Genomic DNA, 72,089 nt, shown 5'->3' with positions numbered 1-72,089 from the left:
GGTCAGCATACTTGGAAGCTATTGTCATGCAGCATTGCAGACTTTTTACATATTTCTCTGGTATTGTTCCAAGCTATCATATACGCAGATGAGTCAATTGGTATGCAGATTGTCTATCATTAAAACCATTTCAAAATCAGCTTTGTCGTTGGTTTAGCGTTGGAGCTCTCATACCCTTCCTGAATGTAATGCGTTGTTCTGCGTGGGTACGGTGAGGTGGTGGTGCCAACCACAGGTGGGACCGGTCCTGGTTTTCATATTGGCAGAACTTCCACTGAATTCAAGGGAACTTCTCCCTGTGGCCAGGTCTGCAAGCTGAAGTCCTCTGCTTACGCTACCTTCTCTTCAGGAACTGCACAGGCTACATGTGGCCGTATGGGTGACTGTGCCTTTCCCTCCCCTCCTCCTCTGTTCGCTGGCTTGTGTTTTGTCTTGGTGTCTAAACACGTTTATCTAAAAGGCTGCAAAAGTTTTTCCTAGCCACCTTGGAAGAGGTGTCAGCCCCAGAGCTGGTCCCACGTTTCCAGCAGGAAGAAAAACTCCCGCAGCTACTGGAACTGCCTGCATGAGCAGTTACTTGCTGCGGATGGCACTAAACCCATGGCATCGTCTGAACACATCCAAAGTTCACACAGACTCATGGCAGAGTGTTCTGCTTTGTTTTTACTACTGAATTTCAGCTTTGCGCAAGAAATAGTCGTTCAAAAAACAAAGGCCGCTTGCCTTTTCTACGTATTATCTTCACACAGTTATTGAGTTTTTGCTCTGTTGTGTTTTTTTGGCAGTTCATATTCAGGTATCGCAAGCTCTTGGTGCAGAACCTGGATTCACTCATCTACAAAAAATATTTTAATGACGTATATGTCAAAAAAAGAAGGATCTTTATTCGCAGCTGCATTGTAGATGTGTCAAATGACATAACAGTCTTCTCTCTTTAACAAGTGGACTATATGATCATAATCAGAATAAAATGAAAGTAAAAATTAAAAACTACATTTATATAGAAAGATTCAATGACAGGAAATATTCATTTTAACAGTGTGCAATTTATCAGGGAGTTTAGAAGAACAGGAAATGTAGATATACAATTCTTACTAATATTGAAGGAGAGCTGAGTTAGGGACCATCTGTACAAAGCCAGTATTTACAAGTCTATGAGACCTGATGAGATGCAGCTGAGGGAGCTAAAACAGTTGGCTGACCTCATTGCAAAACCACTTTCTATCATCTTTGAGAGATCATACAGGTTAGGGAGTCCCACACAAGTAGGAAAGGGCTATTATGTTCATCTACAGAATGACAAAAAAGAAGAGCTGGGAATCTACACAACAGTCAGGGTCGCTTCTTTCCCTGAGAAAACTGTGGATTGAGCCATCATGGAAGGTATTTCCAGGCAAATGAAGGACAAGAAGGTGACTGAGAAATAGGGGGTGATAACCTTCTATAATGAAACAAGTTGCCTGGCAGGTGAAGGGAGAGCTGTGGAAAACACTGCCTTGATTTTAGCAAGGCATTTGACAACATCTCCCAAAATATCCTTGTTGACAAGCTGGAAAGATATGGACTGGACAGATGAACCAGAAGATGGATGGAAAACTGTCTGAACTGCTGCAAGCAAAAGTGGTGTTTAATGGTTCCAAGTCAAACTGGCAGCCACTCATAAGTGCAATCCCTCAGGAGTCGATACTAGGTTCAACACTACCCAAAGTTTTACAAACAATGTATACAAACAAGTTTAAATGTACTGGGAAAAAGATGCCGTACAGACAGACCTCAACTGGCTGGAAGATTGGGCCAACAAGAATTGCATGAAATTTAACAATAACAAATTTAAAGTCCTGCACCTGACAGAATAATCCTAGGCAGCCAGTACAGATGGGAGGTCTGACTGGCTGGAAAGCAGCTCTGCTGAAAAGACCTGTGGGGGAGCAAGTTGCACATGGGCCAGCAGTGTGCCCTGATAGTAAAGGCAGCAAACATCCTCCTGAGCTGTGTCACCAAGCACACAGTCAGCAGTTCCAGGGATGTGATTATTCTGCTTCTGTCAGCACCTGGAATACTGTGTCCAGTTTTGGTACCCCTAGTTCAAGAATAACATTGAAAAACTGAGGAGGGTGTAGTGGACAGCCTCAAAGATGATTACAGAACTGGAGACCATGATATGAAGAAAGGTTGGAAGAACCAACTTTTTTCAGCATAGGGAAGAGAAAGCTCAGGAGAGATCTAATCACTATCTTCCAATACCTAAAACAGAGTTATAGAGGAGATGGAGGTGCTCTTTTCACAAGGATGCACAGTACCAGGATGAGAGGCAATGGACATGAGTTACTTCGGAAGAAATGTTGTCTGGATACAGGAAAAAAGCCTTTGCTATGGGAAAAATTAAACATTGAAATAGGTTGGCTAGACACATGGTAGAATATCCCTGCTAGAAATGCTCAAGACTCATCTTGTCAGGCTCCTGGAAGACTTAACTGAAGGCTCTGCTTTTAGCAGAAAGTTGGAGCAGATGATCTACAGAACTCTCTTCCAATCCAGACTTTTCTGTAATTTCTATGGTTTCTATCACAGTAACGGGAAAGCAGCATGTAAGCTACGCAAAAAATCTAACTTAGGCAAATGAACAGCCACTGGAAGTACTGTCTTAGGTGATTTAATGGAAATACACTCTCAGAGTTGGAAATCACTTTCCAGCATCCCCTCAAAAAGCACAGCATTACTTAAGGCCAAGCATACATGTGCTAGTCCAGACACCCTGTCACTAGAAATTCTGTCTGGAGAGATTCTTTTCTCATTCCTTTTTGGGGGAAATTAACCATAATGGGCACATGCTCGTAAAATACTGTGAAGGCTGAAGAAGGTATCACTCATCAAGCTAGGAATAATATAATATAATAATCCCATAAACTTGGGATGTTCTGGTCAGTGAGAAATGTTGGCTGGTCACAGTAATTCTGATACTACACAGAGCAGAAGCTGTGAAAGTGATTTGCCCTGTGCAATGTTGAATAGCAAGGTCACTCGTGTCTTGATGTCCCAGCTTGTCTTCCAGTATTGCTTCCCACACTCTGTGGCCCTATAGCACTGGAGATATGCTATGTCAGATGTCAGACCTTCATAGTTCTTGCTTTTTGGCCTCACGCACAGACCCTTTTCTTATCACATTTTGCTTACATTCCCAAATACCCACTTCAGAATCACGTACAGGGAGTTTTGTGCACTCTATTGCAAGCATTTTCACTGGTAATAACTACTGCATGCCCTCCAGTTTTATTAAGTAACATACTCCAGGATTTGCTTCTCTGTCACAAAGGTCTTCTAGATGTACAAGAGACCCATGACATACCTCACACACATCCCTGCTGTTGTCAGTGTCCACATGTGTTGTGCGATTCCTGTAGCTGAGGAAAGCAGTAAACCATTCCAGGACCATCAATGCGTTCATAGGTATTCTAAAATATCCTTGATACGACACTACATGAAGGTGCGGTCTTTTCAATTTCAGTGTTGCGTAGGCAGGTTTAATGCACAATTTGCTAAAGACAGTGCTGACTTCAGTAGCTACATCACTGATGGAGAAGAGAAAAGTCAGTTGCTTCCCTCTCCATGCACATAATTCTTTATTAGATGGTTGATATTAGCAATTAAGTGTTTATAGTTCTAGTATTCACCATTAAATTCTGGAGCGTGACATTAGTTGTTAACGATAATCTATTGAGATCTTTGCTGTAAGGTGTTTCTTTTTAATTGGCCTCTTAATTCATACCAGTGAGTGTCCTTTTCTAAAACATTTTTGTTATTGCAGAGGACAAATATTAACTAATATGGACACTGCTTTTAAAAGAAAAGAATCAAAAGCAAAAGAACACAGACAAACTCTGGAATATAAGCAAAAAGAGGGTGAGATTGCCATACAAAGTGCGAATCTCAACAACTGCAGTCAACTATCTGTGACTACCAGCAAAGGAATCCTAGGGTGATGGTATGGACTCAGCAGCTTCTGAAGAGCAGACTACTCATGAGACATCCTACACTAACTCGGCGTCAAAAACAAATGATGAGAAGACCAGAACTTCTGCAATTCTACTACACCCCAAAAGCATGAGCAGCTTTCGCAAGCACCTGTTATCCACAGCTGCTGTTCAGAAATGAAAAGAACCGTGGTACCTGCCCCACAACAGTGGAGGAGCTCCAATCTCACTTGATTGTTTTAGTACCAGTCATTTTGTACCACGAGAGCTTAGCACCTGTAATTTTACCTGGTGTGATTGTGGCTCAGTCCTACAAGTGCTGAAAGTCAAATTTTCTTTTGTAATCATACTAATGAAAAAAAGGTTTCTATTAGGTTCGGGTACTTAGTGATAGTAGAACAAATTGCATGTTACAAGCATCTTATGTAACAGTGAGAAATGAACTAACCAAATCTCCCTTTTCCTCCGCAAAATAAATATGACTGGCTAAAATGGAGTGCATTCTTGGTGGCTGCAGTGGTTTTTGTCTGGGTATTTGTGTCCACCAAGATAGAACTTGTTGCAAGCATTGGCTACATGAGATGAGTTGGCAGAGAATAAACACTCAAGGCGCCAGAGGCACTTCTGCAACAGGTACAGCAGCATGTACAGACACCTTTAAATTATTTAAACATGTCTGTAAATGAATATTGAGTTTTTACAAATGGCCAGAGCTGACGTGACAACACAATTCCTGTAATGGTGATACACAGAAGGTGCCTATACTGGAGAGTGAGCCAGTTACCATCCCTTCAGGATGTTTGTCAGAGGTCTGTAAACGCATTTTGATTTCCAGAGGCAACTTAATTTGGCAGTTCTTTAAACCAGAATCCTCTGAATCCTTCAGCTTTCCCTTTGCACACAAAACACTTGCCTCATGAACCAGATTTTCTTCTGGTTGAAATGATGCCTGCAAGTGCTCCTATGAAGCTGCATTAAGTGGAGCAGAAATAAAAACTTTATGTTTTATTTCACAGAAGTGAAGAATTAATTCCCTAAAAGATGTCTGAACTTGTAACTGTAATTGGTGAAGCCAGAGAGCTGCTGAAACAACTGAATAGAAATGCAGAGTTTAGATAGTTGAGAGAAGAGAAGGAGGCAAATAGCCTGACTTCTGTTCTAAAGGAGAAACATAGCTCTAACTATAGTTAAAAGGAACACAAACAGTCCTCAGAAGAGAAGGGAAAGTAAGAGTTTCTGAAGTCCATCCCCAAGTCTCAGCTTGGCTTGGGGAGGCATCAAGCAAGTCCAGGAGCTCACTGCGGACCTCCAGGGAGCAGGGGAGGAGCAGAGGAGGGAGGACATGGCACGGATTCAGTTAGAGCTAGCTTAGTGAAGGGAAGAGGGAGCAAAACAGAAGGAAGGAGGTGGAACAAAAGATGAGACAAACCCTTTTCGTTAAACAAGCACGTGACCTGTAAGTGACACTGAAAGACTCGACAGTTTGGTATTATATGTCTCTGTCCTCTACATAGGTCACAATTATTTTTATCAAATGCATCACCATAATGGACGTTTCTGTTGCAAAACTTGATTTACACTGTGTCTTGCTAAAAATAACCGCTTCCAGGCAAAGATATGATCTCAGCACAGCTTACCTAGGTCAGGACAGAGCTCAACCATCTCGTAATGCAGGTGACCCTATGGGCAGAGTGAGTAGGCTGATGTAGGGCACGTCCCTCTCCAGGTAGCAAAACTGCTTAGAGATTGACCTTTCACTGCTTCAGAACCCTAATGCAAATTTAGCCTAAGTTTATACTACATCAGACCTTTGCATCACCAGGTAGCTGCTCCTTCCCAGCCTAAATTAGTGACTCGGTGCTGAGAGATGACCCTCCTCTGTGAGGCAGCAAAGTGACAGGCAAATCAAACAAACTGACAGTGTAAATTGCATGCTATATCATCCAGATTTTTCTGATGAAAAATACAGGGCACATTATACTGGAGCTGGGAGCAGGCAAACAGCATCTTTGCCTCAACTACAGAATCCGCAGTGTCTTGCTCAGTGGATTTGTTTCAAGGGATTGGCAGCCTGCTAAGAAGCTGAGCTGTCCATTTTGATTTCAATTTAAAAGGCTTCCTTTCGAGATGAATGATATGTCCAATTCTCCAGAAAGAAAATGGCATTGTGGCTCAATTCCCATCTCCCTTGGCCTCTGTCACCCCTGTTCCCAGGAATTGCTCACCACCTGAACTTTCATTCTTCTCTACAGGTCCATCCATCTCACACCACACAGTGCCATTTAAAAGTCTGTGCCTGTTCCACCTGGGAAAGGCAGGTTGTCCTGCAGGATAACCCTCTGAGGAGCACTGCTTCCACCACCAGCAGTGTCTGCATGTCCAGAGGGCAAACCTCTTGGTCTGGGCCCGTGGGTTTGAAGCGTCATCCTCATGAGAGTTCACCTCCATCATGACTCCCAGCAGACCTGCCTGCATGGCCTGGCAGGTGTCTCTGCTTCTCAGGGGTTAAAGCAGAGCAAAGCAAAGGGCAAAAAAAGGCCACACACTCAGTTTATTTGAGGGCAATTGTTAATTAATGAGTTGTACACAACTGTAATGATAGTTAATACTAGTACCAAAGCCTTGTAATAGCTTTGCTAGAGAGATCTCTAAATGAACCACACTCCAAACTGGAGACTTCTCCTTGCTTACTCTGCTCGAAAAATAGTGTCTTTCAATCGCAAAAGGCAAAACAAGTGTTTGAAAGATAATTGCAGTGTATTTTTTTCTAAGCTTCTACTGCTGGAACGTAGTATATGGATACTTCAATTACCTGATATAATGACGCCCTTGCAAACAAAAAAAAGATTCCCTCCCCCAATATCTGGACAGCAATATATAAATATTTACAATAGAAAAATAGGTAAGGAAAGAGAAATAAAGTAGTTTTGATTATGCAGGCCATTTTCTTTCTAACATATCAGATTTTGAATTTAAACTACACTTTCTTTTGACAGCATTGAGGTTTTAACTTCAGTTCTTAGGGTATTTCATACGCAATAAGGTCACTCCTGCTCTGCTTCTGCAGTTTACTCCTGTACAGTAACCATAGAATTTCCCTACTAAATGACTTTCATTTGTAATATTAACCTTGAAAACAAACACAGAAAAAAAAGGTAAAGTATGTCATAAATAAATCACAGTACTGAAAATGAGCATAGTTACATTCTTTATATAGCTTCTTAACAAGAACATTAGGTCTGAGTCCAAAACTCTTGGCTTTAACTAAAGTGATTTCAAATAGAACAAGTATATATAGAAAAAGAACCCTATTTCCTTGTTAAATATGGAAAGAGTGCTTTCTTAAACAAAAGAACATGTGATTTCCTGGACACAGATCCAAGTTATAGTGGAGAGAGCTTAGAAAGCTTGGAATTAAATATCACATTCTTTAAAGATGATTTAAGAAGTTGATTGGAAGAAGTTCAATCAGCCCATTTAGTCTGGTAATTCTAGAAACGTCAGTGTAAAAAAAACACCCTACTTTTTTGCTTTCTGCTATACAGTGTCACACAATCACATGACTGAAAACATGTTCCTGCAGAAATGGTAGACACCGATCACGCACAATTTGGTTGCATTACGTCAACACTGATTGCCTCGTCCAGCAAGAGGTTCAACACCCTTCGGATACCGAGGTGCAGTCCTTAGCAGTTGTTTCACATATGTGAGCTTCGTCTGCCTCTGGTGCCCAGCGATACACGAAGCCTGGGCTCTCTTGCTTTATAATGTTCGTTGAAGTCCAGTCTAAAGCTAAGAAACCGAAGGCTTTCATCAGAACTGGTTGTCAGCAGGACCAAGAACTGCTGGACGATTCCCTGGAGAAAGAAAAACCCAAGAGACAGCTAAGAGACAACAGCACTGGTGTGTTCTGCGCAGGGATGCCAGGTGGTGCCCAGGCGCAGCAGGGAGGCAGAGGGAATCCAGGAAAGGGCAAGCACAAGCATTTATACCCAATAGTTAGCAAATGACTCCTGCTGCATTCATTCCTTCTGCAAAAACCCAGAGCTTCGTTTCATCTTCACACATCTGACATATGCACTTCAGAGACTCCAGTGCAAACAGCTCAGTCTTCTAAACTGCACCCCCTTGCCCTGCTGGCACCCTCCATCTGCCCAAAGGCTCCTGGAGCTGCTCCCATGCCATTGCCCCAGCCCTCCCAGGGCAGCCCCATCACACCTGGGAGACCAATCCAGGACCCAACTCATGCCAACAGGAGACCTCCCCTTGTTTCCACGCTAGATGTACAATGCAGGCCAGGTCAGCACTAGACCACTGCTTGCTTCAAAAGTACGTATTTGATGTAGGTCACACAGCGGCATGTGGCACCCCAGAACAGCAGAGCATCTGCCAAGTAGGGCAGTTGGCGCTGCTGACCCCACCAGCTCCAAACAATTCAGAGCAAAACCCAACTACAATCTAATTATTGCTAACAGCTTTTTAAAAAATTGGCCTAGGTTCTCCCGGGGATGGAGAAGTATAATGTTTCGACCCAGATGGCAAATTTCTCACAGATTTAAAGTCACTATGTCAGAGCTCAGGATCAGTACACCGCCAATGGTCACCAGTATTTTCTATTTGGGGACCCTGTTGTCTTTTCCATTAGATCCGAACACAAGCACTGAGCTCCTTTTGACAGTGCAGCAGTTCGTTCAGCGAGGTTAAAGCTTAGCCAGGTGGAAACTGGAATCAAAAATGATAGAAAAGACTACAATATATTTTAAAATACATAGCTGTTATGAGCCCCAACCTTAAGTTACGTTTCACCTGCACTTGGGATCAGAATTCATAATCCACATTAAAAAAACGTGAAGGAACTCAGACTACGAGGCCAGAGCCGAAAACGTGCCATTTGCAATTCTCCGCTGTCCTCTAAAGGCTGTTTCAGGAATTTCAGCCTCCGAGTTTGAACAGCAAATTGCTTCTGCTTTGGGTCCATGCACGAGAGCACAGGCCAGCGCGTCGAAGAAAAGTGAGAGGTTTAAGCAGAGCTTCAGCTGTAGCTCTACAAGCTGCTGCAAGAGGTCGGTCTGACCAGAGACGTGGAGAGACCACGTCTGTGAGGTGCGTGATGCTGTACCGGCACTGTCTTTGTCTCTGGCAAGGGGTAGGATCAGCAAGATTTCTGTTATTCTGCATGCTGATACAGTTCATTCTGTTGGTGAGGACTGGAAGTCCCTCAGCCTGGGCACCTGCTGCAAATAGTAACGCACATCCAAATCAGCTTGCCAGGATAAACTTAAAAGTTTGATCTTGTTTAGCATCTACCTCTATAAGGTACACTTGAGGAGTTCTTTATTTATAATGGAGAAAGGTCAAGCCTTAAAATAAGCCTACAATTATATAATTGCCCATTAAGAAACCCTATAGTTGAAGTCACAAGCACCTGTAAACTTCTATGCAGCTCTTCTGAGTCACTTACAGTATTGCTCTTTAACGGTCTTAATTAAGGAAATGGTAGCATTTATTCTTGTCTTATACTTCCTGGCTACGATCCAATTACCCTTTTTGTAATTATTTCCTATTCTGTTACTAATGTCTGTTTTGCTCTTTTGGTTTGCAGGAGCTCTGATTTATTTCAGTTTCCAAAACTTTTTGCCTGTGGAATATTGGAACCTGTGCACATGCTTTAACTCTAGGATAAGTCTGGATCTGACAGGTACCGTTCCTCTGCTGCTCCACCTCTCACAGCTGCTCTGCCACTTTTAGAAGATGGGACATCTTACTAGTAATGGTGTCTCTTCACGATGCCAAACCAATTTTTCCTGTTTCTTTGGTATTCCCTGAAGACTTTATGAAAACTTGTATCTACTTCTTTTGCCCACAGGTGTTTACAGAGTAGATTTAATCAACTAATTGCTCCTGTGGGCAATGAGGTAGCTTGGTTGATGGAAATATAAAAGAGTTGGAGTATATTGCTTGTAAAGCCTGTACTGCATAATGCTGGAGTACAAAGGCAATCTGAGCTCAGGGCTCTTCAGCGTCTGAATGCTGTTAGGAGGGTGCTCTGGGCAATTCGGAGGGGATGCTTGTGTAGAGCTGCAGTTATGATTATTTGCTCATTTACAGCTTTCTAAAGGATCCACCTTTCTTGCAACTCTTGACCAACTTCATCTGACAAGAATTGCGTTTATAACATCCTTTAAACACTCCTTCCTAAATGTATTAAGGATCCCAGAACTCCCCTAGACCTCTGAAAGGGAGCAACGAGGCTGACAGAAAGGGAAACCAAGGTGAAAGGGAAGTTGCGACATGACTCATTTTCAGAATGTGCCCGTCTTCTCTATTTCTCAGTCGTCTTTGAAAACGAGAACGATGTGAGGTTTAGGTAGTAAAGTCACTACATGTTTCCTCTTCAGTTGTTTCGGGAAACACTGATCTCCAACGGTTCTTGCAGCTAAGCTGCAAACGGCTGTTGCAGAAGTGCAATGATTGTTTTGTCTGCAGTGCTCATGAAATCATTTTCTGTAGCATCTAATGCCCTACCTGGCACTTTGGAGAGAAACACTGTTGGCTCATCCATTCCATTAGTAGCTGCAAAATCTTGATCATGTCTTTTTCCTTAGCAAATAAAATGACATAATAATTATATTCATAGAAGTCTACTAACATTTTTATTAATTATGTGCATATATTATGTACGTACATATATGTGTACACAAAGTATAAATTGATACTGCGTTAGCCTCTTTTACAGGATAAGAAATAAAATATTTGAGTTTGTTTAAAGATGTTTTAATCACCTGGATCACAGTTGTCAAAAATATAGTCTATTTTTGTCTTAAACTTTAACTGTGCTAATAAAGTCATGAGTGGGAATTCTCCTGTTTTTCTCATTGATCAAATACTCTTTTCACTCCACATTTTATATTCTTCTTATGCTTTCTGTTTTCTACTAAATGATGCAGTTTTACCTCTAACCGTCTGATGGCTAAATTGCTTGTTTTCTAGAGAATTTTATTTTCTTCATTTTCTACCCAGTATAATATGCTCTAATTCTTATTTTTACACATCAGATTGTTAAAGGAAAGTTCCCATTTGCCTTTTTAGTTGCTGTTGTAAGCCCGTCTGTAATTTCCCTGTTTCTTTACGCCTTTCAGCACCGTTCATTAGAAACAAGAGCTAAAGCTCAGCACAAAACACCCTCTTTTAAGGAGTGACTGCAGTGCTTTGTTAGAAAGTAAAGCAGAAGACTGTGTTCTTTGCCTCTCTTTTGGCAATTTTCGGAAAAAACTTTAAAGGGCAACGAAGTGGCCTTGACTAGTTTTGGGAATGTTCCCATTGTAGAAGTAAGAGGGATCCTAGGTGCTTAACTACCTTGTTCTTGTGACACATATCTCAAGTGCAAATAACTGCTTTTCATTCTCCGTGGCACTGGAAGGTTTCATACACAGGGTAATCACCTTGTGACAGCTTTTTCCTATCATATCTTTTAATATCCAGACTGATGGTAAAAATCACTCCAATTGCATTTTCCATACTCTGATGTTTCGCTAACTTAGTTGCTGTTCCGATGACTCCTGGAGGAAAACATCTAACAGAATTTGTTCCACGAAGAGCTAAAGTAAATTAACTGCATGGTGACAGAAATATCACCCCTATGTTCCTCGGATCTTTCTTGGTGTGTTTTTCTTTCTCTGCTCTTTCCCGAGCATCTCTTTGGTCAACATTCGCTATCTTTCAGGGTCCCTGCTCTGTTGTCCTCTGCCCTTCTCCCCTTTTGTGAGTGACTATTTGTCACCTCGGTTTCTTTAACTTTCCTAACCTCTATATTCTTTCTCTCTGACCCCGTACACCTCTGCTCCTCTTTGTCCTTTCACCTGCATTCGAGTATCTATTTCCATTTTTGTGGCATTCAGGTTTTGGCACAATGATTTCATGAGAGAATGTACAATATTGGATGGTTAGAGTGTATTACAAAAAGCTAACTTTGGAATAAAAAGAAGGAAAACAAATACTGACTGAGGCAACTTTGCTGCTCTTCTAGTGAAAGTAAGTATGAAGTTAACCCTTACAAATGATTCTGATGCCTTAAAGAAAATGTTGCTCCAAGCTAACATAAAGTAGCTAAAACACTATGTCAGGGAGCCTGGCTTAATATTTTAGAGACACTGAGTGGTTCACATGTTAAATTTGTAGCACTCTCTGTCAACATGAAACTAACATATTTTCATTTTATTTTAAAATTGCTGTTCGGCAAGCCCTCAGAGTGACAAATGACTAGTTAAAACAACGGCTGCAGAGATTTTGCACTCTGAACTACTACAGATAGAAAGAGAATATCTTACTTTGGCTGCCTATTGTTATCCTTGGCACTGTAAAGTAATTTTAGTTTGTGAAATTGGGTAGAACACTGAGCGATTCTTCGAAGGCCTTGTAAAAAGGCCCTCTCCAGCTTTCTTGTCCGGTACTAGAAGGCTGCTAGAAGGTCTCCCTGGGGCCTTTTCTTCTCTAGGCTGAACAACCCCAACTCTCTCAGCCTGTCTTCATAGCAGAGGTGCTCCAGCCCTTGGATCATCTTCATGGCCTTCCACTGGACTTGTTCCAACAGTACCACGTCCTTCTTGTGTTGGGGTCCTCGGAGCTGAACGCAGTACTCCAGATGGGGTCTCACAAAAGCAGAGTAAAGAGGGAGAATCACCTCCCTCGACCTGCTGGCCACGCTTCTTTTGATACAGCCCAGGATACGGTTGGCTTTCTGGGCTGCCAGCGCACATTGCTGGCTCATGTTCAGCCCCTTATCAACCAACACCCCCACGTCCTTTTCCTCAGGGCTGCTCTCAATCCATTCTCCGTCCAGCCTGTACTTGTGCTTGGGATTGCCCTGACCCATGTGCAGGACCTTGCACTTGGCCTTGTTGAACTTCATGAGGTTCTCACAGGCCCATCTCTCCAGCCTGTCAAGGTCCCTCTGGATGGCATCCCATCCCTCCAGCGTGTCCACAACACCACACAACTTGGTATCATCAGCAAACTTGCTGAGCGTGCACTTGATCCCACTGTCTGTGTCACCGACAAAGATGTTAAAAAGCACCGGCCCCAATGCTGACCCCTGTGAAACACCACAAACATCTTGTGCAGTTTAAAGAAGTAATACATAAATACTTTCCAGTTCTTTTCCTTTTAATGTATTTACGATATTGGTAGCACCGCAGGGATAGCCCTTCACCCCGGAAGAGTTTGGCATATTGTATGCCATCTTAAGGTGGGTGACAACTTTATTCTCAGTTTCTGCATTTCTGCTTCTTACTGCAGTTTCTCAGAAATTTCTTTAGTCCTCAGCAACTCCAAAAAGACCAGGGCTGAGCGTGCGGGGTCAGTTAGCGACGGCCCCGGGACAGGCTGCAGAGAGCAGGAGGAGCTGGGTCAGTTCCAGCCCGGAGACGCGACTGCTTGGGCCCACAGCTGCATTTTTATTTTCAGACACTGTGGCTTCAACAGAAGAACATTGAAATTACCCGCCCAAAGTCTGCATTATATACCTTACCAAATAAAGAATAGCCTTGAAAGGGTGAACGTGTTGTTAAGAATGTTAAACACTGCTTGTAGTAGATAAGCAGTTCAGTGTTAAAAAATAAAATGAAAGGGTAAAACTCATATGTTTCTCTTCAGAAATGTACCTGAACGGTGTTGCTGCCACCCACTTCGAGGTGAACCTCTTGCGCAGTCACAGCAGAAGGAGGTTCTCAACTTTTACACCAAGTATGCACATTTATGTAGAATTCAATATCGGTCTCCAGGCACAAATGACATGTACGAACATCTGTCTTCTGCTTTTGTTAGGAATTGCTGAATCCAGCAGCCTAACAGAGGCAAGTCTGCTACAGCTCCACAGCCCCAGGTTTGACCAGTAGCAAGGCTTAGGATAAATCCTTCATAGGCACATGCACACAGAGCACACGTACGCACGTATGTATATATACACAGCTGGTCACACAGGTAGACCCAGATAGACACACAGAGCACTCATGTGAACACAGGCAGTAACAACAGTCTCATCCTGCTCCTGCTGCAGGATGGAGGTGCATTAGAGGAAGATATAGATATATATTAGTGGGATATATAAATATATATATATATATAAATATATAACCCACTAATCTATAAAGTGTAGGCAAATTACTTATTTTTATAAGCACAATGTTCTGCACCAGGAGGTCAGTGAGAGAGGGGGTGCAGGGTTCTTTCTGGATCTCAGTAAGAAAGACCTGACATCAAATGGCTTAACAAAATAGCTGCTTTAATATGACAGAATAAACACAGGAATATAAATAGGACAAAAAGAGGAATACAGGCAGGCAGTAAAACTTATACCCCTTCAGATGCTGGGCATGCTGCCTTTATGCAGCATCGGACGGATGACACCGCATAGGTCCCATTCGTGGAGGGTTTCCTTCTCCCCAGGCCCCAGCATGCATGTTGGGCTGGCACGGGGCACTCCATCAGGTTCCCATGCAGCAGCTGCTTACGCTGACGTTCAGGCTGCTCAAGTGCCAGCTGTGATGCCCAGTAGAGCAGACATGTCTGTTCAACATCACTAACTCCTTGAATACAACTCCTTCCGCAAGGCTCCCAGTACAAACGTGGATCTCTCCGGTAGCTGGGCTTAAACACAGTCCAGCCAGCAGCTGATTCATGGATCTCTCACCTCTGGATGCACACGTCCTCTCGCTGCAGTGTCTGTGGTTGCTGGCACCACAGGCACACCTCCCACCTGTGATCCCACTCCAGTCGCTGCAGACTCCCATCAGGTGATGGGAAAAAAAAATCCCAGGAAAAGGGATTTATTAAGGAGACAGGACAGGCTGCACTGATCAGATGAAGGGCAAGGCTAGAGAAACCTACTGACCAGCATCCTATTTACACACAACTGGCCCTTTTTATCTGCTTATCCCACTATTTTCCCACACTTTGTCCTTCCAAAATCACCTTTGGGTCACCTGGTTAAATCATTTGTGGAAGAAAAGTGTGAGCTGGTTTTCCCAGTGTTCTTGGTTGGATGGCTGCTCCGGGCAGTGAAGCATTTCTAGGAAGAGCATCCTGGAGCGCAGTTTGCAGTGGGCAGCTCTGACAGCATTTCCGTTCCAGGAGCTTTATAAACAGTCTTCTCATTCGTATCAACGAAGACTTTTTCAAGAAAGCCAGGCTTTATTGTTGCAGAGAATCAGCACTAGGTAATGCCAACAGCGCCGCAGAGGGAAGGCAAAACATAAATCAGCACAAGGAAAAAAAATGGCTAAAATTGCCCCCAAAATCAAAGATGACATCACTAGCTCCCATCCACTTCCAGAGGATCTTCCAGCAGAGTTGGTACGGTCATTCTGTGCCAGGCATTCAGAACCTTCCCCCAGCCTGGCAGTTGGAAGGGGTCCAAGAGTGGTGATGGCTCTTCCCCAGGTACAGGCATGAGCAAAGTCATCTCCGAGATGGATGCCATTGCCTGAGAAACTGAAACTCAGGAACAGTTCCTGTCCACTTCCAAGTGATTTTCCTGCAGAGCTGGACAGGTTATTCTATGCCTTGCCTCTTCAATATTTATCGATGAATCAAGTCTCAATTTTCTGCTCTGATTGGAAGTATTGGTACACTCGTATAATTTATTATGACAATGTTTTTCATATAGTTATTTCCAAGCCCAAAGAAAGATTTGAAGTATTTATTGGTCAACTTTTGATCCACCCTCTTTGACAAGTATCTGGTCCTAACAGTATAGGGCCAACAGATGATTCATCTTTTTTGCCATATTTCTTTTTTTTTTTTCATTGCTTCATCTTACTTGAGAAGGGGTCAAATGCCTTCCACAAGCTACGCTTGTTACACCAAAACTGATCAGTTTTAATTGTAGGATCGGAAGCTGCAAAAACCATGTAGATTGAAACAAACATCAGGGCTGCTGGGTTAGGGGATAAGGCAGCTATTCTGTGTCTTGTGTTCCAAATGCCCCCCTCACTCAGCCCAGCAGTCAGAGCAACTCCTGCAGCATTGAGGACTCTTCCCAGATTGATGGATTTCTGTGGAATCACCTCAAAATGACCATTCCCAGCATGGCTACTCCTGTGGGTTTCCTGTGTACTGCTGGATTCATTTTAGCACCGAAGGGAACTAAACCTTCCTCTGGAGCTTGTCCCCTAGTTCTGACATTGATGTCGCCTCTCCGGCCTGTGGATTGTCTAACAACACATGGGATGGTGCAACATGTCTCTGGAGGCAATGGCCAAAAAGAGTACTCATGCAGCTGATTTTTTTTTCCCCTAACAGTCTGGCCAAAACACAATCACATAAGCTTCGTGGTTCTTTGAGACTTTACAAGCACCATACTCTGCCACCTCACCCACAAAAACAGTACTCCTGCCTGTCGAGTGACTTGCGACCTCGTGATGCCAAGCATGGCACCCTTCAGCTTTCCTTTGGCACACAGAATATCACTGGCTTCAGGGTCCATATTTGCTTAGAGCTGAAATGTTGCCTGCAAGTACCCACCATGAGGGCAAGTGTCTTAAGGCATGTTTTATTTAACAAAAGCAAGGACTCCAATAGGAATCCTAGTATCTGGAGGGCAAAACCACTAGTTCAGGGCTGCAAGTCTGTGCATTATCCCCATGAGAGCTCAACTCTGTCGTGAATCACGGCAGCCTCACCTGCATGGTCTGGCAGGTGCCTCTGCTTCCCAGGGGTTCGAGCGGAGTCAGGGCAAATGGCAAAAAAGGTCACAGATCTGATTGATCTGAGGGCAGTTGTTAATTAAAGAATTGCACACAACTCTAAGTATAGATAAAACTAATAACAAAATCCTGTAATGGGTAGGGATCTGTAAATCAATATAGTCTTAACTGGAAGCTTCTCCTTTCTTACCTTGTGGAAAAGTCATAATCTTTCCATTATAAAAAGCAAACCACTTGTTTGAAAGATAATTGTGTTTTTATTTCACTAAGCTTGCACTTGTGGAACATAATAAATGACCTGATATAATGACAACTTTGCAAAAGAAGAATCCCCCTCTCCCCAACATCTGGACAGCAATATATAAATATTTACAATGAAAAAATAGGGAAGGGAAGAGAATGAAGTCAACATTAGCCAAGTCAGTTTGTTTGTACATCTGATTTTGAACATCAGTTATTTCATTCACTTCAGTCTTAACCAACACATTGCTTTCACAGTACTGAGGCTTTAACTTCATTTTTTAGGTCATGTGCAATAGATACACTCCTGCTCTGCTTCTATAGTTTTCTGCTGTACAGTAACCATAGAATTTCCCTCCTAAATTTTTTATCTCAGTTTAACTTTGATAACAACGAAAAATTAAATATAAGTTTATGTCTCCTGATACAAAGTTTCTCACACAAACACATCACAACACTGAAAATCGGCATAATGAAATGCTGTATAGCTTCTTAACAAGGACATTAGGTCTAGGTCCTAATCTGTTGGCTTTAACAAAAGCTCTCTTGAAATAGAACAAGTACATATAGAAAAAATAACCTTTTCTTGTTAAAAAAGGAAATGGTGCTTTCTATAAACAAAAGATGCGATTTCATTGACACAGATATAAGTTACAGTGGAGAGAGCTTAGAAAGCTTCAAATAAAATTGGCATTTGTTTAAAAGGATGATTTAAGAAGTTGATTGGAAGAAGTTCAATCAGCCCATTTAGTCTGGTAATTCTAGAAACGTCAGTGTAAAAAAACCACCCTACTTTTTTGCCTTCTGCTATACAGTGTCACACAATCACATGACTGAAAACATGTTCCTGCAGAAATGGTAGACACCGATCACGCACAATTTGGTTGCATTATGTCAACACTGATTGCCTCGTCCAGCAAGAGGTTCAACACCCTTCGGATACCGAGGTGCAGTCCTTAGCAGTTGTTTCACATATGTGAGCTTCGTCTGCCTCTGGTGCCCAGCGATACACGAAGCCTGGGCTCTCTTGCTTTATAATGTTCGTTGAAGTCCAGTCTAAAGCTAAGAAACCGAAGGCTTTCATCAGAACTGGTTGTCAGCAGGACCAAGAACTGCTGGACGATTCCCTGAAGGAGAAAGAAAAACCCAAGAGACAGCTAAGATGACAGCACTGGTGTGTTCTGCACAGGGATGCCAGGTGGTGCCCAGGCGCGGCAGGGAGGCAGAGGGAATCCAGGAAAGGGCAAGCACAAGCATTTATACCCAATAGTTAGCAAATGACTCCTGCTGCATTCATTCCTTCTGCAAAAACCCAGAGCTTCGTTTCATCTTCACACATCTGACATATGCACTTCAGAGACTCCAGTGCAAACAGCTCAGTCTTCTAAACTGCACCCCCTTGCCCCGCTGGCACCCTCCATCTGCCCAAAGGCTCCTGGAGCTGCTCCCATGCCATTGCCCCAGCCCTCCCAGGGCAGCCCCATCACACCTGGGAGACCAATCCAGGACCCAACTCATGCCAACAGGAGACCTCCCCTTGTTTCCTAGCTATATGTACAATGCAGGCCAGGTCAGCACTAGACCACTGCTTGCTTCAAAAGTACGTATTTGATGTAGGTCACACAGCGGCATGTGGCACCCCAGAACAGCAGAGCATCTGTCAAGTAGGGCAGTTGGTGCTGCTGATCCAGTGGCTAGACTCTACATATTTGGAGCTCTTTTTATGTGGGACTTGCACTTAGCATGTGGAGGCATGCTTCTGGAGCCCATCTTCCCATTCTGCTCTAGTCAAGGGACTGTGGGAGCTCAACAGCACACAGGAAAGTAGAGGAAAGAGGCCAAATGGCAAGAGTCACTTGAAGATCTCATTCCTGATCTCCACTAAATACTAATGTGGACTTGCCCATAACTAGAGCAACCCATTATCTCCAAAGATGACCAAGGCTGGCCAGGGAAGTCCCACACAGAAAATCCATCGTAGGGCTCATCAGGAATACAGTGCAAGCAGTCAAAAGGTATATTGCCAACCTTGAGCAATCCTGTAGAGCACACAAACTACACTTCTTAAATAATTTGGCTCCGTTTTTCTCTGGGAGGGAGAACTGTAATATTTGGACCCAGGAGCAAACTCCTTCCAGATCTGAAGTCCTCGCATCAGAGCTCAGGATCTCTACAGCCTTCAACAAAAGCCACTGGTATTTTATAACCTGGGTGCCCTATTCAGTTTTCATTCAAACTTCCACGTGAACTGAACTCTTTTGACAATGCAGCACTTCATTCAGGGTAGCTATAGCTTAGCAAAGCTACAGGCAATACAGAAATGGATCTGGTGCAAACTACCAGAGAGGAGGACTGGGAAGCGCTTCGCACATGTTGTACAGGTGCTAAGTCACAACTATAACTGCTATGAAGAATCAATTGTGCCCTTAAAAGCTAAAATGAATGTATGCGTAACAACCCAGCAAAACCACTTCAGCCTCATTCATTTACCCTGGGAAATAATGCATGCTTACATGTTTAATATTTGTCTCAATGTCTTTTTATGGATATTAAAATAAGAAAGACAAAAGAAATACCAACAGCGAGATAGAAGAAAGTAAGTGCTACAGCTTTAAGTCAAACTCAGTATCAACATCATTAAAAAATCCTAACTTCAGGCATGCCAAAGGTGATAAATAAGAGAAGTTAAAAGGTACACTACACAATATCAAGAGCATCTCACATGTCAAAATCAAGAGATGACTTGAGGTAAAGTTTTGGTTTTCAGTTGACCTGGAGTCTAATCCTGAAAGGCTGCTGTGGCACATAGTGCTGTGTCCCTCCCTTTCATTGCTTTCTGGAATGCTTTACCTGAAATCTAACAGTTGATTTTCTTGGGACACAGGAGCTTTAGAATCAAATACAACAAATTAAGACAAAGCCAGAATAATTTCCATCAAAGAAGATAGCCTGTGCACATTCCCCCAAACAACTAACCTGTTGTTCATCTCAGTATACTTAAAATCAAGTGTTGGGTCCTTGCTACAGACCCTTTCTGCAGTATTTACTAGCAATGACTTGCAAAGACAGTGAGAAGAAGTGGAATGCAGAAGGAATCCTATTTTTGTTTTCAGATTACATCAGAAGATAGCTATTACTTCCATTACTGGAGGAAGGAAGAGACTTACAAAGAGACTATTCCTCTTTGCCAGGGGAACATACATGATCACAAAATCTGCTGTCTACTGAGGAACAGTGAATGCAGGCTTCTAAGTAGAGAAGCAAAAAGTGAAGACCTAGATCCACAAACTGCACACATGAATACAGAAGTTACATCTACTCCATATCCGAAATTGATTTCTACATATCAAAGCTCAGCATCTATATTAAAAAAAATATAATCTAAGGGGTACCTGGTAAAAGTGAGTGAGTATTCGCAGCTGTGAGCACATTTTGGGTATTGAGTCTTGAAATTCTTTCATCCTCTTGCTCTCTTCTTCATCTTCTGATGCAGTTACACCCCACTTGCCCTACACAGAGACCAAATGATTTAAGAGCTCAAGCATCACATGATGGAAGTTGCTAATTGAGCCAGCTTCTGCCCAGCTAAACCACCATGTTTATACAAACCAACCATTGCCATAGAAAGCTGAACATGGAGCCTCCAGTATTGAAACTATCAGTCCTCTTGGTGGTTGTGCAACACATGAAAGAAATCTGAGGTTAGCAAAGCAGGTGAGTTTCACACCAGCACTGTGTTTCTCACAGACACAGAGAGGCAGGCATGGAGCTATGGCATTTTTTGCAAAAAGGTTCAGAATGTTAAAGCCTCTTTCGTTTCCTTCACCTAAACCAGCCCTAAATTTCTCATCCTCCAAACCCCACTGCAGAATCTAATCACCCAGAGGTTTTTGGCAAGACAAAAATGAAAAATACCATTCAGCAGTTTTGTTTGAATTAACTGGCTACTGCTGCCGACTTTTACATTTGTCCCAACTACATTTTTTTATTTTTTCTGTACCTCTACATGATATCTAAACCCCTCCATATATCAAAAGGAAAGTATATCTACCTCAATTAATTTTCACGTTCTAGTAATATCTTTACCTCCAGCTCACGCTGTTTTTTCCTCTCTTCAAATTGCAACCTCAGCTGCAACTCCTCCAAAGCAGCTCTGTACATTGCATCTTGAGCATTCTGGAGCTCTATGATCTGATCAAAAACAGCTCGAAGCTGGTTGAGAAGTACCTGTGAGGCAGTTAAGCAACCAAACAATGAAACAGGTGTACAGCAAAAGAGTTTTAAGTGACTACCATTCTTCAGAACACGAGTAAATTAAATCTTTTTACACACAGCTGGTAGAGATTGTTTTGCAAAGCCCTAACGCAGTTGTTACACGATCACACAGCTTCTTAGGACCAAAACCAACTGGCTCGTATTTTAACAAGTTTTATAATCAGCATCTGCCACTGTGTCTGGGCAGTATCCACAGAGCCTACCACAATAAGACCTCAGTATCAGAGGAAGAAAAATTACTTTTCCCCTTGCTCCTACAACACAGAAGAAGATAGTTCCTAACACATAAACCAAGACCACAAAGCTACAACTCAATACAAAGGAGAAGACTTACCCTGGAATTGCTATCCAGCAAACATCGAGCTATGATTGTGTCTAGAAAAACTTCATGAGCTGCAATGATGTGATCCAAGTCCTGTGCTTGTTGGACCTTGTTCCAGAGTTCATCCCACGAACATTCAAGCACCTGGAGCAATGATTCAGGATTGGGCTGTTTTGATTTGCTAGATGACAAGCTCTTTGAAATTTAAGACACACAACACATACAGAACATTAAAAGTACTTCATTTTCAAGCAACTAATTGGGTGGATAGAGTATACCTCAAATGTAATGTAATACTGCATTTGATGAATGAAATGGACCATTTCTGATGCCAGAACGTGACACTGATGCAGCACCCCAGAAAGCTCTGTAAAAAATCCAAAGAGATGGCATGTTAAAGACTGCAAGGACAGGCACCACAGCCATCAAACCATCTTGGTAAACTTTTTTCCACCAAATCAAGCACTTCATAAAACAGTCGCTAATCTTGGACGGTAGCAGCAATACTGGCTGGCAACAGATGAGCAAAGAACATTGCACAAATAACTTCTAGAATATGTGAGCCAAAGATGACACCAACTGTGTGCTCCGCCAGTGCTGGAAACTTGCTGAGTATCACAAGTGAAAAAGATCCTCTCAGACCCAAAAGACCAAAATACAGTTAATGTCCCATGCATTCTTTTGGTTGAAAATCTGAGGCCACAGATTGGCAGTTGCCTCTGGGGTCTTTCACATTTTTTACCATTAGCCTTCAAACCACAGACAGCATATTTTGCATTACTTAGCTACACTGAGACCAAAAGAGAGGGTGGCTGTGACAGGGGTAGGGAGTTAGTGGCTCATGTGGCCCAGGTTCAATTCCCTGATCCACCACAGAGATCCAAAGGTAAGTCACTGATGGCCTCAGCTGCTCACCTGTAAGAGGAGGTACCGCTGCTGCAGAAGGGTATTACCAAGATTACCACTAACTGCAAAAATTCTGTGGAATGAAGATACTTAGCCTTCTGGAATCAGGCAGACATCCAGACAGCGGAAGTACTTTCTAAAAAGCTGCCGAAGTGATTTGCCACTGCAGACAAGCTATGAGACTATTATAAAAGGAATTTTACATTTTCATATCTGGAGATGTTACAGAACCATGTAATGATCTGAAAGATATTACAACAAGCTACTCAGTCTTCCTGCAAGGGCATAAGAAATGAAAAACAACCTCTAACATGTTATGTTGCATCTACTTTAAATAGGGTCAATGAAAAAAGTCTCCAGGGTTGACTAAACAACATATATTCCTCAATATTGGTGAGTTGAGTACATCTGTTTCTTCTTCCAAATGCTGATAGGAAAAGAGAGAGGTTGACACTACTGTCTAGAAGTACTGCTTTGAAGTATTAAAATCCCTGGCTGTTAAGACTTTTGGGGAATTGTGAATAAAGCTATCCTTGAAAGTCAATGCTACTTCTTTGCGGTTGAAAAACAAAAGACCCTGCAGCTGCTTCCTCCTATCAGTTACTGTCTCCCATTTGTTGATTTGTGACTGGAAGGGCAAGGTACTGTTTTGGAGGGAGAGAAAGAAAATAAAAGTTTTACAACTTCTTCATAAATCAGTGCTGGGGTAGACTCTCCACATATTTCAGAAAAAATTCTACTTGCAGCTTCCAGCTTCAGACATGCCAGTGAGCAAGAAAGATTCCTGTTCCTCCAGGCAGAAGGCAGTACAGGTCTTTGTAAACATATTCTTCTTTGTCAGTGGCACAACCTGAGAAATACAACACGCGGCTCTTTCTGCCAACACTAGCTATAAGAGCTTGGGCAGCATTTTAAATGTGTGTTACTTAAAACATAGCCAAACCTAAAAGTAACAAGCAACAAAGCTTTTATCTACAGAAGATTGCTCCATGGCAAAGTGTAAGAAAGGCCTCCAAAATGCAGAGGAAGGGGAGAATGAAGGAAGAAAACTCAAACTTCCTTCTGAGAACAAAAGAACTAACAAAACCCTAGCAATGGGAGACAGCTCCAGCCTGAAGACCCTCAGGTGATGAGAATAAAATCTGTTAACTGCACCATAGTCTCAAAGGGGACAGAAAGAAAGAATGCAATAGACCACTGTTTTGAGTCAAACAAGCACTTACTTGAGATGGGGAAATGATAGTAAATTAAATCCTATCTCACAGAAACAGAAAGGAAATCTAGTCATCCCATACAGCTCCAGAGACCAGCCTTGTGCACTGGAGCAGACTTTACAAGAGCTTGTTTCCCAGTGACTTTCTGAGGCCAAGGTGCCCACTCCCACCCACCAAACAGTTTCTAATTATAAAAACATAAATATATCTCTGTAAATATTACTATGCCACGAAGAAGTGTAACCCTCAATAGTATTTTTTTACTGAGAGACATGTAGCTAGGTAAAAACAAAAAAAAAAAAAATCAAGATTGAGCCAGTACAGATTCTCACAAATATGACTATATTCTCAGCTGAGAAGTAGAATCATAAAATCCCAGTCCATTAAGTATACACCACAGCCACTAAACTTTAGAGCTTTAGTATTTCTTCTAAAACATCTTTTCTGTTAACCTCTTTTGTTCTTAGCTGAACAAAAGGGAATGAGTAAAGGTTAAACTAATAAATTCTGAAGTGTGCACGTGTGAGACTTACTACTTTCAGAACAAGAAAGGGGGAGACACAGGGTACAGATAGGAAGGCATCAACGAAGATGAATTAAAGGGGATGGAAGAGTAATGGTCTCTTTCCAGAGATGTAAGGTTTCGTTCGTTCACTGCTACAAAAACTCACAACCAAGGATTAAGCAAAACAAACAGGAAACCTCCATTTCCAACAACGTTATTTTATCTTCATCACCATCTACCATTAAACGATCAGTCAAGAGGAGCAACAAAACATAAAACTCATCTGTACCAACAGACTTTTCCCCCCCTTCTTAATACAGTTTAAAATAAGACACAGTCAGCTAAATTCAGTTTACAAGTACGTCATTCATTTGGGGCTGTCTCACCTGGTATACTTTTCAGAAGCTTTGCATTGCACATGTGCCCTTTCCATATATCAGTAAGAATATACTCCATTCGCTTTGCTCTCCAAAGGAAATTAAATACTCTTAGATAGTGGCTCATGCACTCACGTGTAAATACCTACAAACCAAACAAAATATCAGTACAAATTTAATAGTCATACTATGCGTTCTAAAGGACCAAGAACCTCTTCACAGTCTATCTATCTTATCTGATCCATGCGGTTTATTGGTAAATATCGCCAAAACAAAACCCCTGGAAAACCCAGAGCTTTTGGGAAGATCATAAGAATCATAGAACGGTTAGGATTGGAAGGGACCTTAAAGATCATCTAGTTCCAACCCCCCTGCCATGGGCAGAGACACCTTCCACTACATCAGGTTTCTCAAAGCCTCATCCAACCTGGCCTTGAACACTTCCAGGGATGGGGCATCCACAGCTTCTCTGGGCAACTTGCCACTGCCTCACCACCCTCAATGTAAAGAATTTCTTCCTTATATCTGATCTAAATCTACTCTTTCAGTTTAAAGCCATTGCCCCTTGTCTTATCACTAAACACCCTTGTAAAAAGTCCCTCTCCAGCTTTCTTGTAGGTCCCCTTCAGGTACTGGAAGACTGCTACAAGATCACCCTGGAGCCTTCTCTTGTCCAGGCTGAAACACCCCAACTCTCTCAGCCTGTCTTCATGGGAAGATGAAGATTCTTCCTCAAGGGCTGAACCGAGTTACCTAACATTCAAGTAGGCCCAGGGCACTGCAGGAAGTGTAAGAAGGGTGAACATGACAAACCCTAAACATCTCACTCTTTCCAAACTATGTATGTACATGAAATTTCCTTCTGCTGGTCAGACTCATATTTTGATGTCCTGTTTAAAAAATAAGTTCTTTACAAGTTCTTTATAGAGACTAACTGCATTCTGAGCAATAATGCAGCTATTTTCTCAGTAGTTCTAATGAACACTACCTATCAAATTTTATTTAGACAGTACAAATAGGTTCTCCTCAAATACATGCTTCAGCTCCTTGCAAATTATCCCAAATTAGCAGCTACAGACTAGTAATAATGGAAGAAGAGGAGCACTTCATTTATTAAGTACTTGCTAAAATCTCTGCTGGAACAAACGAATTACTGATTTTCAGTAATAATTGTTTTAAGGGTAGCTTTTCAGCACTCATGTTTAATTTACAAGAACTGAGATTTTGGCTCAACTGTTTACACAATGGGTGCATCCCAGATGTCAAAAAAAAAAGTCCCTCTGATCTTACACTCCAGAATAAAAAAGGTTATTTCAATTAAAAAGAAGTACTTAGCAATTCAATTCAGTATCTGACACATGTTCACAGCCAATAGTATATGACATTACCGTTGCTATTGGTCCATCAACATGATAGTCTAGGCTGAAGACATCCCATCCAGTGTCCCCAGGAGATACCTGCATTAAAAAGACACGCTACTTTCAGTGCATAACCAGAGCATACTAGTGCTGAAGAGTAACTCTTGCTTAGTCCTCAGTTCTCCACAGCCTATGAAAAAACGAGCATCCACATTCATATGGGATACAGGAGTTCCCTGTCGAAAGTAGCAGATTAAGCAAAAATGAGCATAAGTGTGACACAAGGGTGGGATTCATCTCACCCAAATGTTGATGTTTGTAATGTCAATATTTTTCCATTGGAGCTAGTAAAGAAAATGAAGGAAAAGATTATTTTCTTAGGCAAGACTCAGCCTAAGGTATAGCTTTATCTCAGATGCTACAGTACATCAGTTAACTCTCACCTCTGGGACTAGAGCTTTCTCATTAACTCAAATTCCTTACCAGAGGTCTCCTTCATGAAACACACTTTCATTGCTTCACTCGTCGTAACTACTAGTGACAAAGAGACCACCTCCAGATTCTTTTAAGAGCAACAGCAGTAGGAGCTGTTTGCAGAACCTCAAATCACGGCCACCTGCATCAATTACTGTTAGACCCCAAATACTCAACTTCGTATTGTCAATGAAATGGCTGTAAGCCCACAGCTTGAAATAGAAATAGACAATAGGCAGGAAATGGGAAAAGAAGAGAAGACATTTTAAATGAAGTTTACATGATTCAAAGTAGACTTCAATGGAAAGCAGGGAGGGGAATGCATTTACTATATACACATACAAAAATTTTGTTTCATTCGTTCATTTCATGTTTCTGCATGTATACACACACACAAAAAGGTATGTTTCAGGTCAGAGTCACCATGATGCAACAGACCTCCAGAAGTCGAACATCCAATCGTTTGAGAATCTCAGGATTATCAAACTGGGCATTAGTTGCCCTCACCGCTGTTTCAAGGATTCCAGTTAGATTGTGTTGATACAAGGTTGTAGCTGGTCGTGCAAGCTCTGGCCTGGTGGTTATGAAACAAACAGTCATGGCATATTACTGAGATATTCTGCAGCAGCAATTTGGTAGTAACTGCAGCACACAGTGAAACACTTTTTTGACTGACTTTCAAAACTTCTCATATTACTCTTTCAGTCTTAACCACGAAGAAAATCCATGAGCAAAATATTTCCAACTGTCTATTCATGGGCAGCTACACACCTGAACATCAGCATGAGGAGTAACTTTATCCTTCTTTAATGCCAGTAATTTGAAATTACCAGGATTGCTACCATAACTACTCTATAATTTGAGTTGCATTCATATCTAACATGAGGTAGATTACGTCATCAACACATCAAATCAATAACTTCCATTTTGAGACTTACTGATAGCCATCTCATAGGCTTAGAAGTGCTGGCACAAGCACAAAACCCCACCCCCTCTATGTATCTTAAACTTTTTCAATAATTGCAACATGCAAGTAACAAGCACTTAGCACTACTCATCTACCCTATCATCAGTTCTGGAAAGTCCCTCACTACTTCTGCCTCAAATGTAATATTGACTCCACAAACCAAGCTTATACTGCTTCACAATAATTTTTAGTTAAAGAATAATGGTCGCATACAAATCATCACCAGACAACGTTGATTTTGATTTACAAACAAGTTAATGGAAGCTCTATTACAAAGCCTGCCTTCTAGACCAAAGGAGAGATTTGTAAAGGACATTTTTGGTAGACTAAGTTTCATCAGTAGCACCGGCATGTAAAAGCAGTGAGCTTGTAAATACAAACTAAAACTGATACTTGTGGGTGCACCTGAGTGCTTAAAACAGAGGCTGCTGAGGCATCAATTAAATTTTTAAAAATGCATTGAGGGGCTTTGATGCAATGTTTTGGACCAAACACCTCCAAAATACAGAAGCCTAGCATTCACAGTAATGCTAACTAGTGGCATCAAGAGCAACAGAACTTTTCTGCTTAAACTTGCTGATAGGACTGACAGAAACGCTAACATTCGAGGCTGTCACAGGGTCAAGTGTAAAGATAATCTATATTAGTACAACTTTTCAAGACACTGTGAAATGGTACTGTATATACTTCCTACGAAAAAGGTAGAACAAAGTTTAGGCCTCAGACTAAAGAAATTAAACCCAAAATAGAATTTGAGTTCTTCAATTAAACCTTTGAATAATAAAGATACTTAAAAGGTCCTCTTCCAAAAGCAAAACCGTTTCTATGCTGATCATGCACATTTGCAAGCATCAGAAATTCAACATAATTACCCCCCTACCACCAACCCTCTTACTTGAGCAAGTCCATTAAATGCCTGATAAAGTCTCCTTGACCGAGTAGTAAGTAGCGCCTCATTGCCTGCATGTGTTCTAGTAAATTGTACTTCTTATTGAGAACATCCAGCAGGTATTTGCTGGTCTCAAAATAAGCTGCATCAATTTTCTCTTGAAACACATTTTCCAGATCTGTGAACAAATCGGCAGCTGAAAAGAAAAAAATAAAAAAGTTAAATAAATATTTTTCCAAAACTGATGCAAATAAATTTTGGAATTGAAACATACAAACAGAGAAATTGCTATTTATTCTCATCCACTATACTATACATTTGGCATAGCCTAAGTTAAAGCAAGTCTAAAGCCGCCCATACTTCCCCATTGGTACTTTTCATCTGCGCCCAGCTTGTACTTTCCAGTAAGAGCTTATAGTATTTCATCACTTCTACACAGACAGGTCCATGAGTTGCTACTGAACATAGTGGTCTCGTGTAATTCCTGGTTCAAAAGTTCCCAAACTGTGCACAGCTAGAGGTTGGAGCTGGGGTCACTATCTGCCTTCTTTTACTGCCCTTCTTCCCCAAATGTCTACTACAATTCCCTGTCAGGCAAGATGACCAACTTCTACACTGTTCTGCACCTCTGACTTCCTGTTTTAACATACGTTCAGACAGTTCTTTACATCTTGCTTACTTCAGCATTAAAAAGAAACTGGGGAAAAATCAGAGTTAAGGTTCCAAAGCAAATTAAAGAAATAAAAAATACAGTCAAACTCATGAAATGTTTCGATTTAAAATGAGAAAATGCATTCAGAATTCAGGCCAGCATTCCAGAAAGCCATCATCTTACTGTAAGTAATTACCTGAAGGGACTCTGAGGATATCAGATGGCACAAACAAGGAGGAAAGGATGCATTTCCAGCATCATTGACACATAATGTTCTTTCCAGATTGAATGGGTAAAATGTCCTAAATACAAATGCAGTTTCATGCAGAATTAAGGTAGCATAATACTATGAGGTATTTAGGCTGCAGACCATAAGCTCAGCATGTCTTCAGCACACTGCAGACATAGTGCATAACATCCATTTCTACAACTACACTTTTGTCTGAAACCAGTATTCTCAGCACTTAAAGATAATGTACAGCTTTGAAGCTCTCGTCCTCTACATAATAGGGAACCTATATTTGTGCAGATCTTCCATTCAATCAAGGAGAGAGAAACACAAGTGCAAATTGAAAAAATATTGGAAAAGCACAGCCATAAACACTGTGTAAAGTGGTGAAAATAGCGTAGACAAAGGCTGTTTTTGCCTTTTTCAGGAGTAGCTGGCAAGATGATGGTTCAAATGCATTTATAGCCCTTATTCACTTAACCCTGACCCGTCTCTGCACTTTAAGCGCATTTTTGACTAGGCAAGCAGTGCACATGGTACAAAAATCACATTATTAGATGAAATAGTCTTGCAGATGTGAATAGAATTTTATTATTAGAACAAATTTCATGGAGGTACTCGTGCTAAAAGTCCATGCTGTGAAGAGTTAATATACAAACTAACCCAAGGCTAATCTAGAGTTAAAAAAAAATAATAATACCACAAAACCAAGCTTCGAAGTTACATATAATAAAGTCATATCTGAAAACACAACAAAAGAAAAGATATTGTACAAGATGTCAAAAAGTGCCAAGAAGAATGTTCTTTAAACAATTGTTCTCTTAGCAAAAGCTAGATATACTAGCAGGACATCATTATACTTCTAAAAACTACGTACAAAATAGCACCAGAGAAGTTATCCCAGTGATCTACATCTTAACTATTAGACTCTTTTTGGTATATTAAATGAGTTTTAAAAAGAAGTTGAAGTAGTAAAATACCACCTTCAACAGAAGAAAGCAGGTTGTCCTTTCTCCCAGATATAACAGCATCCTAAGCATCACCTTACCTTCTTTGCTAAATATTTACATGTAAAGTCTCCTTCGTATAGATGTTTATTATTTGCTGTCTTTCATCATAACAATACTAACTTCATTGCAAAGAATATGCCACCAAAGAATAACTGCAAACGGTATATAAGCTCTCATTCATTAAAACGGAAATCTCTTCTAAATAGAAAGAAATAATCCATAATAATTCTGGTAGTTAAGCTTTGGTTTAATGTTCAACAGCTGGTAAACCCAGTTTTAAGTAATTTTCAAAAAGAATTTGACTAACCTTCCACATACTCAGTTTTCTTCGGATATATTAGAGCGATGAGTGCACTTACAGAAAGGCTTCAGTCCTGCCTGCTTTTACTGCTCATTCTGTTATTTACAACTACTGGTTTATTATTTTTTAATCACAGAATTAATTCAGTATTATGATGAAATCGTATAATGAAGTATATTTGATGAGAAGTTGCAAGCAATTCAGTGCTTGCACTTCCTGCAGCACTCAAGAATATCCCGTCCCCCACCCTACCCCTCCCAGCAAAAGTCAGCTAAAAACAGGCGGATCATGCCCGGTTTCATTCAGAAATCCAGTACATTAACAACCATCCGGCACAAACCTATCAAATTAAGAAAAGAAAATTACATATGTGCATCTTCATACATATTTTGTAGACCGCAAGCATCCATTAAAACATTTATATTCTAGGGCAGATGGGACTTTTGTATTCCTTTCCACCCCACTATCCAAAATGTCAGTTTACAGTCTAAACCACACATTGTAAAGAAGTCGATTCAAAGGGAAGAAGTTGACTAACACAGATACTCTACCATCTTTCGAAGACTCTGCAGACTTTGCCACAGCAATCATCTTTGTGGACGGAGTTTGATCATGACAAACTTGATGCAAGAAGTTTATGGATTTTCCTATTAGGAGGACCTGAACACAAAAGGATTTTTTTTAATAAGTGATTTGCACATAAGGGGAAAAAAAGCAAAACCAAAATAAACAAAGCCACCCACAGACACCAGGGCAACAGGATATTTTGTCATCTTTCTGTGCTCTTAGCTTCACAATCCCAACCACAGCAATCTAGAATGTCAATACTAACATAAAAAGTTTTTGAAGGCTCCAGGGTGATCTTATCGCAGCCTTCCAGTACTTAAAGGGGGCCTACAAGAAAGTTGGAGATGGGGTTTTTACAAGGGCATGTAGTGATAAGACAAGGGAAAATGGCTTTAAACTGAAAGAGGGTAGATTCAGATTAGATATAAGGCAGAAATTCTTTACACTGAGGGTGGTCAGGCACTGGAACAGGTTGCCCAGAGATGTTGTGGATGCCCCATCCCTGGAAGTGGTCAAGGCCTGGTTGGATGAGGCTTTGAGCAACATGGTAGAGTGGAGGGTATCCCTGCCTATGGCATGGGGGTTGGACTAGCTGATCTTTGAGGTTCCTTCCAACCCTAACCATTCTATGATTCTATGATTAAACACAAACTTCTTTTCCTCCCTTGACATCTTCCTAAACAAAGTTTATAAGTTAGAGAATGGAAGGGAGAAACAGTCTTATAGTATTTCTCAAAAAATTTTATTAATGTAGCTATTCTTAAGATGTTTCATTGTTAAATTTGGTGTCTGTTTTCTTAATGGAAATCTTAACACCTGTATAGGGCTAGCAAATCATCAGAAGATTAACTTTTGAATTTATACCTTTTTTGATTGCTCCATTGTAATAAAAGAAGGGATCATTGATTTCCTCAAAGTGTATTTGTCGTGCCACAACCGATCAGTTTTAACTGTAGGATCTGAAGCTACAAAGAACTGTAGATTGAAACAAACATTAAAAACAAAGGATGAACGTAAATCTTTTCCCCTTGTGTTTCATTTCTGTATTCAGAAAATTGTAAAAATATTTTTGAGTTGTTCTTTTAACTAAAAAAAAAAGCTCGTAGATAACACACAGAGTTGTCCTGGCAATTGATATGTAAATTGTATCTTGACCAATATGAACTCTGAAGAAAAAAGTTAAAGAACAGCTCACATAATTTAATCTCCTCTGTATGTTATGAAACCTTGACTACCTCAGGGTAAAGTAAAATGTACTATCTGTAAAACATCTACTCGGAAATACAGAAGCATATAGCATTTTTGAGGCAATTAGTTATACAGTTAAGAGTAGGAGATGAAGTTCAGAATGTAAATATAATATTTTTATATTTTACTGGCTCTATTTTCATTCAAGCCCTTTTAAATTTCTTCCTATTTAATGGATGAAGAATTGCAGGGGGAAAAAAACCAAACCAAACCAAATCCAAACAAATAACCAGCAAGAAATCCTGCAATTGAACTGGTGATCAAATGCTAATGTCTCTCAACTCCACACAAGAGAATATCTTAATTTTTAAGAAACTAAATGTACATGACTAGTTTTGTTAAAATGACTTGTGGAAGGAGTCTGTCCTCATCTTGTCAAACAAGACATCAATTGTTTGAATAAGAACTTTTTTCACTGCCTCCAAATACCATTTCTACCAAGAATCATCAATTGTTTTTGTTCAGAAACTGTCCTATGAAAATTGTAGATTTCAGTATACCACATCCAACAGCGCTTTTCAGCATTACAAACACCCTTACAGTGCATACATAAATTTTTAAACAGAGAGTTGAAAGCTAATGAATTACATAAAAAACAAACAAAGACAACACCTTAAAAGTGGACATGAGGAAGCATTTCTTTACCGAGAGGGTGGTCAAACACTGGAACAGGCTTGCTAGAGAGGCAGTTGATGTCTCAAGCCTCTCGATGTTTAAGAGGCATTTGGACAATGCCCTTAACAATATGCTTGAACTTCGTCAGCCCTGAATTTGTCAGGCAGTTGGACTATATGATCGTGGTAGGTCCCTTCCAACTGAAATAGTCTATTATATAGTCTATTCTATTCTAAGTCTGAAGGGCAGCTGGAAAAACAGTCAAGTCTATTTTACAATTCTAGCCATAAAAATTCATTGACATCTCATACAAGACTCCTAACACTGACCTTAAAGATCAGCTGAGTGATACTTGTACTCACTTTAATTTTGACCCAGATGGACAGTTTCAAAAAAATCAGACACCATATTTCACACTCAAGTAAAGTTACTCAGATGTGTCTCAGTAGTGCTCAATTCATTTTTTTAAAATGAATCTTTGGCTTCTTAAAACCAAAAAAAACCCACCTCACTATAACAAGGCTGTGCTGATTGGAGACAGGAAAAGAGTTGGGACAACTTACAAAAGCATAAAATCATTTCTCATAAAAATGATCATTTCTCATCATAAAATCAAAGAAGAAAAACGACAGTTACTAGAGTTTGCTGTTACAGAAGATAGAACAGCTCTGCAGAGTTTCTAAAGAAACTCTAGAATCATAAACCTGTTCTACCCAATTTGATAAACCAAAGTTATTTATGAAGCTGAGGGTAACAATAAGTAGTCACTGTAGAATATTCTGAACTTTATTCCAAACACAAGGCTTGCATTCTAAACAGTTACAAAGAACTCTGTACACAATACTACTGTTACACTAAGCAGGAAAAAAGAGAGACATGATTTCTTCTCTCCTCAGAAGCAAGCATCTATTGGTAGTCCAACATTCTGCCTCTCCTAAACAGACCCAGGATATGATTCATACAGCATCTTTGCAACCTCCAGACATCACACTGACTGAATCCAAGAAAAGAGTCACATTTCATGTTGTTATTGTATGTATTATTTATTCATGTTGCATATTTCAATCTCAGTCTACTTTTCAAATTTTCCTCTAAGCTTCTCACAGATTATACTCCCATTCAGCAAACAGACAGAGATAAAACGTTTATTGAATCACATACATTACCTCATGGTATGTATCCTCCAGCTCTCCATCATAAATCCAACGATAAAGGAAATTCAGTACTGGATGGGATACTAGGCCAAGAATGTGCTGAACCAGAGATCTCATGTAGGGATCTCCTGTTTTAGTATAGGCATGAACTGCTGAGGCTAGTTCACCCCCTTTTCTGCCTGTAAGATCACAGAGGACAGGAGAAAAAAAAAATGTATGAAGGAAAAAGAAATACATCACAAATTCAGCAGCCTCTGATTTTAACTAGTCATAGGTCATTCAGAGCTTGCTGAACAGTAATTCTAAAATGTAGCAAAAGTACATTTTTTAATGTTGACAGGGAATTCCAAGGTCTTAAGGCATGAATCGTTAATCTCACTATTAAGCACTACTAAGTATTAAGCACAGTTCTCCGACACTATGTTCTATCTACTTTACGGTAGCTTGGAGGAATGCAAATTTCAAGGCATCAGATCACACACAAAAAGGTTGGCTTTATGCTCTTTTCTTTCCCACCGCTCCCACCAGAAGAGCACTGAAGGAGCCTTAGCATGTCTTCTTTCTCTCCTGCACTTGAGACAAGTACATACACATATGTACACTCCTGCGTACATACACACAAATACATCTTTCCTGGTTATAGTCCTTCCCGCATCTCCTTTAGGCAATATCTCCTGTCTTCTTGCAATTGAAAGGTAAGAGGTTGTCAAAAGAAAAAATTTTTTAAAGGTTCTAGTACTTGTTTGCTGTTATGCTGCACAGCTTAAAGGTTCCTTGCAGCACAAGCTCTAGCACTCAAAATATTCATGAATGTATTAAAAGTAAAGCTGACTTTTTTCGAACATTGTTACCAATTCCAACAATTAAGGTAAAACAGATGTTGTAAGCTTTTTTGGTTTAAGATGCTCTTTCCAAGGGCCACAATCTCCATTTATTTTAAGGCAGCAAAGCTGAAGTACCCTCAGGAAGAAACACAGGCTATGGATCAGTTACTGGCCAAAGTTTTGGTCAACTCCAACACCACTCCTCAGCATTTTCTTGTGGATTGCCGACTCAGTTATTCCCTATTTGCATATTTGCAAAGCTTCGTTGTTTCACATGACTCGGCAGACAAGTTGCGAATGACTCCTACACGCCATCTATATAGAGGAATAGCCTAACACTCATACATAGTGAAGGGACGAAGCCAACCATTTCATAGTGTATTAGTGTTTTTTTTTTTCCACAGAGTAACATTCTCTGAAAGATGACTAAATTTAAATTATTGAAAATAGCATGAAAAGCATGTGCTTAAAACTTGAAGGCTTTCTCAAGTACATTCTAGTTTTTTTAAAAAAAAGTAAAAAAAGTTAAGTGTATCGAAACAGCACTATAATTTGTCAGCTTTTTGCTTAAACTCAAAGAACCCTCTGGATTAGCTACTCAATTTTCTAAAATAACATAACAGCATTATTATTGATATCCACCTTTGGCATGCACAACCACTCAAAGTTACAGAACTTCCCTATAAATATTAAATTCATGTTAAACAGACCTTGACAGTGATCAACAAGTGCTGCGAGAGTCTTTAATCTTATTTTAGGATCATATGTCCAGACTAGGAGACGGCGAAGTGTTAAACTGCTCTCAAGTCCGAGATTCACACCCTGATCATCTTCCAGTTGCAACTGACCAAATTAGAAACAGAAAGACACATCAAAGAACAAAACTGTCAAAACTGAAGCAGAACTGGTGTTTCATAATTTCGTTCAGAAGTTAGCTTTTTACTAATATCCTTGAAATACCCAGTATTACATGCTCTCTCATTAAATCTGTCAGCCAAAGTCTGAGAACTACACAAGTGGAAATAGAGAATCAAGTGCAGGGGAAAGGACAGAGACAAGTAGAAGTGGAATAGGGCAGACAGAGCACAACGGCCGAGAAAGTGAAGAAAGCTAGGTGATAGTCACAAAACGAGAGAAGAGCAAAGGAAAAGAGAGCAGAGAATCTGAAAGACAGCAAATAACAGTCAAAGAGATGCTCAGAAAAGACTAAGGAAAAGCATCTAAAGGAAAGGAAGGGTGTAGGAGGTAAAATTTCTGTGACTGCACAGCCAGCTTATTTTTAGTTCAACATGGGACAAATTCTGTTTAACGTCTTCCTCCAGAAGCCATTAGAACTTGGTATATAGCGAGATAAAGGAATTGCCACCATAGAAAAAAACATTAAATGCTGTAAGAAAAATCTTTCACCATGTGACTACCATAAATCTTCCAAACCAAGGAAAATGAAAGCCAAACACCACATATTTGCATCTGAGATGCAAATGCACATCTCATTCAAGTACGAATGAGGTAAGCAGGATAAGAACACAACCTAAGAATACAGACACAAGCTCCTAGAGCAGTCTCAGCACATGAACTCTTAGAAAAGATGCTCTGTCTCCTGTACACCACAACCAACACACTCTGTGCTTCCACATCTAGCACATTTTTTTGCCAAATACATGTATCAGATTAGCATCATCTACATTAAGCTCAGCCTTAAAGGCACTTAAAATCATTAGCTTTTGGATGCTCCTAGGTCCATGTGTTTTTTGTTTGGAAATTTGCAATGATAAGAGAGAGATACGAGCAAGAACCATCCTTTGTCTTTAGGAAAGAGATTATACACTTAACATCTGCAACATGCAAGTGCGTTTTTAAAGAGGCTGACAATTTCAAAAGAGTCTGCAAGGAAAAGACCAGAAAAGCTTACAGAATAGTACACAGTACACCCAGGAAGACTCTTTCAGAGGAAGAGAAACGTTTGGGGGAAGCTCTGAAGAGATAATATAAAGTCATAGAAAGACAATGCAGAATCCTTTGATGAAATTTTTGTTATGTACAACTATGCCTGAACTGTTAAGTGGAACTGCAGCTAACAGCTCCTAAACTGGCAGTCTGTGTGACGTCCTGAATACAAGAATGTAACATGCTCTCAGTTCTAAGATACACACTTTAACTTTTTTCAAGCAATTAAAATATACAGTTTTGTAAGAAAGTGTTTTCCACAAAAGCCCATTTTTTTCCAAAACTTTTTATTTTAAAATTGACAAGACACTAAGCTCACCTCTGGGATAACCTGGCGCAAGTCTTGAGAATGCTGACTTCTTTCTTTGAGAGTTCTGCTCCATCAATTATAAACTTCAGAAATACCATCCAATGTCAGAACCTTGGCTAGATGAACTACTGCTCTATGTCCAGTAACAACAAAAGGAAGTGCTGTACAAGAAAAGCAAGCAAAGCTGACCCCGGTCTGCAGTCTGTCTCCCTTAGACTTCTTGCACCCCAGTTACAGCGTTCAGGACATCAGAGGATGCATCCTTGCTCAGCCCTTTCAATAGCAGTTTACAGACCTGCCTTCCAGGAATTTGTATAATCTCTTTTTCAACCTGTTGATACTGCCTTTTGTCATGACATCCTAGGGAAACAAGTTTTGCAAGTGGGCTACTCTTCTGTTTTATATCAACTTCTTGCTACTGTCACAGAGCGCTTCCTTTACTCTCATAGCCATTCACCAAATCCCACAACTATGTTTTTTGCTTATCCTTCATTAGTTTGGAAGCCTCAGTCACAGCCCTGCTGCACCTTTTCCTCTTCAGCCTCAAGAGACTCAGCCTGTCTCCCCTCTCCCCACACAGCAATTGTCCCATGCTCATGAGGATTTCAGCTGACTTTCTCCCTCCTCAGTCCCTATCTCCCCAGTGTCTGAGAGGCTGCCATCAGGACTGCACACAGTGCCCCACTGTCACACTGATACCCACTGCCTTGTTCTCAGCACCCACCTCCCTGGCACCCAACTGCACACCAAGTCTGGCAGTGCAGACAACCACCACCTGCAAGGACACCAAGGTTCTTCCCCAGTTGGGTCTGCTGATGCTAAGTTTGGCACTGAGGAAGCATTATATTAGCTTTCCTCTAGATCAAAAAAACCCCAACTTTTACTTCCCACACTGGGGCTCCCCAGCACCTATTTGCTCACACACTCTGTTCCATGCTGCTCCTTGCCATGGACAGAGCATCCAGAGTACCAATGTTAGCAAGCTCTCGTTGACAGACTGGGAGATTTCACTCTGCCTTACTTTCTCCAGATCATCAACATCAACTAAAACCAGTTCCAGCACCTATCCTTGGTGCACACTACTGACCCTTCTCCATCCTGCAATGTGACCTTGTGCTTCCCAGCCTTCAAGTCACAAGAGAATCTCTCCTCCACTGTTGGGTCTCCTTCCTTTCTTTCACAGTCTTTGGGGAGAAATCTTGCTGGGGCAAGAAAATCCAAACATAACATGCTCAGTCAGGTGCTGAGGGACATCCCCAGAAACTACAGTCTGCTAGTGCAGCAAAACTTTACATTACAGACACTGTATTGACTGCTCCTTATCAGAATGCATTTAATCAATGTGCTCAATACACTCATGAACTCCAACACTGGAGATGAATCTGACAAGAAATGTGAAGAGCAACAAGAAAAGTAGTAAAAGGAAGACTGGGAAAAATGGGGGTCCAACTACTGAATGGTGCTGGGAAAGTGGTGACAGGAAAACACAAAAAGCTAGAGGTACTCAATGCCTTCAATGCCTTGGATTTTTGGTAAAATATGCTGTCGGGAATACCAGACATCACCTGAGATCAGAGGGGAAGTCTGAAACAAGGGAGACTTACTTGGAGCGAAGGATCAGGTTAGGAAACATTAAACAAACTGGATACACTTAAGTCTACGAGACATGATGGGACACACCCACAAGTGCTGAAGGAGCTGGCTAATGTCACTGTTAGGCCACTCTCGATTATCTTTGCAACATCACAGCAATCCGAGGAGGTTCCTGACGACAAGGTGAAAGGAAATGTCACTCTGCTCTTCAAGAAGGAGGATCCAGAGAACTACACAGCAGTGAGACTCACCTCATTCCATGGGATGCTAACAGAGCAACTAATCCTGGAAACCATTTCCAAACATACAGAAGACAAAAGCTTTTTTCAGGAAGAAAAGCTCAGGAAAAGGAGGAGGAAGAGGGTACTCTTGTGTTGATGGTTTGTCTTGCCAAGCAAGTGTTAAATGTGCTAAGGCTCTGCTTGCCAGGAAGTGGCTGGACATGTGCCTGCTGATGGGTAGCAGTGAATGAAATCCTTATTTTGCTTTGCGTGCATGCACAATTTTTGCTTTCCCTATTAAACTGTCACTAACTCAATTGACTTGTCTTTTTGCCTTCCTTCTATTTTCTCCTCATTCCCCAAGAGACAGGAGTGAGCAGAAGGCTGGATGGGTGTTTAGCTGCTGGCCAGGGTCAATCCATCACAAAGGCAAACACAGTTTGAAAATAAGCAGTCAGAATTTTCCTTTCATTTTCCCCTTACGTACTTCCTCTCCCACCAGACTCATCTGTTCTTTTGAAAGGTTCAGAGGAGCAGGAAAGGTAGAAGAAGCTGCATTTCAAAGAAGTCATACATATTTTCATGGTCAAGAAGTTTTAGAAGTTAGAATAAATCAAAGCTCCAGCAAATCAAGAGAGAAAACATATTTTGGACAGAGCAGGATATAATTACAAAAAGAGTAACTGGAGAGTAACCAGAAAAAGGAAGCAAAATAATGAAATAATTAAACAAATAATGAACTCCTTGAAAGTCCCATATAAAAAAAATTAAGCAAAAGAAAAAAAAAATCTGATTTTTATTTTATTTTAGAGCTAGCATCTGGGTGCATATACCTATAAGTATTTGTGGACAAACTGAAAGATTACCAGCACTGAGTTGGTCTATACATCAAAGAAAAATAATAAAACACTGAAACATCTTACTCTCTCAAAACAAGAGAAGAGACAAGGAAAATGCACAAGTTGTCCCAGACAGAACAAAAAGTTGAAACTGTTGTTACTAGTTGCTGAACCATTCATTGCTTGAAATACAGATAGATTTTTTTTCTCCCTTCAAAGATGTGTCATGATGTTTGGGATTTGAATGATAAAGATATCATACAAGATGAAACTGACAAAAATTATGCAAAAAAAGGGACAGAGGCTTACCAATACACATTATATTCCTTGCTTATGTAATACATTAAATAACAATGAACTTCTAAGAGAAAAATATTCATTGGCACATACATCCAAAGAGTAGTAAATGTATAAGTTACACTGTGAATAGGAACTGCAGTACAACCTTCTCTGTCTAAAAGGATACCTAGGTGTATCTGTCAGGAGATATCCAGGTAACATAAAGCAAAATAAGAAAGTTAACTAAGAACCACTTAACTTACCTGAGAATGTAAAACAGACAGAAGTCGGTAGTATTCTTTAAGTTCCTGATGTAAGGCTGCACAAAAACTCTATTAAAAAAAAAAGAAAAAAAAATCAGGAAAAATCTTTCTGGTTTAATCTAGAATAACTTTTATCCTGTCACCACACTGTGAAGGTAGTTAGAAACTTCCTAAAACAAATCAAGGTACAAAGCTTTCAGCACAAAAGCCAACTCTTAGAAAACTGGCCAATGTGCAAGTGCTTCCTTATGAGCTGCACAGACCTTTTGCAAGAATATACACATATTGTCAAGCAACTTTTTCCTCTTGCTGCCTTAATTCTATCAAGAGATTGAACTATGACAAGCATAACTCTCCAAATAGATATATCATCTCAATACAGACATTAATAATTACTACAGGGATGTGCAAATCATAACATGACCCAGAAGAAATTTTCATAAATAACTACATAAAATGCAACAGGTAAAGTAAAAGTCTCAGTTTCAGGAAGGCCTCTAATAACAAAACACAGAAGTTAGGCAACCATCATTATATTTACAGTATAGACTATATGACATGAATAAGAAAACCCAATGTTCCTAAAAGAATACTCCCAGTAAATACTGCTGGATCAAGTATTCTAAATTTTTGGCCTTTTATCAATTGACAGTCTCATACAATTCTTCACTTGACATGGAAGAAATGAGTAACACGAAGTATATGCCAAGAAATATGTAAAATGTGCAGAAGAGGCCCAAACTAAAGTAAAGATTCCTCTTTGTAAAACAATTCTAAGCACAGCTACGGTTTAAAAATAAGTAAAGGTAGATTCTAAAAACAATTCCCGAAAGAATAGTTGTTTAGTAATGGAGAGTTTTTCATGGTTTAGGGTCCTGGGATTTTGCTTTGATTTTGTAATGTTCTTAACCTAACATATAGACTAAAAAAATTCCTGCAATGCATTTTCTAAACCAAAATTTAAAATATGGCTCATTAATTTTGGACTGAGTTGAAAATTTTGGACGTTAAGCACTTGAGTTTTTTTTTAAATTTTTGTTTATTTGAAGAGTACTTCTGTGCACACACACAAATTCTTAAGAACTGATTTCTTAACCAATTCTTGGTTAATGACTTTGATATCTATTTAAATGAACTTTTTTAAGATAGAAAATTCCCCGGGACTTTCTCCTCAACTCTTTAAAATCATCACAGTCGAAATACTTTGGAAAAAATGAGGAAAACCTCACACAAAAAGAATCCAAGAGCTTCAAATAAAATATTTATTCACTAGAATATGTACAAGGGAGAAATCATTACTACAAGCACAAGGAGAAAATAAATCTTCTTTCTTGCTAAGAGGCTAAGAAGCCTAGGGGGAAAAAAAAAAAATAATTAATCTTGCCATTGTATTCTTTATAAGGAAAGAGGGTTCCTTTCTTCAACTCAATGTTATAAATTAGGAAGAAATTTGAAATTGATTTTATTCCAGAGGATACTGAAGGGCAAAAAGAAATCCCCTTACACGTAACTTCACTTTTCATTTCTTCTCACTTGCTTCTTCAGTACACTTTTGAACCTATTAACATAGCCCTTGCCAAGATAGAGGGCAGAGTAGAGCCTCCAAGAAAACATTCAAAGGCACTATACATCTACTCAAAAGTGAGAACAGTAATCACTGACTTCAGTAGCCAAAAGCATTTAGGATCTAACCGGCCATCAGCTTTTCAGAGAAGATTTAGAAGTTAAAGTCTACATCCAGTGCTACTTCCTGCATTACAAACTACAGGTTTTTGTTTCCCAAACTGTTACGGAAAACTGGACATTATCCTAGAATTCTGATTTGGCCTAGAGCAAAAGAGAATTCAGGAAGGAAACAGAATGCTTGTTCAAGAGAAAAAAATTAAAATGACCACTACCTCAACTGGATCTAAATGGGCAAAATGTCAAAATATAAGGCAAGTTATATTTCATTGCTGATTATTCGTTTTGATTTCTGAGAACGAAGCAGAACTTCGATACTAAGCAGCAAAGGTAGTTGAATAAAATCTTAATGTGCAGTAAGTATATCATTATATCTCTACTCCTAATAATTGTCAATACCTGACTTTTTGCAAGGTAAAAATAGTCACCAGAATCATAATAAAAGAGGTGACAGACATCTTATCTTACATGTGGTTTGAAGAGGGATTCTTTTAAACATTTTTTTAAAACATTAAGCAAAGGATGCTTTAGAATGCACATATTCTTGTGCTAAATTCTTAATGTACAGTGTGCAACACCTGAAATTGTCAGCTATAAGAAGCCATGAAGAGCAATCTTTTTGACCAGATACTGACAGCAGGAGTAGAATACATGTTTGCATTTGTACCCTTGTGTCCTAGAAATATATGTAAAGTGCTTGTCTCAAGCAAAATTAACAGCACTAGAGCTATGCAGATTCAGCTAACTAACTGCACAGCCTTCTGCACAGGATCTGAGACCTGCATATGGTATCTGAGATATTGCACATTTAAATTCATTGAAGAATTAAAGTTCTCCCCTTGCTGTAAACTTGAAGATTAAAGCCAGAGACAGACAAATAAGCATAAGCAAGAAGCTACTAGATAAAGACTAAGAAACTTCACCCAGATATAAAGGGGAGAGTCTGAAGAAAATGCATATACAGTAGCACTACCATATAAAACATGGAAATCAGCATTGGATCAGTAGAAAAATAATTATTTATTTGTAACTAAAAGGGTTACTAGGAATAAGAGACAGAGGGAACAGAATAAAACATTAGAAAAGTAGGAAGCACTACAGTGTCTCTACTGACCTCTTAAGAAAAATTAGATTGAAGGGAGAAGCACTTCAATTTCTTGGCAGATTAGGTAGGATGTTATGGCTAGAGGCAAGGATAACATTTCTGTCGAGTCAGAAGGGATAATATCCAGTTTTACAGAGGGAGCAAGTGAGAGGAAACGGGAATGCCTTAGCAGTAAATGTGGTTTTGGGTATTACAGCAGCTGTGAAGTTACTGTAGACTACAAATCATGATGATGAAACCTATAAAAACAAAAATTGACATTCTTTTGATGCTGTATTCAAAAGAAAGCGCAGAAGATAATGGGGTATTTGCATTTTATGTACGTTAGTGCAGTATTAACACATGAACATCAACATTAGCTGACAAGAATGTCTCCTGCGTAGGTCTCCCTAACAACTGAATTAGTGATTAATCAGCTCAGATATGCCACCATCCCATTTAAGCAATGCTTTTGTTTACAAACATGCATCATAACTTAAAAAATATGATTTTTTTAAAAAAGATTAAAAAAGGAATCTATGCGTGAGATTTTCCAGCTACAAAGGATGGAGCCAACTCCTTCTTAATGATCAGCAAGAGCAAATGCCTTTCCCTTGCCTTCAGACTACGACCCATACCAAAAGCATCAATCCATACAAGAAGTAAATAAAAGGATGAATGATCCAAGCTCCAAAGTTTAAGCATCATTCTAGTACTGCATTTTACTCAGTATTTTCTAAGGGAAACAAGACCAAGATATTGCAGCAAAATCAACGCTTTAGCTGACTTACCTGTCCCACAAGTCCAAACGCACGATCCAAACTCCTCTGGTCTGTGTATTTTCTTATTTTATTATGTAGCCATCCCAACTCTGCAAGTCTACTTGTAGTATCTCTGAGAGATTTGGACAAGCTCACCTACAAAGTCAACACAAACCATTACTTGCAGTTTTAAGTAAAATCTACCATACCAATACTTGCTTCTTCACAAAAGCCTCTCTTTCTCAAAAAGCAAGTCAGTTCAGGAAACAATCATTTTACATTCTACAGCAGAGATAGTGCCAAAAAAAGAAGGCAACCATGTAATTAGCAATAAATGTATACACATAAGCATTGAAAAGGCATCAGCAACAAACTACTGGCAACTTCATGATCTTCCCTTCTGGAAATTTTAATGTAACAGTATTCACACGCTCTTTTTACATTAGGCAATTATGACAGTAACAAAAGCGTCTTCAGAGAAGAGGAAGAAATCTGAAATCTTATGATGTAGACTCACACTTCATCTTATCCTGATAATCAGCAAGATTGAAAACATTAGAGGTCTAGAAGGGAAGTCAATGACTGAAACTAATGAAGAAATCTAGAGAGTTACTACCAGATATGAAACAAATCTTTAACGGAAGACAAACGACCCAATGTCAGACTATGTATCAGGAACCAAAGCTTAGAGAATCCAAACTCCAAGTTTAAGTCACATGTACCAGTAACAGCTTTTATAAGCTATTTAATCATGTGGCCCTCTGAGCTCATCTAGTCTGTTTCTACTTTTCTAATACCAGGTATCTCACTTCACTCTGCAAGCCTGCCTTAGTCCCAACACCCTATTTAACTACTACTACCATTTTCATCTGAATCAGCACATTTCTTCCTTTAAACTATCAACATATAAGATAATGTTCCTCTTGTTCCTACTTGAGATTTTCTTCTACCACATTTTGTTACATTACCCAAGAACATCATCATCAAGCTCTCAAGATTTTATTGGGCAAAGGAAAACAAACGATCTGACTGACACGTCAGGCAAAAAGAGACAGAGACTGACTTTTGCCCACAGCAATTGCACCTATCCCACCTCTACAGGCAATTTTAACTTGGAAAGCCAGCTGGAACAGGCCAAATCAAAGCAAGGAAGTGCATTGACAAGCTAAGCAGATTACCAAAGAACTAGAAATCAAGCTCATTCATTAAGCCTTTTAGTCAACAGTATAGGCATTCTCTAAGATAAAAATCAGCTACAGAGTGTGTTAGCCACAGCAGTGCAGGCTTGAACTAGGCAGCAGCAATTGTTGTTAAGACCAGAGTTCAGCCCCTGGCCCTTTTGTCTAGATATACAGGCACAGCTTTAACTTCTTGAACAACTTCCATAGGCTAAATTCTAGCCCAAAGAGGCATGATTGGACACTGAAACTCTGCCTGCAGCTAAAACCAAGGAGATGACATAAGAACTATTTAGAATTCTGCAACTACAGAGTGCTTGGCAAGCATTAAGCACAATACACATCTGCTGAAATCAAATGAGGAATAAGCAAAATTGGCTTAGTGTTACTACATTTGTATCTCATATCAAATCAGAAGCTGCTAGCTTATACAGTGCTGAATGTCATAAACAGACCTAATATTAATGTTGACATCAGAAAACATTCAGGCAAGAATAACAGCTTGGAAAGCATGTTTCTTTCTGGAAAAAGCAGGCTGCATACAATGACATTTTCTTTGTGCAGCTGAGGGAAAACTACATGCTTTGACTACTTTTGCCTAACATGCAGTCAACGCAGCTAGAGGAGGTATGATCTTGGTCCTCCTTGTTCATCAGAAAAAGTTCCATCTGCAACTCTATTCAGTTCAATAATTTAATCTTCACTGGGTCCAGTAACTCAGTACAAGTGCTAATAAGGAACAAGGATGGATAATAAATATTTTAACTTTTTTTACATATTTTTCATGGCTATTTTTCCCCTACATACCTCTCTGCTCACATATGAAATACAAGTCACTATACAGTACCTTTCCCTCCACTTTATAGCAATTTTCAGAATTGCACATTTTGATGGTTTTGCCATCTATTCCCTGGAAGACATACAAAACATCTCTTACAAGGTTTGCTTCGGTTATTTCAACAGAGCCTAGAAAGAAAAAAGAAACAACAACCAGTATTAAAATTTGATGGGACAATTAGTTTTCATTACAACTTCAAAAAGCCATTCAGAAGCCTAGCCAAAAAAAAAAAAAAAGAAAGGAGAAAGCCTGTTTTTATAACCTGTAAAGGAATGTTTTAAGTCCTCTTAATAACCTGACAAGAAAGCCAAGAATTCCCTTTACCTGCCTCTACCTATAGCTGGGATTCTCTCAGAGCAGGTCATCTTGTATGACACAGGACATGTTATACTTTGACCAACATTTCAGTCAGTTCTTAAACTTGTTATCCTTTCTGATTCAGTCACCAGTGTAAGATTCTGAGCCAAACATCACAGTAACTTTACCTTTCTTCGAACAAACAGCTGAAGTTGTTAAATGGGACTCACAGAATAACCTCTTCTACATTCAGCTGGGAAAACAACAGAGTTAATCCAGAAAGAACTGCTTGTTTAAAATCAGCTTTCAATCACATATGCCACTGCTCAGCAAAAAGACTGAGCAAAACCAGACTGCCAGCTGCATAATGGCTATAGAGCTGGCAAACAGAAAAGTGTAAATACTGTTTCTGAAGACAGATACACCTTTAATTTAGTAAGGCTTTTGCTATTGCAGCATGCAGTTTGCTTCTGGCTTGTATCTCCAGTTATAGGTCAGATTACGTTTGAGATCTAGGATATTTATTGATTTCAAGGCAACAGAAGACTGAAAAGGGTTCTGTGCAGACCACTGCAACTGCTCCCACCTTTTATGGGTGAAATACCAACACCTGCTTTTGTAACTTCATTTAAGATATCAAGAATGAAACAATTTCAATGACTATCAAGAAATTGAGATGCTGCAACATGCTTCTCCCAAATTTGACAGCACTCTTATTCTCATGAGTTTGCCTCCCCAACAATTCACTTTCCCAGAACAAAAAAAAACCCAAAACAATTCTATTCTTATTTTGGCAAAAGTAGCCATCACCTCAAGATGCTTTCTAAAACTCAGACTCCCCTCAAAGTACTAAGATGTGCACGAGAGTAGCTAGTCCCTTTTAGGAACTCTTAGTGCAATGATAGAAGATTCAAGGGCACAGTTTTTTAATCGGTAAATAATACAACAGGTATTAGTATCAGCCACACAATGCTCCTGATTATACTGTCTGTGCAAGGCTAGCAGTAAGAAAACTCCAATTAACAACCAACCTTTTAATTAGTTAGAAGAATTTCACATTCATAGAAATATATCTTCTTGACAATAGCCTTTTATATCCTGAATACAGTTCTGTTTCTATGTCAACAAGTGACCACATTTAAGACAACCGTCGGTCCTTATACCCACCCCACATGGGAATCAACAGTCAGCTACTGGCTGACAGAACGAGACAAGTTTGCACTGCTCTTTATGGCAATTAGTACAACAAAACCAAGAGGCAGTGCTAGATTTTATGTATTTCTATATTTTTTTCTACATTGATATATATAAAATTTATCACATATACAAAAATCTATTTATAAATGTATTTTTAATATATATATATATATATGCACGCTCTTGCACATCAACAGTACTGTTAACTACATTCTAAATGCCAAACGCTGCCCTCAGATATATCAGTGCAACTCTATTCGGTCTATAAGCTGTTGTTTTGTGCACCGTTACTTATAAAGATGCAGGGACTGGTAGACAGACTATATTTTAGCTTTTAACTACCCACAATTCTTTATATAGGAGTTATTAAATAAAACCCAAACATAAAAAACCCACATCTCATCTGTCTTTGCCAGAGTAACAGCATTGTAGGCTGACATCATCTGCCATTAGCTCTTATACAGAAAAGTCTTCCACTTTTATTATAAACGTAGAGTGGATTGGAACTTACACAACTGCTACAGAGATCATCTGTTAAACAACTTCTCTTTAGTTACACTAGTGTAAATTCAGAATAGATCCTCTAGGCATCAGTTTCAAGTTTACAGCCACTTAAGCAAGGAAATAAATTAGTAATATTTATCTATTTTTTATTTTATTGACAATATTTTGTGTTCTAATGTATGGAACAAAATATTTTATGACAACTGTTCTAAATACAACCATCATAAACAGCGTGCTAATTTAAACAAAAAGTATTTTTATGAGCTCTGTATTCCAGTGCACATTTCTAAGTTTTAAAAGACAGAATCACAAATGGACTAGTCTACTTCAACAAGTTCTACTCATTGAGCTCTCTTTCTGACTTTCTAAAAGCAGTAGCATTTTCTGATCATCAAAAGTGTGATCATTACTCACAAACCACAATCACTTGATTCTGGCAAACACTGCCATGCAGTCAGTCTTTTAAGAAGACTAGAAAACATTATTAAATCAATCATTGCAAAAAGAAATTAACAATCAGTCAGAGAGACTGTGGTTAAATACACTAGTTTTGCATATTTACTTCTATCATTCTATCAAATACATTCTAGCAAAACACACCTTGCCTCTAAAAATTCAACGTGCTATAAAACTATTTCAAAATCATTCTTAAAAAAAAGGAGGATATAGACGACAATTGTAAAACGTTATTTTTAACAAACACATCTTTGCTCACCACTTGTATCCCCTTCTCGCCTTGACCTTGGCATACCACGGGAGACAGCATTTGAAAAGCCTTTTGAGGTAGTGCTTTGTAAAGAAGGCTGGCTGGCAGTTAGAGTCCATGCAAGACGTGACCCTAACTGCTGACGGAGGCAATCCCCAACGCCTGGAGCTTGATAGGATTGTCTAGAAGGACAAAAGGAAGAAACACCTTTAAAAACTTTAATTCTATACCCATTGTCTGGTTTGGGGTATGCAAATTTCTAAAAATGCCCTGAGCTTGAGCTTGTTTTTATGTGGATGTTTGGTTTGTGGGTTTTCTTTTTTTAGCAGAGGAAACTTAAAAAAGGGTGCAGAACATACAAGCAATTTATTGCTTCCTATAAACCTACATTTTTTAAAAAAACTTGCAGAAAAGAAAGGAGGTATGAAATTGACAAATATGATCTCATATCAAAGAATGACTTTGTTCACACTGAACTCTGTCAATATGCTGAAATGGATTAAAAGTGAAGTCAACTAATATTAAGAAACAACAGTCAAAATAGCAAAATTTAAATATTTGTTGTTTATTACTTGAAACTATGGTTACATGCTAAAGAACTACAGGAAAGCAGAGAAAGAGGAGAAAGTTCACTCTCCTGCTACTCTGTTGTTTAGGGTAGTTTGGATGAAGTGCCTGAAGGCTCCGGGGTGATCTTATGGCAGCCTTCCAGTACTTAAAGGGGGCCTACAGGAAAGCTGGAGAGGGACTTTTTACAAGGGTGTGTAGTGATAGGACATGGGGCAATGGCTTTAAACTGAAAGAGGGGAGATTTAGATTAGATATAAGGAAGAAATTTTTTACATTGAGGGTGGTGAGGCACTGGAACAGGTTGCCCAGAGAAGCTGTGGATGCCCCATCTCTGGAAGTGTTCAAGACCAGGTTAGATAAGGCTTTGAGAAACCTGGTGTAGCAGAGGATTTCTCTGCCCATGGCAGGGGGGTTCGAACTAGATGATCATCAAGGTCCCTTCCAACCCTAACCATTCTATGATTGTATAAGATGTGATCGAGGAAGCAGCATCCAGACAAGCTCCAATTTCTCTCCCTCTCAAACTCGTCAATTCTTCTCACAAAAATAGCTTTGAAAGTGAAAAACGTTAAGATTAGAAGCTAATTTTCTGATTACTTCTGTATCACAACAATGAAAAATAAAGTTGAAAGTATTTGCAAGGGATTTTTGCTGCTGACCATTCCTCCCACCTCCCACAACTGAATGTAAACATTTGGAAATATCCACCTATTAAATAAGTAAATAAAAGAATTCCACAAAGCTGTGAAATCACAATTGCAGGGCAAGACAGAACTAGACTGCAACCCAAATGTCCATATAAAAAAAGTGAGGAAATACCTTTCCTCTCTCAATCCCCACATCATAACTCATGGAATGGTCACACATTGTACTTCTATGATGACAGCTAGTAAATGAGAACACAGCCTGCAAGACAGAGCAACTCTGTTGTGCTCAGCATTCTTAACTCCTCAACTAGAGCAAAAGACTGAATTTAGGCTGTTACACTTCATGAAGTATGTACTGTAGAAACAAAGGGAAACATGCTTAAAGAGAAGTTCAGGAGGAATGAAGCTCATGGAAAGATATTATTTGGGTTGCCTAGCTCACAGACTACAAGACTAAAGACAGAGCAGTGAAATTGCTATAACATTCAACAGTCTCAACAGGTCAGAACAAGAGTATGTCAGGAACAGGGTACAGTCTGCTGATATTTTTAAGCAAGTAGATGTACAAAATAACCTCACCAGCATACCTTTCTATACTGTATCAGGATTATATAACGGTTGAGGTTGGAAGGGACCTCTGGAGATTACCTCCTCCAACACTCCTGCTCAAAGCAGGGTCAACTAGAGAAGGCACTACCAAATAAGTACAGTCCTCACTTTTACAAGTTTTGTAACATTCTGTTCACTTTTCCATGTTCAGCTTCTATGAAGCAATGTATTTCCAGGTATGTATTGCAAAACGACTGCTGAACTACTCCCTCTCACAGACTACGAACGCGTTCATTTTCTCTCTGTAGAACATAGATTTTGTGCAGCGCTACTCTGTCAGGCTTTGTAGAGCTGCAGGAGTAATACCACATGATATCCAATAGCACAAGAAAGGCCCAGATTTTGAGCATGTTACTATGCGTCGACCTATTTAACAAAGTCAATACTTGTGTAATCATCTCATGACTTACAATGGCCAGCTTTTACTCATAAAAAATCTGAATTATTTGGTATTTGAATGTTTCCATTCCAAATGTAGATTCATCTTGGTATGAACAGACAATTAAACCACTGCTGAACACTAGGTGGTTTAGGTTTTTTTTCTAATAGGTAATTTTTTTAATCAACTCTTATATAGTTTGTTTTTGTGTTTTTTTTTTTTTTCAAAAAAAAATTCCTGTTCACTCAACATGCAAGACTGCTGTAGTACAAGAACCAACCTGCTGTTAACACCTTTAAAAGAAACTCAGACCACGCAAGAAAGGTCACTCATTTGAAAATGGAGGATGTGAAGTCTACTAATTTGACACTGGGTGAGGAATGCTTTTTAAAAGGAATTTGAGTGAGGACACCAATTCCAAGGTGTTTACAAAAGAAAGATAGAAACTATTTTAAAGGGTTTCAAAAAACTGAGAAATTTGGAAGAAGATTTTGCACTAAAATCCAAGAGTAGATCCAGTAAAATATCAGCTGTCCAGCAGAAAACTAACATTAAATTTAAGAACAGATACATTTGGCCAGTCATTTATGGATTCATACAGTCATAGGACAGCACTCAATATTCAGAGCTGTTCAGCTACGGAACTCAGCTTCTACGTACCTATAGTGGAATATCCAATGGCATACAAATGGGAAGGGTGGGAGAAAGAAAAAGAAGAGAAAAAAAAGAAAGAGAAAAAAAAAGAGCAGATAATCTCTAGTCTTCCCCAAACTTATTTATAAGTTAAAACAGTTAAATTTACCCTGGAAGAAGTGATTGTGGAGTTGGCGTTGGCCCATTCAGGGCATACAGGCTGATACTGCTGATCCCACTGCTCCCCATGCTGCCAGAACTCTGGGCAGACTGAGCACTGCGGTCTTGATAATTCAATGGAAGGCTCTGAGGCCTGGCATAGTAATACGGGGTTGAGTGAGCATCCCGTGGCAATGCTTGAGCAAAAAGCGTGGCATAACTTGATACCTGAAAAGAAGAGGATTTGAAAAGGGAGGAATAAAAAGAAAAGATTTGTGAGTTGCTTTAAATATCTTTAGTTAACAGGAGTGTAGTATTCAAGAACACAAAAAATAACTGAAGACCATGTTTATGCAGAGAAAAATTTGTTGTTACAGTTATAATGACAAAAAAGCAAGTCCCTTACAGTGATCAAAAGTACTTTTAGCAATATAGCTTATTTTTGTCTGCAAATTGTCATCAGCAATAGCTGCAAAAAGCACTTTGGTGCTAGCAGAGCTGCAATCAAAGGAGGAATTTTGCTCTCCCTACTCCATTTCAAACTCATTACCACATGAGCAGATGTTACACCACCAAGTAGAAAGCAAACAAAAAACCACACCCATCTAATAAAGTCACAACTTCAGCTACAAATGTTAGACAGCTCCTAATTTTACATTTACTTGGTATTAAAAAATTACACAGAAAAAAATTTCAGATACTTGCATCAAGTGTGTTCTTTCTTTCAGCATCACACACAACCACATACTGAGGTGTTGGTTAAGTCCGGATAGTGATTCTTAATGACATCTAAAATAAGTGACGTACATTTACGGTTTCTCAGGAGTAAAAAAAGGTATCCCTCACTTACCTTGTTAGACTGCTTACGTGGATCTTCACTAAGGCTAAGCAGGAGGTAGAGTATTGACCATTTGTTTTTCAAAATGCCCTTTAAAAAAAGATTAAGACAAAAAGAAATTAAGTTGGTTTAATTCTTGATAATAATGGGATTTTAAAAAAAATTATCCAGCCTATTAACATGTACACATATAGATCAATTTTCCACACAAATGAGATCAACTCAGAGCCACGTTCTTGAGTAAACTCAGAACGTGCAGTGCAGCCTCTGTATTAATTCTATGAATTTTCTCCACTGTGTACAGATCATGAACTCTAACCTACTCTGAGATCAGCAGTTACACTCTATTTAAAATTCATAGCTACTAAGAAAGAGGTTTATATAGAGTTGAGCTTTTACCAGCATTGCCACACACTCTCACCATTTAAAACATCTCAGATGTGGATGCAACTCCAACCTAAAGGTGAAGAAGGAAAACTTTTGGCAAAGAACTGTCTTTTCTCCACTTTCCCCTTCATTCTCCTTTACAGGGAGGCTTCAGAAGTTGGAGGGTTTCAACTTCTATTACTTTAAATGCCATTTAAGAGAGATACCAAAATTTTCAGAGCTTAAGATAGAGACACGGTTAACATGAAACTTTAGGAATATGCAATATAGTCTCTAGCAAACAAACAAACAGATACATACAGACTGTTAAATAATACTCTCAGCAGCTTCAGATCCCGGCAGAAAGCTTACCAGCAGAAGGCAAAACAATGCTAAAGCCCAAGCCACAAAAAAGAACGCTTTGAAGAGAAGAGTTATGGCAAATACTAAAATGTTTTAGACATGCATATGTTTCTAGATACGTTACTCCGTATTTCTGTGACACTAAAGCTTGCATCTGAATTGATCAAGGACATAGAACCCTACGATGGAGTTAAGTAGTAGAGTAAGTCAAAGAAACTCATACAAGTTGACTAGATGACCTTTGAAGGTCCCTTCCAGCCCTAACGATTCTATGATTCTATGATTCTAAGTTCACTCACAATGTTGATCAGGCTATGGTCTGGAATTCTGAGCAATGCTGAATATAAAGGAAACTTTAGTCATACCAATATTCAACAAAGATTCCATCCCTTATGTAATTCAGTGCTATCGGTCTTGCAAAAAGCACTTTCAAGGTCACTCTTTTAAACATTTTCACTCTCATCTTTTTCCTATTTTTCCTGTTTCTCTGCAAATTCTGCATTTAGTGTGTGTATGTTACATGGTATAAGAATTTTGGCTATAGAAAATTTCTTTCTTCAGGACAGAGCTCACTAACCAAACCTACAAAAGTTTTATATTATGTAAGAGTAGAAGGAGACATTCTACATCATTATGTAGAGAAGTCTATTATCTTCTGCTTTGATCTCAACGACAAGTAAAAAGTAGAGGTATTGCATTTGCTGCAAATAACTAATCCAGCAACTCATTAACAACTGGTGAAGAAGGAGCAGCATCGTTACTGCTTCTTCTACTGGCCAGGATAGAACAAATTTAAGTGCCTCAAGAAGCATGGTTTGCTCAACTGGCAAGCTGCCACTAAAATAAGCACTGACCTCCTTTTCCCTTTAGCGTAACGGATGAAATGAAGTTAAAACAGATTCACACAAGCTTTTTTCGTTCTCCTAGTTGCTTTCAAGAGAATTGCTGGAGGAAGAATAAACCTCTGATTCAGAAAATGTATATTCCTCCTGTGCCATTCCCTATTGTCCATCATTAGTAATAAACCAAACAGCAGATTGAAAAACAATTGGTAGAGTGAGTTTTAAAGAAGGCAGTATTCAGATGATATAATTTCATGTGCACAGAAAGAAAAAAAAAAAAAAAAAGAAGGTTAAAAGAACTTCAAAGTCCTGAGCAGGCAGCAAAATATGAGGAGAGAGCTGATGTAAGCTTGTATTACATTTGGAAGAGCAACCAAACTGATAGAAACACAGACAAGGCATCTTGTTTCAAGGTTTACAGCCATCATGCTCTGCAGCTATGCTGCTTGCCAAATGCAATGGTATGGCAACACAGTATGCAAGCTACAGAAATACATTCCAGAAAATCTGCATTAAAAGAGCAAGATCACATAGTGTATGTAATACATGCAAGAGGCTGAAACCAATGGCTGAGGTCATTGGAACACGTGTCTGCAAACCAGTGACACTTGCTTCACTGTACAAACCAATGCAAATAATACACAAATCTACAGGATAAGGAAAACAGGAAGAGTTACACAGTAACTTTAGCTCCAAGCACTAACAAAGTAATAGTAAGTTAAGTATGGATGGGGGGGGGGTGGGCAGAACTGAGTTCTGACTAGTCATACTCGCCACAGAATCACTTTTTAGTAATCTTAAAATCTTAGTATTATCCTGTAAAACTCAGCCATGATCTATACATAAATTCATAAATAAAAGGCAGAAGAACAAAGAAAAACATTTCTCCCAAATACAAAGAGAAAAATAAGGACAAATTTTCTGTTATACAAAAATCAACACCTTTTACATTAACTAATTTTTGTTGTCAAACATAAGGTATCTGCAAATGACAACTGGGAATCTTATTTTATTACTGCCCACCATATTCTTCCTTGCCAAATACTCAATTTTATGGAGAATCCAGAACAGATGAGCAGCAGTCATTTTTCACCTACCTCAGCTAAATTTCTATCCTCACATCTTTCCCCTGTTTCACCTGATCCATCTTTCTGCACTGTGGGCTTTCTATAGACTAACATCTTTCGTCAGAATATCAATGTGTAGGATTCTTCAATTAACATTGGTGTTAGCAGAACCATCAAACTCAGCAAACCTTTAACCTTCAATATTAAAGACCTGGAGCACGTAAAAATTCAGAAGCATAAGGACTGTTTAAACCCTAAATTAATAAAATCAATATACTTGCAAGGTATTGCTGTAAAATAAATGACAACAGGAAAATTCATCAGTTTTACATATTAAAAATAAATGAACACTTCTGATTTTACAGAGTTCCTTCCTTCATACGAAGAGCCCTTTCATGTAATCATACTCAAACTAAAAAAATGTATCCTTTATTCTCTTCTGATTTACAATTAAATCCAAATTAACAAGCTAACAGCAAACAGCTCATAGTAAAAAAGAAGGGGAAAAAAAGTAACTTGTAAACTTTTTCACAAAAATTTCAAAACGGTTGAGGTTGGAAGGTCCCTCTGAAGATTGCCTAGTCCAACCTCTCTGCTCAAACCAGGGTTGTCTACAGCAGGTTGCCCACAACTGTGTCCAGTCAGGTTTTGACTGTCTCCAAGGATGGAGACTCCATAACTTTCCTGGGCAACCTGTTCCTGTGTTCAACCATTCTTGCAGTGAAAAAAAAAAAGTGAATGGCCCAAGCACTCTCCAAAACAACACTATAACATTAGAAGGATGCATATGTGTGCTTTCAGCTTCTTGACTCTTTATACATTTAATACACTACCTGTGAACTGAGTTTTCTGTAGAGTTCTGAAAACAAAGCAGCATCTGCTTCCCTTCTTTGTCGCACAACTATTAAAAAAGAAGAAATATGAATCGAAAGAATTGAAAGTAGTATAATAGTCATGTCCAAAATTATGTATTTGTGGTAAACTGGAAAATGTACCCAAGCAAGCATAATGATCCTTAACTGTTTCACTCTATATACTCATACAGTTTTGCCTATTTTCATGTTACCTGCATTCCAGTCCTGAAAATTCTTGCATCAGAAGTGACACAATGTAAGGACTCTTTTTCTTAGAGCAACAGAAATAGACATCTTCTAAATGAGTGCCCTTTTAAAGTCTAGTCTGCCACTCTGTTGATTTAGGGAATTAAAACATAACTGAAAGCAGATATGGGTTAAAGAATGCCATACAGCCCTTCACAAAACCAAGTGTAATTGTTTCTATTTTAGGCAATGAAAGCAAGAAACAAAAGTAGTAATGCCACTTGCTCACAGTCAAGCAGAATTCCAACGTCACATAACTTTAATATATTAAGAAAAATAACAGTCTCAATCTCTGCCAGTTACATAACAAAAGTCTTTGAGCAAAGAAAAAACAACCTCAAGATTTAAGATGCCTTCAGAAAAGCCATGTTACATCAGGAAGAGCCATGTTTTAAAAAAACAAAACCAAAAACATCTGAAGAAACCTTAATAATAAAGAAAATTGCTGTTAAATGTTATAAACGTTAATTAGCATCAAAAGCCACTGCCAAGTACGTTTTGCCAAATAAGTCGCTTCGTTCACAGTAACTCCAAAATAAATGTAAATTTAGAAGGATATATCCAGTCACATGTTACATGACCACTAACATCAGCCTACAAGCTGAAGCAGGGGAGAAGGAAGATAAGGGATATAGCCCTCTTCAACACTCCTGGCAACAGGCCCAAAAATATATGCTGAGCTGTCTAGTACTAGCCAAAGCATGTAGAAATTCATCATGCAGAAAGCATATACTGCAGATTACAGTGTTTTGGAGTTGCATCTAGAGCAATTCTGATGGGCTTATTTGCCTATCAGTAAGTCACGGAAGCTCTGCATTAGCAAAAAATACACATATACTTTAAAACAGTTACAACCACTGACTTCAGTTACCCTAATTCAATCTCCCTGACTGAATAGTCAAAGCTCAAATATGAAGCTTTAATTAGCATACTTCAAGTAATTGGTTCTGGACATTCTACTGTAGAGCAGATAGCCTGCTGAAAGCAATATTTGGCTTTCCAAGAAGAATGCATCACATCCCCATTGGATTCACACAGTGCAACACTTGACTCAGAGAAGAATAGAGCACAGTGGAACGTAACTACAAGGTTAACTTACACTGTCAAGGTCTAATGTTTTGGTTTTGAGAAGTTGGTTGCAGATAAACTTGTGGAGAAACTGAAGGCAAGAAATATCAGGTAAATCACAAAGAATTCCATCAATTCCCAGGATGCTCATTCAGCAAGTTTCACACAGGTGCTCATGAAGTTAAATGTGCCAAAGTGTAATATTTTTGAAGTGGACATCACAAAAATATCAGTCTTCTAAAAAGAACTATGAATTCATAAAGTCTGGGTACTATTTAAGTGAAAGGAGTGTGATATTAAGTGTTCTTTATTTTCATGGTGACTAAGACACAAAGTAAGTGGCAGCAAGGGAAGTCTAAGCTGAGCATTCAGAAAGATCTGAGCTGTGAATACTCAAGCCACTCAAGAATACTAACTTGGGAATTAATGCAATTTCCATCATGAGATTTCCAGGAGGTGAGCATTAATAACAGATTAGATAACTATCTGTGAGGCAGAGTTGTCTCATTTTCAGAGGAATAAACTGGTCAGATAACTTCCTGAAGAACTTCCATTCCTATTACTAAGAGAAACAAAGATGAACTTACGTTCTTTCTTTATTTTCTCTGCTACAAGAAATTCATCTCGTTCAACAGTGGGAGCAAAGTTGCTTCCGATTACTCTCACTGCATACTGAAACTGCTGGGCTGCATCAGCTGAAAGAAAAAAGGAAAACTCTCTTAGTTAAGCCAAGTGTTAAAGTTGTATTAAAAAAATTAGATTTTTATAAAGTTAAACATGACATTACATGGCTATGGATGAATCCAGCATAAATGTACCTAGCTTAGATCAGATAACGTCACACTGTAATTCTTGGACACACTTCTAACCAGCAGGCAGTAAAGTCCAGTTTACCCATGAACATATTATCAATGCTGTGTATCAAACACACTCACCTGTATACACTCCGCAAAATAAATGCACTCAAATTTGTGAATAAGCCTTCCTTATTCCACGCTGACAGAAGAGATACTTAGACCTACCCAGTTATGAGAGAGCATTAGCACACTTCAACTGGTTCTGCCCTTCTCCACAGACCAAAACGCCGCAGGATTTGGCACAAAGTGACGCAATTCAGCTCACACGTAGGAACAATACAGCCATGTTCACCAGGCACCCGAACTGGATTATCCCACCTGTGGATCTTTACTCAGATATCCACAACAGTGGTTTTCCAAGTTTGTATGTCAGTTTTAGGTGCTTTGTTTTTAAACCAGTTTACACAGTCTCACCACTCAGGTTCAAAGCTAGTTTTGAGATATTGGCACCAAATCTCAGTGCATAATATAGATACTAATGAACAGGTCACAAACCAGTGACCTCCCTCCACTGCTCCTTTATCATGCAATAATTCAATTTTTAATATTGTTGCTGAACAGCATTGTTTTAGTGCAAGTATATCTGCTTTCCGGAAAGATTAATAGTCTGGTAACGCTGAGATGAGGCATCAATACTGAGCTGGCCCTTACAGCATAGTCACACTCCCATGTACTGACCTGAAAGTCAATCAAACGATAACCTACAGACACGTCGAGTGCCCTGGAAAGTGCAAAATGTTTGACAAATCTCTACTCATGTAAGAATAACATGAGAGGAAAGGCACGTAAGAAAAACAAAATGTAAACGCGTGGTGTCAGCTACTTGAATCCTTACACTTCCTCACTTCAGGAAAAAATCATCTAAGTAATTCTGCATATTAAGTCTCATTTGTATATATAACAATTTTGTGTCCAAATGCATCAGACTCCTCGTGTTTTATTTAGTCAGTTAAGTAGTCAACTTTCAGAGAAAATTGTAGAGCAGTGCAGCAATGGTTCAGCCAAGGAAAAAGAAATGATGGTAGCCTTGACAAAGATGTACAAACAGAACAGAAAAATGGAATAGGGTAAAGGTCCACAAGAAGCAGAAATATTTTAAGCATTGAATCATCTCTTAAATTAAATAATATTTACAATTGAAAAAAAAAATCATGTGGGAGATACTAGGAGTCAATTATTGATTAAATGCATTAAAATCTACAGAAACTTACAGAAAGGAGAAACTTGAAATCAGAATGTGCTACTTTCTTTTTGAATGCCTACTTTTGACTGTCTTGGGATATAAATGCCACCCACTGGTCCTAATCTACTAGAATACAACTGTAGACCAGCAAATATTAACAAGTTCATACAAAGCAGTACTTCACAGAATCAGGAAAGAAGTCTGCTCAGACAGAATCATTAATATTTAACAGTATTTGATAATATTGGCCTACAAAAGGAGTAAGAGACTTATACTTTCAGGGAAGAAAATGCTAATATCCAGACTACTGAAAGGTCACAAATACGCATGACTTAAATGCCTCCCAGAAAGAACAGTTCTACTGTTAGACTAAGCAAACTCTCATTTGCAATAAGGCCTTGAAAATATAAGTATAAAATAATTTAATAGTTCAGCTATTGATAGCTTAAACTCAACTGATGAACCAGGTTGGAAGAGTTAACTACAAGGAAGTATTTCAGAGTAATTATTAAGTATAATGCATGCCATTACATAACAACTTAAGATTCCCAAAAGTTTTCTGCAAGCCCAATTAAAGTAAAATATTAGCACTAAGTTATCCCAAACAATAGCAAGAGTCTTATCTTTTATTAATTCCTCAATTGTGTACCTAGCAGCAGTTAGGCAAGAGCTAGGCTTTTCTAGTAACTCTCACGTATTTTTGGCATGCTATTATAGTGACTTAATATGGGCTACAAATTGAAAATGAAATCGCTATAAGAGTTCCAGGTCAAGCATCTTGGATGAAGTCAGAAGGGTCAAGGATTGATACCAAAGTACTTTATCAATTATGACATGTATCTAGATTAAATAATAAACTCCCTCATTGATTATTCACTAAAAAGTAGAAGAGAATTGATTTCCAGTAAAACTAGTTCAATACAAGTTATAGAAAAATATAAAAAGACAGAAGTCATTTAAAAAAAACATAAATACATCTTCTAAAAAAAAAAACAACAAACCAAACCAAAACAAACACACAGGCACACACACTCCAATCACAATAAAACCACAAGAACTTGCCCTTACAGTTCCTCCTCACTCACTAGATACATTACCTTGCTTATCTGAGGAAAATTATGTTCTGAAATTAACTTCTATGTCCACCTGCACCACCCTATCCCTTAGGGATTGCTCTTTAACTTTTTTTTTCTTTTTAAACAAATTTTATAGAGGTCTCAGGGATATCAAGTTAAACAGGATTCATAGAAACTAGAGACTGGTAGAACAAACATCTAAACAATTCTCCCTGGAGAAAAAGACTGCAGTGAAAGCTCAGCAGTTAAGTATTCCCTCTTGTCTGCCTGCACAGAATGAGCAATACCAGGTACTGCATCCTGCCCGGATCATAGCCAGCGAGCACGAAGGAACAGAGACCTGGAAGATGAGGGAAGAGGGATTTCTGGAGAGAACTACAGGGAATGAAAGTACAAGCTGGCAGTATTGCAGCTGAGGAATGCACGGGGTTGAGTGAAGAGAAGACTTGTGACACAAATCCACAGGAAATAAAAACATTTAACTTTACTGAATGAACTTGTCTCCTATACATTTATTATCTTGCAGTATAATCACAGTATGTTTATCTTAATAAGAGTGCTGAATAAGAAAACACATCATTGATTTAAAAAACAAATAATTCTGCTGTGTCTGGACAATTGAGTATTATTCATTCAGCTGCTTCTGCTAACTTTTCAGTATATGCTATGATTTATACTGCGATTATCAGTAAGCATAATGCTTGGAGAAAAAAATTAAAATCAGAGCATTACATTTTATTTACACTGAATGACAATGCACAGTTTTTTCTTGTAAGTAATGCTTTATTTACTATGTTTATTCACTTGCTAGAAATTCTTTGGTTTCTGAACAAAATTTTTCATATCAGTGTTCCGAAAAGATTTAAGTGCTGTGTTTCCTCTCCGATGTTCCCTGTGGTTTTGGGGATTTAGATTAAATTCAAGCAAACCAAGATCCACACAATTAGAAACAAAGAGGGTTTACTGCCTTTAGTCACCTGATGAGATAATTGCATAATCCAGCAAAACCATGTACAAAATCTCTAGAGACTCTCTGGAATTTCATTTCTCCAGAAGAATTGACTCAGAAAGACGGCCACAAACTGCCACAAGTTTGGGTGGGTTTTTTTTTGGTTGACAATGTTGGAATAGGGATTTACCTCAAAATAATAGAGGAAAACGATGGACTTTGCTATTTGAGTGTTTTCCAATCTGCCTCTGACATGAGAGCTTTTAAAGAGCTACCTATGCTGCTAGTTCTGTGGTACAAGAGAATATTGATGGCAAGACTGTGAGACAAAGAAACTCATATGAAAGTTTCTGGACAGAAAGAACCTGTTTAAGAATCTTAAACCTTTAAGATTTAAACGTAAGTCATCAATCTAATAAAAACCACACAGATACATCATTAAAATTAAGTAGTAGGCTTTTTTCCTGTAATGGGAAGTTTTAAGATAGATATATAACCTTCTATAATAACCTTCTATTTCAACATGGACCTTAACAAGACTAGTTAAAGCACAGAAACTTAGTATAAAGGCACCTGAGAAAGCTCTCTAGTTAAAAGACTACAATTCCACCAAAATATTCTGATTATTAAACCTGTTACACCACTAACGATACGGAGTAAAGTTATCTGCTTTTTACACATACAGATTTGCACTGGCAACTCAACAGCATCGTAGCAAGACTGTTTTAGTATTATATTTTATTCAGATTTTCATGTTTTATTCATATCAAGTCCAGCTTCTCTTTTACAAACAAAATTCCCTGCTGTGGGAGTTTCTTCAACAGATTATTTCTTATAAGTCTGCAAAATAACTTCAGTACCTAAAGCGATTAAACATAACTTAATACGGATATCTGTCAGTAAAATAAAGATTCACATAGTTAATAACTAGTAGATGCATTTAATTACTTCCCTCCTCAAAGAACAGCCATTATGACAGCAGATGGGCTTAAAATACACATCCATGTATCTAGGTACGTGTACATCCTTCTTCATCAAAAAGTGATTATGGCATGACTATTATGTAACAGTAAGCTTAACATATCTGATGTATGAAATTGATGCAGCTGTTTGTAGGGTAAAGAGGGGAAAACATTGCTGATCATGACTTGTTTTCCAGAGGTCTGATCAGAGCAGTGAATGCAGATGGAGACAGCCACTCCCCCTCAGACTACATCCCTTAAGTAATACACAAATACATACACTATTAATGATACTGGTAAGCAGCCATACAGCTGAACAAAGAAATAGCACTTGTGAATTGCCAAAAAAGATTACAAAAATAATTTAAACCTTCTCCACTGAGCAGAGCAATATATCAATAATTCAAAGATCTACACTCCACCCAGTCATTCAAGCTTTCCTACAAACAATGTAGTCTTAAAACTGAACTACTTCAAAAGGCAGATAACAGCATTTTAAAGCTGCAGAAAATTAAAGTGTAGCACAAGGGAAAAATATAGAAGAAATGCACAGGAAGAATTTGGTTGTTTCTTTCGAAGGAAAGGAGAAACAGGACAAAAGATAAAGTTTAAAGGAAAAGTTCAAGGAACAAAGAGATAATTGGCCAATATACTTCCAAGAAGCCAGTATTTCAGAGGAAATGCTGATATTCAGCAAGTCTGTTGCTAAAAAGAAGCTTCTAATATTACCTATAATTTTAGGAAGTGAACTGAAATTCACTTTACAGTCTTAACGCATTTCGGCCATGGGTCTATTGAACTTTCCACAGGCAAAAAAAAAAAGTTCTGAAAACATAAGTAGCATGTATCACAATTGTGAGAAACCTTATTTCTTGGAAAGATGACATTTAGTTATTTAAATTTGTCCATAAGCTTTCTTTAGAATTATTTAGAAATTAAGCTTATCTAAACCAAACAGTAATCCCTTTCTTTCTTGAAGAACTTCAAAGATTAGTAAACCCTCTCCACTCTCTTCTTCCAGTCAGCTATCATCCTAGACAACAGTTTTATTTAAATGCAGATCCAAAATTATTGTAAAACAATTAAACTCTAAACTGCATTCAACACTCTAGGGGTGGCACTGACCAGCTAACAACTATTGCTGCAAACTACTCAGATACAGATGCTGCCATCTAACACATGCTGAAGAAAAAAAAACAATCAAACTTCTTTCCTGGAACAAAGTGTTTGCTGAACACCTAATGTGCTGCTGTTGCAAAACTAAGCCTGGAGGAAAAGCTGTAGAATTGGAAAACCTCACATACACCATGAGCATATACCATGTCTGCCAATACAGCAATGCTGCTGTTATCTTCTCTATCATAAAGTTCTACATCAGTATGAATTATTACCTGGAAAAAAAAAGCAATTGCATTAATATGATGTCATACACTGATAAACTAAAATACTAGTCTAGAAGGCCATTAGTGATACTATTTTGTTTTTGAAGAGAATCTACACTCATTATAAGCAAAACTGTTGGTTTCTGTAGAAAACATTATGTTTGAGAAGTACAATTTTAGGACCAGCCGAGTTACAAAGTATTCCTGAAAAAAATTAATTTTGCATCAGTCTTCTGCTTTAGTCAACTATCTCAAACTTCTCTGTTGTAAGTTCATTTCTTTCAGAAGGAAAAATAACAGTAAAAACAGACTATAAAATGTAAACGTAAAACATTCCACTCATTCAAGTTTTTATTTGAAAACCAACAAACCCATAAAATAAAACGCAAACCATACACATTCCCACATCTTTCCTTACTTAAAAGTTGTTCACAAACTTTGAAGCACAGCACAGAAAACACAACTATTCTTTAATTCTGTTAATATTGCTGACTCTTGTTGTTTGTCAGTAAACAGATTTATTTGAGCAATGTCCCACTGGACTATCAGCAACTCAGTCACACGATCTTCTCTGAACTTTCCCTCACCGTGAATTTTTGCCTAACTCATCAACTTATATTTGCTTCTGCTACTAGCACAGGTAAGAAACTCCATGCCACCTTCTGAATGAACTCTATGCTTTTCCTCAACCATGAAATTTTAACATCTATTCCAATAGTTCACAGCTTAAAAAAAAAACCAAACAAAACAGCAATAACAAAACCATCACTGACATTACAGGTAAGTTAAGGGCATAGTAGGGACTTCAGGTAGCAAACTGCTCTCTGAAGACCAAAATACTAGTTTCTAGAGCATGTGCACCTCCAGAAGCACTTTGGCACACAATAATCTTTTCAGGACTCAAAATCAAATAGATGTAGCTTGAATACATACAGCAATATCATTTGATTCCATTGGAGGCACTAAGAGTTCCTGCAATGACAAGCTTGCATGGCAGTCTGCAAAGTCTCTGACTAAGATTACCAAGAGGTTTGTGAAAGACGGCTAAGAGCAAGGAGCTTTTTGCCAGAAGGATTAAATTTACTATCTAAAGAGAAGCATGTAAGTCTGTACGGAGTCCACAAACAAGGGAAAAAAATAAAATCACAGAAATTACTGTACAGGCAGGCAAGCTCTCTGCAAGATCAGGTATTAGCGTAAAAGCGAGGTGGATAGCCCGGATAAACACAGAAAGATGGGTAACACAGAACTAGTACGCTCGTTCTTAGACACCTGAGGACATGAGAAAGAAGGAGGTCAGCACTGGCTCCAACTGCTGAGTGCAGAGATGCCCAGCTACCTGCAGCGGGTGACTCCAGACACACAGTGCCACGGGAAGCTCACTTTAAGCCCTTTCTGGAGAACTGGCTAAAGCACAGCAGCAGAGAGCTTTCAAACCTTCGTACTACCAAAAAAAATGAAACAACTTGAGGTAGGGTTTTTTATTTTGTTTTATTTAAAATAGAGTTCTTCCACGTAACTCAGCAGACCCTGTAATGAATTTCTCAGAGGCAGAGCTGTTTGGGGAAAAAAACAGTAACTAGGCCTATGCTACTGATGCATTTTGAAAACAAAGCAAGCCAGCTACTTAGTGGATGGTCTCAAAAAAGGCAGAAGAGAAAGTGAGAGGATAGCTCCACCACTGGGAACCTCCGCAGTCACATTCCATCATAGCGCAAATTCACTTCAACATAAATCTTTAACAAGCGGAGAAGGTGGAGGCCTTCTAAGGCTATCACGGGCAGAAGTGAAAGAATCCTTGATGGAGCCTGTTGTCTGACGGGTATGGAGGACTTCGGGCATGGGATTGCAGAACATAGACATGGATGCAGAGTAAGACCACTCATCCCACATTAGCTTTAAGTGCACTATTATGATACAGACATTATATAAACAGAATCCTTCAGCTCCTTCTGAAGCCATAGCTTCCTCACAAACGTAATAAAACACAAGTGCTGAGAAGGAACATAGCCAAATAGAATAAACATTTTGAAGTACAAACTTGGTGAACATACAGGCAGGAAGAACCATTAGATCGTCAAATCTCAATTCCTTTCTATTATTTAGCCATTACATTTCACCCAGTTACATCAGTACCTTGTATTTTACAAGAGCACTTATTCCAGGAAGGTATCAAAACCCAGGATTTCAAGAAATTCACAGCAGGCAAACTACACAAATGGCTTAAGACAGCTGTTTGCAGCTAGCTTCAGCTTCTTGTTACTAATTTTTACTAGAAATCTCTCTAATAAATTTAAAGATCTCTTAAGTATCTAAGCTTTTTCCCCTAAACTCTGTAGAAGTAATCAAACATCATAAATTACTTACCAAATACTAAACCGATAATACTTGTAAAGTTTACTTCAAAAAAAGAGAACAGGTACATACAAAGCAGCCTAACTTCATCAGTGCACAAGGAGGGGAGAAGCTGCATGTAAACCACTAACCACACACAAATAGCGTACTTCAAACTTACTCTGCGCTGAAAGGAAATTAAAGTTATAAGCCTGAAAATCAGTAAGCTGCTAAATAACTTGCCTGGAGGTTTCCTTACCACCTAGGGATACCTGCATCTACCTCAACACAGAGGATGCTGGTACTAACAAAATTCCCTTATTGTCTGTATTTATTCCTTGGACACAGAAACCAGGGCAGGGAACCATCACCATACACATCTTTCATGACGGAGACGTCTTTTACAGACTTTTTGATTTATCAGTCTCCATGCACTTTAAATCAGTAGTAGAGCTGATGACAAGCTAACACGCGTACTACAGTTGACTGTGTCAAGAGAAGTCTTATTTAGAAGGGTGAGCCTTAAGTGACAGAGTGTTTCATAAAACAGGAAAAAAGAGCAGGGTAAGGATAGGCTTCCTATCTGTCACATGCACAAAAATATAGGTGATGGTAAACGCTGCAGATGACTCACATTATTATTATTTTTTTTTTTTAAGTCATTATTTCCAAGAAGCCCTCAGGTATCCCACAAGTGAACAGACGTAGTGGGCTACAGGTCGCATGCAGCAACTTACCATGATTATGGGCAAAATTTCCCCTTTCACTAGTCACACACACAAGAGATTTTAGTTAAATTAGTAGAATTGCAGTGTAGAGGAATAGGTTCAATATTTATTTTAAAAATAGAAAAAAAACCACCACAGTTCTTGTGCATGTTTTTGCACATACTGCTTGCAAATAAAGTTATTATTCCAGACAGAACAGATGAGATGTATAGAAACTATAGCTCCAAAAGGAAGGCTAGATCCAAAGCTGGTAGAAGCGAGCCACCTCTCCTCAATACAGATGCAGAGGTTTCTTTTTCTATTCTCATGCTCTGTTTAAGTTTTATAAGTATCACAGGCTTAGATAAGATACTCAATACCAAGAAACAAGCTTAGATTGAGTTTAAATTGCAGTCCCTTTCAAATCTAAGAAAAAGGTAATGAAGAAAACAGATTAGGCAATGCAGAAATAATGTCCTCACAGAGGTCTCCTCTACTCCAATAAAGCAAGACAATCTTTCTCATTTTTTTTTCCATTTTTTTATTTTTTGAGAGCAGAACTAGCACAATAACTTGAGATTTCTGATAGCAAAATGTTTGAAGTGCTCTTAAATAAGAACATACACCAATTGTATTAGAAAAGTTTCCTAAGGATGTTAAAAGCAAGAAACAGCTTTAAAAGCAGAGCTATAATAGCACCTTAGAATAGTAGGCTGATGTGAAATACCCTCTAATATACAATTAAACCAGTTGCTAAAAGAAACGTGGTTACACAAAAACACAAGAGGTATTAAGCAGTTTAGAAGCTCCTGTCCATTTGGGGGAGACAGAGGAAGAGTAGAAACTTGCTACATCCTAGTAAAAATCTCACATCAGGAATTTTTAATCACAGAATTCTAACAGATTGACAATTCCGGAAACAGGAAATTTATGGCCTTGCAGAAGACTTAAACATGCAATCAAGAAGGAAAGGATTTCAGAAAACAAAACACAGTAATCAACAGCTGTTGACCACAGAATCATTTAGGTTGGAAAAGATCCTTAAGATCATCGAGTTCAACTGATTAATAGAATGTTTCTGTAAAGGAGTCCCTATACAACATTTCAGTGAAGACAAAGAGATTCCAAATTCTTACCAAGTCTTCCATCTTCTCAGATTAATCACAGAATCATAGAATGGTTTGGGTTGGAAGGGACCATCAAAGACCATCTAGTCCAACCATCATGCCACAGGCAGGGACATCTTTCATTAGACCAGGTTGTTCAAAGCCTCATGCAGCCTGGCCTTGAACATTTCAAGGGATAGGGATAGGGCATCCCACAACTTCTCTGGGCAATCTGTTTCAGTGTCTCATCACCTCATTATAAAAAAATTCCTCCTTATGTCCAGTCTAAACCTACTCTCTGTTTAAAGCCATTGACCCTTGTCCTGTCACTTCAGGCCTTAGTAAAAGTCTGTCATTCTTACAAGCCCTCCTTAAGTACTGAAAGGCCACAATAAGGTCTCTGCAGAACCTTCTCTTCTCCAGGCTAAACAACCCCAACTCTCTCTCTCATCTTTCTTCATAGGAGAGGTGCTCCAGCCCTTGGATCATTTTTGCAGCTCTCCTCTGGACCTGCTCTAACAGGTCCATGTCTTGTACTGGGGACTCAAGAGCTGAACGTAGTATTCCAAGTGAGGTCTCACAAAAGCAGAGTAGAGGGGGAGAATCACCTCTCTTGATCTGCTGGCCACATTTCTTTTTATGGAGCTCAGGATACGATTGGCTTTCCGGACTGCAAGTGCACATTGCCAGCTCATGTCCTATTTTTCATCCATCAGTACCCCCAAGTCCTTCTCTGCAAAGCTGGTCTCAATTCATTCATCTCTCAGTCTGTACTCATGTTGAAGATTGACCCAACCCATGTGAAGGACCTTCCACATGGTCTTGTCGAACTTCATGAGGTTCACACAGGCCCACCTCTCAAGTCTGTGAAGGTCCCTCTGGATGGCATCCACTCCCCCAAGCATATCAGCTGCACCACTCAGTTTGGTGTCCTGTGCAAACCTGCTGAGGGCATACTCAATCTCACTATGTCATTAATAAGCATATTGACCAGCATCAATCCCAATACAGACCCCTAAGGGACGCCACTTGTTACTGATCTCCATTTTGACATTGACTGCAACTCTTTGGATGTGGCGATCCCACCAGTTCCTTATCCTTCAAACAGTTCATCCATTAAACCTGTATCCTTCCAATTTAGAGACAAGGGTGGTGTGTCAGACCATGAGGTGCTGTTTCCAATAGATGGAAACATAAAGTTTGAGAGAAACAAGCATGTATGCACCTTGTCACTCATTTTCGAGACTTCTAAGATAGCAGTAATCCACATATAGGCCATGTTTTAGTCAGTTTGGGCCCAATTCTTCACAACAAGTCAATAGCCAAAATTATTAGTTACCGTCATGGAAACACCTCAAGGTAACCAGGAGTGATTTATCAGAAGACAGTGGCATGGAGGAAGAAAAGAACACACAAAAGACTTTACAGCCACTACTAATAAGGAGAAAAGCCATCTCTCATACAAGAAAACAGATACAATAGAAGCTATAGCATGAATTTGTCTAGTGAGCAATGCTTATAAACAGAGCAACTTAAAAAGGAGACAGTAGAGGCACCTCTTCCTTTCCACCCTCCAACTGCTTACTAAAAACAGCCTTTGCCTTGATTGCAACAGATAGAAACTTATGCAAAGCAGGCACGAAATTCATTCCCTTGCCGGAGGACCACGGCGGCACCAAGATGCAGGGGACCTGTAGAGGACCGAGCGGATTCCAATGGCTCGACTGGAGCAGACACCGGAGGAAGGCGGAGATTCCCCAGCGTGTGCACAGCCACCTCTTGCCCCAGACACCCCGGGAGGGGAGCGCTCTCAGGAGCCAGCGAAGCGCTCTGGGGGAGGCGGAGGAGGACAGGACGGCGCCGCCAGCCCACCTCCCGCCACAGGGCACCCAGCCGCCCGCAGCTCCGCCTCACGGGACCGCTGCCGTGCCCGGCCACCAGCCGAGCCGCCCGGAGGCCCAGGGCGCATCGCCCGGGCTGCCGGCCCCTCCGCCGCAAGCCCCGCCGGGCCGGGCCGGGCGCCAACGCGCTCCCCGCCGAGGGGGCGAGGGGGCCGCCCTTGGCGGCCGGTCTGGCGGGGCCGGCACGTCTCAGGCCTGCGGGGATGGCATCCCCTCGCCCCCCACCCCCCGCCCGGGGCAGACATCCCCCTGGACTCGCCCTCTCCAACGGCTGTCGGCGGGGGGAACGGCGGGGGATAGGGAGGGGAAGAAAGCCGTTACCTTCGCTTTTGCCCAGGATGCGGCAGCAGAGGTTCTGCAGCAAAACGTTGGGGGATTTTTGGTCCGGAGTCGCCATCGCCGCCCGAGAGACAGGAGCTGGTGGGGCGGGGGGCAAGCGGCCGGCAGAGCCGGGGGCGCGGCGGGATGGCAGAGGAAGCGCGGAGAGGCAGCGCCCCCCGCTCCGCAGCGCAAGGACCCGACGACACGTCCCGCCTCAGCCGCCGCCTAAGGCGCCATTTTAACAGAACCCGCCGAAAGCCGCAGCGGCGGCAGCGCAGCGCCCACAATGCCCCTGCGCGCGGGGCGGCATCGGAGCGCGCCGCGACGGACACGCTCCGCCGCGCCGCCGCCCCCGCACGGAGGTTCCGGGGCAGGCGCCGCCGCCGCCGTCGCCGCTGCCGCCGCGCCGAGCGGAGGCTGAGCTCCGGCGGGCCTGGAGAACCCCAGGGAGAGGGCACGCGGGGCCCGTGGGAGTCCCGGGCGTCCTGAGGCGATGCGGCGGTGATCAGGCCTAGGCCACCACAGCGAGGTCTGCGATGAACGCCAGCCCTGGCCAAAAGTGCCCCCCGAATTCCCCAAAAATGAAACCAGAAAATTCCCATTTGGCAACGGCTTTCTATTTTTGGAAAGAGTCCTCTCACCCATCCCTCAAAATCCCGGGGAGATCAGGCTCACTCATTCCTCCCCGGAAAAGTGCACGAGGCGCCGCCGTGGGGTGCCTGCGCTCGCTGCCCTGGGGGAGCCAAGGCGCTCGGGAACTGTGCCATGGAAAGTTGTTACAGAACCATGTGGATCTGGAAAAACGTGTGGAGATCCTCGACCCACGTCTTCCCCGCACCGCTCGACCCTGCGACTGGGTGGCCCCAGTGCCCTGCGGGGGTTTCGACCTCCAGCAGGCCGGGCAGGGCGGGATGCTGGGGGCAGCGCGCTCATGGCTGGGCTGCGGTGCTCGCGGTGACCTGCTGCGTGTCACCCCCTAACGCAGACACCGACTTGCCAAGATGTCTGTCTTCCATTTCTTTTCTTCAGTAAGTTCATGCCGGGTCCGGCCCAAAATACGTAATTCGGGAACAAATTCTCCCTGTGCTGCTGAAGCCCTGTCTAACCCGCCTCTGCTTTTTCCTGTAAGAGATGCTTTGAAACACTGGAGCAGCCAGGTGGGCTTGGTGCACCACTGGCTGTAAACAAATACATTGGCGCTGTGCAACACACATCTTTCCCACAGCCCCCCTTGGCTTCGTAATCTCTGTGCAGCCACGATTTTGTCTGCATGCCTTCTGTGGACACACACGTGCAGGCTTTTTATTATGGGAACATTATGGATGTAAAAGATGGCTCGTCACTAGCATTACTGGTAGAAACTGATCATGATGGCAAGCAGAGAACTGAAATTCATGAGGATGTATGGGTTTTTGTTACTTGGAATGTCATAGTAGGACCATCATAGTCTTACCACTCCCATTATAACTCTTCAAATCCTAGCAATGCTTTCTTTAGAGTCTTTTAAGGCAGTAGAACCTGAAATTAATAAATTTATCAGAACTTTATCCCATGTGAATAAGGGGGACTTGCCCTCTGCATCTCTAATAATTCTGAAGGAAAGACTCCAAAGATGGTGTGACTCTTTTTTGTACTAAGCAGCAGAAGAATCTCTGTTCCGTCCTCCACCTGAAGCAAATGCTGTCATTGTCCTACAAAGAGCTGGTCACTCACTTAAGATTTAGATTTCGTCATGGAAAGTGTTAATCTGTCAAGCAGCAAATACGGTTGCTCACATGGAGAAAAAAAAGCGTTGGCAATAATATCAGGAAGTGGTGTTCCTTTACAAAATCTTTACATTCCAAGGGAAACCAGTCATTCCCAACTATCCTGTTACTGCTTTTAAGTAGATATTACTAATTCCTTCCAGTCATGCTTGTCACTTTACCTATGGCAATTGTGTCACTGTTCTGAAATGAGAACACACTACAGAGCAGCACAAAAAAACCATGCCATTAAAGTGGACCCGCTCGTGTGTGCCTACAAGCAAAAGTACAATTACTAACCCAAGCTTTTCAACTTCAGCAAACCCACATCCTACATTAGGCTTCTGAAGTACCATAATAGCTGACCATTCTGTTACATTACTGGGAATGTATTCTCTCACTTCTTGCCTCTTTTTCCTAAGGAAA

The 72,089-nt window shown here is 39.8% G+C and overlaps 1 protein-coding gene across 1 annotated transcript; it reads right to left on the bottom strand.

Moving 5' to 3' along the window:
- Positions 1 to 16,932: 16,932 nt before the first annotated feature.
- TUBGCP3 (tubulin gamma complex component 3) lies at positions 16,933 to 70,014 on the bottom strand. The gene is made up of 22 exons (XM_086610791.1): positions 69,919 to 70,014; positions 57,728 to 57,835; positions 55,806 to 55,873; positions 52,347 to 52,424; positions 51,507 to 51,724; positions 48,509 to 48,681; positions 45,805 to 45,923; positions 43,810 to 43,935; positions 40,252 to 40,320; positions 35,510 to 35,642; positions 33,988 to 34,154; positions 31,823 to 31,933; positions 30,943 to 31,051; positions 28,206 to 28,395; positions 26,782 to 26,917; positions 25,900 to 25,968; positions 24,521 to 24,656; positions 21,788 to 21,876; positions 21,522 to 21,653; positions 20,999 to 21,139; positions 20,305 to 20,421; positions 16,933 to 18,039 (listed from the first exon to the last, which is right to left on the bottom strand). Exons 1-22 carry the CDS (start codon positions 69,992 to 69,994, stop codon positions 17,881 to 17,883), a joined length of 2,724 nt encoding a protein of 907 aa, XP_086466917.1. The 5' UTR covers positions 69,995 to 70,014; the 3' UTR covers positions 16,933 to 17,880.
- Between the last annotated feature and the right edge of the window lie 2,075 nt (positions 70,015 to 72,089).

Source organism: Tauraco erythrolophus, chromosome 1 (assembly GCF_009769465.1).
Source record: "Tauraco erythrolophus isolate bTauEry1 chromosome 1, bTauEry1.pri, whole genome shotgun sequence".
NCBI lineage: Eukaryota > Metazoa > Chordata > Aves > Musophagiformes > Musophagidae > Tauraco > Tauraco erythrolophus.
The sequence above is the reverse complement of the archived record's forward strand: the minus strand, read 5'-3'. Positions and strand labels throughout refer to the sequence as shown.

Bases quoted from the DNA above. Each gene is read 5' to 3' on its own strand.
- TUBGCP3 (XM_086610791.1), bottom strand. From the start codon at position 69,994: ATGGCGACTCCGGACCAAAAATCCCCCAACGTTTTGCTGCAGAACCTC. The intron at 31,934-33,987 runs GTAATGTATGTG...TTCAATCTACAG, and splicing joins TGGAGGATACATACCATGAG to TTCTTTGTAGCTTCAGATCC. The intron at 20,422-20,998 runs GTAAAGATATTA...GTCTCTGTGTAG, and splicing joins AAAAACAGCGTGAGCTGGAG to GGCAAGTGGGGTGTAACTGC.